The sequence below is a fragment of the Strongylocentrotus purpuratus genome, unplaced genomic scaffold (genome assembly GCF_000002235.5).
Source record: "Strongylocentrotus purpuratus isolate Spur 01 unplaced genomic scaffold, Spur_5.0 spur5_scaffold_20, whole genome shotgun sequence".
In the NCBI taxonomy this organism is placed as follows: domain Eukaryota; kingdom Metazoa; phylum Echinodermata; class Echinoidea; order Camarodonta; family Strongylocentrotidae; genus Strongylocentrotus; species Strongylocentrotus purpuratus.
Genome location: NW_022145606.1, coordinates 6,916,100 through 6,977,047, shown reverse-complemented (window position 1 = coordinate 6,977,047; position 60,948 = coordinate 6,916,100). Strand labels below are relative to the sequence as shown.

The 60,948-nt window shown below is 35.5% G+C and overlaps 2 protein-coding genes across 2 annotated transcripts in view; both read left to right on the top strand.

The window, feature by feature from the left end:
- The first annotated feature begins 9,494 nt into the window (after positions 1–9,494).
- LOC115927185 (proline-rich transmembrane protein 1-like) lies at positions 9,495–31,376 on the top strand. Its single transcript, XM_030992679.1, has 4 exons — positions 9,495–9,660; positions 27,843–28,072; positions 29,033–29,164; positions 31,151–31,376. The coding sequence occupies exons 1-4, from the start codon at positions 9,651–9,653 to the stop codon at positions 31,316–31,318; spliced, it is 540 nt and encodes a 179-aa protein (XP_030848539.1). The 5' UTR covers positions 9,495–9,650; the 3' UTR covers positions 31,319–31,376.
- A 19,664-nt stretch (positions 31,377–51,040) lies between these two features.
- The window catches only part of LOC764724 (proline-rich transmembrane protein 1), an 11,748-nt gene continuing 1,840 nt past the window's right edge, over positions 51,041–60,948 (top strand). Inside the window, exons 1-3 of the mRNA XM_030992678.1 lie at positions 51,041–51,165; positions 57,292–57,683; positions 58,507–58,635. Of these exons, the coding sequence (XP_030848538.1) occupies positions 51,156–51,165; positions 57,292–57,683; positions 58,507–58,635 (531 nt within the window). The 5' untranslated portion in view covers positions 51,041–51,155. The remainder of the gene's footprint in view (positions 51,166–57,291; positions 57,684–58,506; positions 58,636–60,948) is intronic.

The following is a 60,948-nucleotide window of genomic DNA, read 5'->3' as shown; positions in this document are numbered from 1 at the left end:
GAACAATCACCAGGATGGCGTCTGGTAAGACATGAACTTTGTATTTGATCTATTTGATTTGAAGTTATAATGTTTTATTATGCATGTTGTCGACAGGATGTTCGGACAGGTATGCCAAGGAGGATAGCTGGTAACTTCTTAGGTATGCGTAGATTCGTGGTTCAGCTTTACCCCATTATCGATGACTGTGAAAACTGAAGGGAGTTATCGATAGTTCTATACCGACCTCGTGGAGTTTAGCCACTGAATTAGACATACCGACCGTGTGAAGGTTTATATCGAACTTGTAGAAGTTTAGAGTTTAGTTTATTTGATGATAATACTCAATAGACTGCAGTCTGGTACTATTTTTATGTAGCGTCACACGGCAATTACATTGCCGATAAATGATCATAAATACCGGATTAAATAATTTACGAAAACTGAATTTGAACCCGAGTTTGTCCTTGCTCTCTGTCTCTCTCTATCTCTGTCTCTTTTGTCATTGCCTTCTTTTCCCCTTGCTTACCTCCTTCTTACCATTAAGTATGTAATGACTTGTTTGCCTCGATCATAGAGGAAATAGTCACTAATATCGCTGAAATGATCCTTCTTCTTCCCATTTACCTCCATCTTCTTCTTCTTCTTCTTAGTAGTAGTAGTAGTAGTAGTAGTAGTAAAAGCAGCAGCAGTAGTAGTAGTAGTAGTAGTAGTAGTAGTAGTAGTAGTAGTAGTAGTGATAACAGTCATTATTCTTATCGGTGTTATCATAATCATTTTCATTTTTATTGTTATTATTATTTGTGTTATTATTCATATAAGTATTATTATTAGTGCTCTTATCCACATTATCATAATTATATTTATCAACATGTCATGTGCCCACGGAGGCCGATTCATGCATATCGTTCTAATACGATTTCAGTTCTCGTTTATCATTGTGGCCTTCAGAATCATTATAATCATGGTTAAAGTGATCAGTATTGTATATTCAAATGTATTTGGATAAAAACACCTTCTATTTGATTCTAGGTTAGTGTTTTCATTGTTCCACAAATTTAAAACTCTACAAAAGCAGTTCGTGCTTTTGCATGTAAAACAGAATATGTAAATCGACCCTGTGCTTCCAATCTGCCTCACACCGCTTGTATTTTCTCGCTTGTATTTAACGTCATTTTCTAAACAATATTCTTGAACAATTTATCATGTCCATTACAGAATACAAGCAACTCATCAAGGAAGGTTGTGACGTAGAGGGCGGTGGTCATGGAACCCCTCCTAGTTACGATGAGAGTAATGCGATTCAAAGCTCAGCTCCACCTCCGAACTCTTCTGAGTATCCTATGCAACAGCCTTCTAAATCTCAACAGGCTTCACAGTCCCCTTAGCAGCAACCAGGCACTGCTGCTCCCCAACTGCAGGAGTTTCAGGTAAAACTACTAGATGGTAGAAGAGAAAGAAAGAGAAAGAGAGAAAGAGAGAGAGAGAGAGAGAGAGAGATTGATAGACTAAAGGGAGGCTAGGAGATATAAGAGATAAAGGGAAAGAGAGGGGAAGAGAAAAATAAAGATAGTTAGATTGAGGGGAGGCTGGCAGAGATAAGAGAGAAAGGGAAAAGGAAGAGTAGAAGGAAAACAGAGAGAGGGGAGAGATAGAGAGAAGGGAGACTATGAGAGATGAGAAAAAAGGGAAAGAGAGGGGAAGAGAAAAATAAAGATAGTTAGATTGAGGGGAGGCTGGCAGAGATAAGAGAGAAAGGGAAAGAGAAGAGTAGAAGGAAAACAGAGAGAGAGGGGAGAGATAGAGAGAAGGGACACTTGGAAAGATGACAAGAAAGGGAAAGAGAGGGGAAGAGTAAAGAGAGAGAGATATAGATCGACTAAGGGGAGACTGGAAGAGATGAGAAAGAAAGGGAAAGACAAAAAAGTTACAAACAATGGGCTATAATAAATCCCCCCAACACAAAAATACGTTGCTAGGAAAAGGTCTTGGGACAATACTACACGACATGGTGTTGCATATACAATCATGATAATAGCCTTAGCAGGGAAATATGAATAACTATTATATACAATCATGATAATAGCCTCAGCAGGGAAATATGAATAACTATTATATATAATCATGATAATAGCCTCAGCAGGGAAATATGAATAACTATTATATACAATCATGATAATAGCCTCAGCAGGGAAATATGAATAACTATTATATACAATCATGATAATAGCCTCAGCAGGGAAATATGAATAACTATTATATACAATCATGATAATAGCCTCAGCAGGGAAATATGAATAACTATTATATACAATCATGATAATAGCCTCAGCAGGGAAATATGAATAACTATTATATACAATCATGATAATAGCCTCAGCAGGGAAATATGAATAACTATTATATACAATCATGATAATAGCCTCAGCAGGGAAATATGAATAACTATTATATACAATCATGATAATAGCCTCAGCAGGGAAATATGAATAACTATTATATACAATCATGATAATAGCCTCAGCAGGGAAATATGAATAACTATTATATACAATCATGATAATAGCCTCAGCAGGGAAATATGAATAACTATTATATACAATCATGATAATAGCCTCAGCAGGGAAATATGAATAACTATTATATATAATCATGATAATAGCCTCAGCAGGGAAATATGAATAACTATTATATACAATCATGATAATAGCCTCAGCAGGGAAATATGAATAACTATTATATACAATCATGATAATAGCCTCAGCAAGGAAATATGAATAACTATTATATATAATCATGATAATAGCCTCAGCAGGGAAATATGAATATCTATTATATACAATCATGATAATAGCCTCAGCAGGGAAATATGAATATCTATTATATACATGTAGCATAACGTAGGAATTTAATCCGCCATTGTCATTGTGAGTTTGTATTTTTTAGATTGAAGAATAGTTTTATTTAGTGCTACTGGCTATCGCTCCTTGATCCAATCGAAACTACTTTTAAGTTGTATATTCTTTCGATAGATGAGTGTTTGAAGAGATTGAAGAGATTGGGAGAGGGACAGGAGAGCGTGAGAAAGGAATGAGTCCTCGTATTATTTCAATGAATGGCTGGGATTATTAGTTAATTATTGCTTCATTCGTGCCAGCTAGATGAAGGCAAGAGACCTTCTTTTATTCTCCCAACATTTACGCCTGGTTTTTATGATCTATACCTTAACGATATTATGTTGCTCTTTATTGCTCCGCTGCATGCATTTAGAATAACTTGGAGAATATCATTAGAGAAAATAAATTAAACCCTCAAACTCTGTAATTGAGGGAAAGGGGGGAGGAGAGGGGAGAGAGAGAGAGAGTGAGAGAGAGAGAGAGAGAGAGAGAGAGAGAGAGAAAAGGTGCATTTAAGAGCATTTGACGATGATTATAAAAACAAAAATTAACCTCTACCCACTATGATAATAATTGTTTTCATTTTAAAATCATTATAACTTTTGATAAATAAATATGTATGCCAGGATATGGAATCTTTGTTAAATACTTGTGATGGTGCTACGGCTGATATACCTCCGACAATTTTTTGTTCTTTATTAACACGGTTATCATTGTGCAATAAGCGTGCATAAAACTTGGTAGATGTACCGGTATGACACATATTTATCACGTAAGCCGAGAAATACCTATTACGTAAAATTGCCTATCTAGTCACCCAAGGCTCGGTAGAACAGCATTATAATTCTAGGCTAATGATTTACCTTATAATTGTTAATTCAAACAGGTACCGATCCAACAGAACATAGTTCATGCGAACATGGAGACGATGCCGAGAGACTACTTTGGTCTAGCTCTTTTTGTCACATTCTGCTGCTGTTTGCCATTTGGGATTGTAGCTCTCATCAAATCAATTGAGGTATATATGATTGACTATCTAACCAGAATAAACAAACCCTGTGACCTATGACAATTCCCCTATCAGACAGTACCCCCAGAAAACAACATTTTTATATATGAAGTCCATATAAAACTATGAAGATGTAATGTTATCATATATATTCGTTGTCGGAGTTGGGAGGGGGGATTTTAAGTAGCTAGATTTTGATTTTATAAAGTATACCAATATTCTTATAAATGCATGTAATTGTGTGCCGTTTGTGTTCATTCAAGTCAACATTTTCATATATATATTTAAATATATTGTCCTTATATAACGAAAATGTGAAGCGCAGTTGTATGTTTAAAGTGTATGAAGCTCGTTTCATTAATATCAAGGGATAGTTTATTATGTTTAATCCAGTATGCTACTTTAGGTTATTATATATACATTAAGTGTATGCACAAGGGCATCTAAATTCGCACGTAGTATACACGATAAATGGAATGATGCATTATTTATATCATTAATATAGAATGAGAAAATAAGGGGACCTAATAATGATCCTTGTGAGACTCCACATTTAATTGTTAGATATTCCGATAAAAACTTGCACCGCATACTGATGCCGGCATGATGAATAATCTCAAAACCACGTGAGAGCAACTCCTTGAATTCCATAAACTTGAAGCTTTTAAATCAAAATATAGCGTATCAAAAGCTTTTGATAAATCCATCACAATTCCCATTGCATGTTGGTTTTTTTTTGTGTTGCGCAAACCTGCTAAAAATAGCAAGCTCACACGTGGTGGTATATAATATATTACAGAACTTCCTGGTAAAATCCCCAGTTTACCAAAGTGTAAAATGTCAAGTAGTGATGTCAGGTAAGTTGTGCGACCGCGAATATGTTCACTAGGATCGACTAAGTATGCTATCAGGAGTATATATTAACAAGGATAATTTTCAAGGGACAGTTCTCCGATGATTCCTTTGGTTTGTAATTGCCTATGGGAAAAATACATCACATAGTATCGATACAAACTGTTTGTTGTTGTTTGTTGCTCTTGTTGGTATTGGCTTGATGGTGGTGTTTGTTGTGGGTTTTTTTTTTATAATAAAACATGAACAAAATCGGGGTAGTCATTCAATCTCTTTGTTATAATGGGTACTGATCTTCACCGATCTTCTACTATTGTTCGTTTACATGACATGAGTGTGGTATTTTCTTGCTTTATCTGAAGGTACAACACCGTTCAGCAGAGGGGGACTACCGTGGCGCCGCTAAAGCATCTATTGAAGCGGAACGTTGGTGCAAAATCGGATTTTCGTTTGGTTGTATTTTAGTGGTTGTTTCTGTACTTGTTGGCGTTTTGTCTTCCACATTAGGGTCATCATCTGGATCCTATTAGAAAAATGGAGATGAAAAGAAGGAGGAGAAGGGACCATGATAAGATAGGAAGAAGGGCAGCGTAGTTTAGAACCCAATTGTTGGATCTCAGTCAGTTGATTTCACGACCACAACCCTGACTTATATAGAGTTAGAAACTCCGCCAATGGACCCCTTTTTATCTTCAGGTATTTTGCAATCGGGAGAAAGAAAGAGAAAGAACGAATGGGCCAGACAGTATCCTCTTTAAATGTTTACTGATGCGTGTTACAATACGATACATAACATAGAATCATTTTTTAATCGGAAGAAAATACTTTAATATAAATAAGATGACAGCACTATATCTTTTATCATTTTCGGCAACGGGATGGCAATTTCTAATTCTAACATCATTATTCTGAATTTGTAAATGAATACAATATTCATTGTAATGTCCTAGACTATTTTTCGATTATATCGGCTATACCTTTAAAATGGAAGCATATTTACAAATACCTACCGAAGGAAAATATCAATTACCACGAAGATATTATTTGCAGCATTAATTTTTTTTTAATCTAAAGTCAGTAAACTAATTCATGAATTGAATGTTGACAAACTCTTGAAGTTCCAGTTTCCCAAGAAAGGGAAAGGTATTCTATCCAAGTCAGTTGTTAATTGGAAGTTCAAAATAACTCAAAATATTCTTGGTGTCAATAAGTATTTAAAGACTATTAGTATACCCCATTCTGATTTATGTACTTTTTGTTCAGAAGACATTGAATCTATAAAACACTTATTTTGAAATGTCTCGTAACTCGTTCATTCTTAGAAGATTTAAAAAATATATCCTGCAAAATTAAATTAAGTTAACATGCAATGACTTCATTTTTGGTATCCCATGTGAAAATTATTCCGTTTTTAATTTTGTAATTTAGTATGTAAAATATTATTTATTTTCAACTAGACATTTGAAGGGATCTTTATCATTTCCATGTTTTCAAGAGAAATTGAAATATCACTATGAAGTTGAACAAACAATCTATGCACAACGAAATAGGTTTAATTCTTGATAGATGGAGGTAGGTCTAATTTATCTAAATACTAGAATATTGTTTGTCATTGTACCTTTCTTTGTAAAATGTATGTATCCATCTTTTTGTTAATTTGCTTATATTGTTTCATGCTCTGAGAAAAATTGAATACATTCTTTATTTGAAGAACACAACGAAACGCGGACCAATGTCTTCTATCACGATACAAGAAACACGATATTGGCTGATGCAACTTGACTTCTGTATGTACACTCGTTTGATCGCTTTCTTTAAAGATACTATGTATATGCGGTCCTTATATTAGATCATGAATATGCATGTCAGTGAACGTCCAATGAGGAGAATGTTCATTACCTTGGGTAAAACCCGAGAATAACCTCTATGAGTGTGAACAGACAAGCGGTCCAGGAAGCGATCTTCTGGACCGGAGACCACCTGACGATGTGGTCTTCTGGACCTGCTCGCTTCCTAGATTGCCCCAGACCGATCTAGCGTGCAAGTGGCAACATAAACCGTGCCAGGAATCGATCTTCTGGACCAGTTCACTTCCTAGATCGCCTCCAGACTGATCTAGCGTGCAAGTGGGAACATAAACCGTGCCAGGAAGCGATCTTCAACCGGAAGTGAGTGTGTTTTGGCGGGAAAGTAATGCAAGAGAGAAAGAAAGAGATTACAGTACAAGAATAACATAAAAGAATAATATAAGGAAACATAGAGAGAAAATGATAGAATGATAAAAACACAGCATAACATAAGAGAAGATGATAACAGGAAGAAATGAAGAATAACATAAGGAAAGACAGAAAGAAAAAGTGATATAATGATACAAATCAATGAATAACATAAGAGAAGGTAATAGAAGGAAAAACAAAAAAATAACATGAGGAAAGACAGAAAGAGAGAGTGATAGAATGATAAAAACAAAGAATAACATAAGAGAAGGTGATAGAAGGAAAAACAGAAAAATAACGTAAGGAAAGACAGAAAGAGAGATTGATAGAATGATAAAAACAAAGAATAACATAAGAGAAGGTGATAGAAGGAAAAACAGAAAAATAACGTAAGGAAAGACAGAAAGAGAGAGTGATAGAATGATAAAAACAAAGAATAACATAAGAAAAGGTGATAGAAATAAGGGAAGGTAGGAAGAGAAAATAGGAGCGAATTATGTGGCAATCAATTTGATCAATATTCTGTATAATGTTATTGATATTTATACTACGTTAACTCCTATCAAGGATATAATAATGTGGTGACAATCATAACCAATTTTATGAACTCGTCATCATAATTTATTTTGTATTAATTATACTTATTGGCTGTGTGAATTCATTTAAATGGTTATATACCTATACAAAGAAAAGCATAGCTCTGAAAGGACACTAGTTCATGCCAAAGCGTGTCGATATCTTACATATAATAGGAAAGAAATTAAGCATAACACATCACATAATTAATGTCGTTCTAAAATTGCATGCTGCCCTCTTGTGGTTCAGAACTATTAATATCTGTTGTCCTCTCCCTGCACCAGACCAAGAGCTCAATAAAAAAATTCTCAATGAACTTGTGAATATCTGTTTGGAGGGTTTTCTTAATGGCAAAAAACCAACATCTATTATATTGGCTGATCGAAATATAACTTCGGTGAAGCTAAAGGGGTAATGTGCCCTCTCAATCCATTTGTGTGGAGGTAAGAAGGCAGAGAAAGAGAAAAAAGAGAGAAAGGGAGAGATAAGGAGAGTGAGAGAGAGAGAGAGAAGAAAAAAGGAGAGGGGGAGAGAGAAAAAGAGAGAGAAAGAGAATGAGAGAGAAGGGGAGAAACAGGGAAAGAGGGAGTGAGAGAGAAAGGGAAAGAGAATGAGAAAAAGAGAGAAAGAAAGCGAGTGACAGAGAGAGTGACAGAGAGACAGAGAGAGAGAGAATGATATTTTCCAAATAATTGCCCCTTCTCCTTTTTTTTATGAATGTCCCTTTTTACCTCTGATAATTGTTCCTATCCAAATCTTATAAGTACCTCTTTTACACTTTTGATGAGTACCCCTTTAAAATGTGATAATTTTCTCCTTAGAGTTCCTTTTCATAAGTTCCCCTTTTCCCTATATTTCCCAATGTCCATTACAAATTATGCCCTTTTTCGGTCATCTTAAGAGACAGATCCAGTTTCAAAGAATCGAAACAGTTTGTGTAATACCAGGAACCCTTTGCTACCACCGCAATGGAAGTCAGGTGAGCTGGAGGAAGAGCGAGGGGGGGGGGGCACCGTACACACATATCACTTTCATAAATACTCGTTTACAAAGCTATTAAATCTAAATTCCTAAAAATGAAAAAAAATAAAAGGTTTGTCCTTTTTACACCGAACAGTTTGCCGCTTTCATAAATACTCGTTTACAAAGCTATTAAATCTAAATTCCTAAAAATGAAAAAATAAAAGGTGTGTCCTTTTTACACCGAACAGTTTGCCGCTTTAAACTACCACGACATTTTTATATTCAAATGCTAAAAGGTGACATCCAACCTATCATCCTTTAAGCCCAAAGCTCCTTTCATTTTCCTAGAATGCCAATCGAGGATATTTTAAACTCAAAAGAACTGTATAACTACCCTATATGCTAGGACAAGGTGTTATTATCACTCCTCATCTCCCGAGTAACAATACATTTCTCATAGCCTTCTGATGCTTATGGGCCCCTATTTTATAGCGACTGAGTGTAACTTTGCTCTAATTTCTTGCAAGAAATGATGGCTCGCTACGTTCCCTCGCATTATTGTTTATTTCATTAATGAAGTTCTTACTCTATGGTTCAAATGCTTAAAAACCCATCAGCGTCTGGGTTATTTCAACTAATAATGAGAACAAGTCCGTCGCAATGTGACGTATAAATCTGTTAAGAAATTTGCTCGCTAGCTTATGAATATTGAGACCATCACACACACATCAGAGTATGCTGCTAAAGCAGATTCTTGGTCGACGTGAACAGCACAAATTAATGTTATGGTCATCCTCGATGAGGAATCCATTATACAATGTATAAAGATTGCAATCTCTCGCTTTGAGGCTACCCTTTGTAAGTGCTTCCCTTTTTTTTCTCGAGAAAGTGTTTTTATTTTTGCTGATACACCCCTGCTTTGAAAAAATCAACCTTTGTACATGTTTTAAGCAATTCCAGTATTAATACAAAATGCACAATTTCACACTCTGTGCACACACAAAAACATGGACAAGAAACGGTTATTATTGTGTGAAAGCCATTGTCATTCTACACGCTATACCCATTCAAGTGCGACGTATATCAAACACAGTTCAAATCACCTCTCTCGCATAGTCACATTGCAACGTTTAGTGTGAGTGGAGAACAATCATCAGGATGGCACTTGGTAAGACATGGACTTTGTATTTTATCTATTTGATTTGAAGTTATAATGTTTTATTATGCATGTTGTTGACTTTGGATGTTCGAACATGAAGTTACGTAGATTCGTGGTTCAGCTTAGGCGCCTTGGATTAATTCGAGTGGCAGTAAACACGCGGCTTTATGCAACGCGGCCTAGTTTGCGTGAAAGCCACAATCGTCCGCACCCCTCTATTCAAAGGCCGGATGCGAAAATCCCGTGTAAAGGTGCGTCCGCTTCAACGACTTAAGAACATAGCGTGACCTACTCATAGTGTTTTCAACCGATACCAGTTGACCGCCCTCTATAGTCTGCCATGTAACTCTCAAACTATGCAGGGGCCGCGGAAGCGGGTGGCTGGGTCTTTTTTTTTAGTAGACACGTTTCATGTTCAGACCTCCCCCCCCCCCACCCTACTCTCAAAAACGCTCAGCGGCCCCTGCTTTTTAGGGTCAGAATTCAGATTCCCTTCCTGAAAGGGATAACTTATTAATACAAATTATTTATCACACATTTATACAAGTCATACATTAATGCTTTTTCTTCCTTTGATATGTTTCGCTTTGTTGTAGCTTCATTTGTCTCGTTTTCGTTTCCAAACTTCATTAATCTGTGTTGGGTTATCTTAAACAATATTTGACTTCTGGAACATTTATAAACTTATGGGCAATACGCTTGACTAATCATGAAAAGATTGTTTAATATCTATAAATGAATGGCGCAAAATATGAGCTTTTTAAATGAAAGCGCCGTAAAAAAATAAGTAACAACAACAGCAGCAGACTTCATTTTTTCTTTTATCCTCAAGCGAGGTTTTTTTCAATACATATTTACATTAATTACTCAATGATTGAGTGAAACGAGTGAAACATTACATACAAAATTAAAGTATACACAACAATTCTACCAGCTTATTATTATTTTCTTTGATTGCACAATCATGCCTACAAAAAATCTTACCAACGACTCAGTCTAGACAATTGTTTTAACGTAACATTTTATCAACGAAGAAAGATGGATATTATATTTAGAGTTCAGAAATAAACAATATGAAATGAAACAATAGGAGTGATCGAGAGGAAGGAAAAAATCAAAGGTTTGTCCCCAGGTATATGAAATGAAAAGAATCTAACACAGTTACACAGGTAATAAACAAATTTAAAATAAGTGGTGAAGTGTGACGTCATCATTAATCTATGTTTTGAATTTCTCAATTTTTCTTAATTTTCCGAAAGAGCATCAAAAATAATGTCCTAATATTTATAACAGTATTGGCTGAGATATGACCATCTGAATAAATATATTTCCTATGGGAACTCAGTGTTATTTGCTCTGGCTCCTAATGATTTTATCTCGGACATTCAACGTTGCCTTTGCCCAACTCCGCGCATTAAACAGTACTTTATTGATTAGACACCCTCCCCAGTCCCCCCCACCCCCTTCCCCTCTCCCCTCTCTATCAAACTCGCCTTTCATGCTATGGTAATACGTTGCGTTAACATTTTATGCGCCATTATGTTAGTGATTGTGATAGATTTTGAGCGAAAGAATGGTAATTAGATGGGAAAAAAAGTATTAAATAGGGAAACAAGACACACAAAATCATATTGCCAGTTGAGGTTGACATGAAAGCAAGCGAAGGAAGATGGCTTTCATATTTAGAGTTCAGAAATAAACAATATGAGTGAGAGGGGTTGGAGAGACAAAAAGTTGGACGAAGTCTGTACTGTATTCATCATTATCATATTTGTCTCTCTAATCCCCCCCCCCTCCCCTGGGCTCTTTCTTTTTTGTCTTTCTGTTCTGTTTGTTTATGTATTTTCGCCTAAGTATAATGTCCGACGTATATTAACACCTTCAATATAGCATAATAAACATTTGTTGTCATGTCAGTTTGATGCAACAGAGATTTATATTTAAAAGTTTACTTCTGATAATTATTATTGTACTGTTATATTCTTCTCTCCGTTCATTTTAGCTTCTTCTGAATGTTTACGTTATATTTCTTAATCTCTTGATGAAATATTAACACCAGAAGCTAGTATTTAGTGGATGCAAACAAAACATTGCAACTGATGGGTTCGAAAATCAATAACATGAATAGACTTCCTGCTTTTTCACTGCAGATCATAACAAAGCGAATGAAAATGAGCAGACCGTAGTTCAGATAATCCGGCTATTGTTTTCTTTCATTGGAATAATCCCCCAGCTCCATCTTCACACACAAACAGGCCGGTGAATGGGTTTTTGTTGTTGTTGTTTAGCAAGTCAGTTTATGACCATTATTGCCGAATACTATGAACAATTTGTTTTGAATTCAAATTCAAGTATTTATACTTACATTATATGCTTGTATAAATAAACATGAATAATCTACACAAATATATATATAAAATGATTTTCTTTGGTCACGCTTTGCTTGAACTAGATTATGATTGTACTATGTCCATCGTACAGACATAATGAATTGAATTTGTACTTTCTTTATATTATATTGTTTTCTATAATACAAGCTTGAATAGAAACACATAATAAATACTTGAATTTCTATAATATTATTCATTACTTGACTGAATGGCAAAGTGATCGCGATCAATATCAAGTCATACATATCATGTGCATTATATAGTTCATAACGCTTTCTTTCATACAAGTACTCCAACAAAGCTCCAAAAGCTTATTGACAGATGTTATATACATCGGACATTATACCAAAGCACAAAAGGGTTATCTGTAGAAGAAGGTGGACAACATTATAAGAGAAAGAATAACGATTTCTCTTTTATTTATACAAACATTAACAGCATAAATACCCTTACAAAAACAGAATAAATCTTGAAGAGAGAGAGACAAGAAAAATGTTAAAAGGACCCAACAAATAAAAATAAATAAATAAGAAGATTCTAGAGCGGAAGATGATGGGGAAAACGTAATAGTTTGGTAGTATTGGCAAATTTTGACAATAATAGTTTGTAAGTAAATTAACAAAGTAAATACAAACAAAAACGACACAAAATATTTGAAAGATTTTAGAACTACCGGTATATAGAATGATTATACGAAAAGAGTTGTATCTGAGGCCTATTTACATCTATGTTACGTAAGAGAAACAATGAACTTGGGCAAAGGTAGAGTTCGTTGTCATGGTTGTAAACTCGAACAAAGGAAGGGCGGATTATAAGGTACTAGGGTGCTTGCCGTCATGAGATTTCTTCAGGGCGAGCGCGGATTACGCTGCTCCCAACGAATTACCAGCAGTATCAGAATTTCATATGAAAGAAAAATGGACATGCTTATGAAAAAAAACACGATTATAATGAATAATATGAAAGTATAACAAACAGGAGAAATTGGTAATGTTAGTTTATATGTTGCACGATTGGAGAAATAAAGTATCTTGAATCTTGTGCAAGAGTATTGATTTATCCTAATAAGATTTTTTTTGTGATGTGAGCAAAATTAACGCTAATTTCTAAACGAATGTCAATGATTTGTTACCTTCCTTCCATTACCCCCACCTAACAACAAACAAAGAAAAGCCGGAGACACATTCGTATACTTGGGGGAGGGAGGAAGACAAAAAATGTATAATGAGTGCAGTTTTCACATTTTAATGAGATTTATTGAATGGAAGAGTAAAATCAACCCAAATTTTTAAACGATCATAAACGAATTTTTATAATTCATTGCTTTTCTTTTCATTATTCATCACCCTCCCCATCTAAATAATGATAATAATAATATGATGATGATGATTATAATGATAATAATAAGCCGGAGAAACACTAGCGTACGGGGGGGGGGGGGGGGCACGGTGCAGAATGCGGATATAGAGGCAGACTGCACCCATAATGGGTGGCCAGTGAAGAAACAAAAGAGAGAGTGGGGAGAAAAGAGAGAGAAAGAGAAGAGAGAGAGGAAAAGAGATGAACAGGAGCAAGAGAAAATGTTTTCTTTGGAGAGGGCTTTATACCAAGTTCAAAGAAAAAAAATAATATTTAAAACCTTCCGTAAAATGTGTTTTGCCTCTATGAGTTAAATGACAATGAAATAGCATAGTCTCCAAACAAGAATTCATGAATCAACACGTTGGCTTTATGGCCAGCACGTAATTGTTTTTAACGGCGAGATAGAAAAAAAACCACTAGTCTTTATTTCCATTAATTGCTGGAAAATTAAATTTGAATGGGGCGCCCATAACCCGTGTGTCTAGATTGACACCTCCAAGTTACCTCTCCGAAAAAAATCTCCTTTTTAAAAATTAATTCGGTTATATATACACAGATAAAACGTAATTGTTTAAAATGCTAACAGTTCATTACAATACAACAGCTTGTTGAATTTTTTAAACAGGCCTTATTACTTGTAAACAACCCTTTTAAACAGTGTTTTTATTGTGCATAATGATCCATTCCAAACATACAGGCCCGAATTCACAAAGGAGGTTTGAGCTCAGACCAAGGTTTTCGTACGTCATATGACGCGTTTTACGCATTTTTTACAAACCTGGTTTGTAAAGAACAAAAGGAGGTTTGGCGAAACAAAAGGAGGTTTGAGCTCAAACCTTGCTTTGTGAATTCGGGCCATAGAGTACAGTGTTAATTAGACACGAACTCAAGCTAAGCTAAATAACTTAGTTTAGCCGCAGAGGGAGCTAAACAAGTATGACGAATCTTTCAATGGGTTGAAAATTTTCTGGCTTGAAAAGGACGTCACGGTGTTCGGACACACACACTGCGTCTTCTCGTGGGCAAATCGTGCATCCGGGATTAACTCAATACGCTTTCATGCATGCGCTCTCAGGTTAAAAACACGCAGCTTCTCGCACATGAGAATTAATCCAAGGCGCCTTAGATCATGTTGTTCAAAGGGTATTATGTTCGATGTGCTTGCTCGATCGTAGTAGGTATATTTCTGTAGTGTCAGGCCAAGAACCTATCCGGAAGTCACCAGCATTCTACCCTAATGACTCCTATCTACACCATCGAAGGCATTCAAAGGATTGCCAACCTATACCTGTCCCCTAGTCCCGAGTATCCTGACTGTATTAATAAGACGTTTGAGTCCATATTTTGGGGACAAGCGCCCATGCAATAACGCCAACAACACAAACAACACCAATCATGATAATTAAAGGCCTGATTTTAAAAAGATACAACAAGATACAACTACAACTACTACTACTACTACTACTACTACTACTACTACTTCTACTACTACTACTACTACTACTACTACTACTACTACAGAGAGGTTAAATTATATTACATTGTTATGTTATTTATGTTATTTGTACTTACCGTCTATGATATGTTAATGTATTGTTACATGGCAGTGGTACAGCACATTGACTTCACAGTGAGCTATTGTGTTTCATCCAGTTGATCGAGCACACATGGACATGAATGGACACATGATGACCAGTATAGTGAGGTTTACTATTGTTATTTTGCTCTGGTTCTCCATCACAACAATGCCTGATCTATCCTACTCTAGAGAGGAGCTTTTGTCAATATTGGAGCTTCTTGTAAGCATAATCCAGTAACATTAGATGTATACCACACACTGCAGCAATATGGTATATTTAGTGTACAGCAGAGTAGACGTGGACGTCGATCCTTTCACAAGGACCAGCATCCTATTCCAGTCCTTACACGACCAAGGACACATCTGAAATTACTCCAGAGGGATCATGAGAGGAAACAAGATAAGAGAGATCTTGTAACTATTAGCAGCCATTCATTAACAAACATATATTTAACTGAGTCACGTAATCAGCAACCACAGCAAAATCTCCCTTCCATCATGTTGCTTAATGCAAGGTCACTTTCTAACAAAGTCGATGACCTTCTAGCAACGGTGGATACACTGTGTAAGGATGTTCATCTGATTGCAGTGACGGAGACATGGTTTTCAGAAGAAAAACCTGCTTCTGCATGTACTCTTCAAGGATATGAACAGTTCCATCATGATCGAGAAAACCGCACTGGTGGAGGCGTGGCACTTTATGTACGAGAGGACATGAATGCTACTCGAGTCTTTGATGACCTTATCCCTCGACACCTTGAAGTTTTGTGGGTCAGGTTGAGATCATCTGTGAACCTACAACTGGACAATGATATTTTTGCTTGCGTTGTCTACTACCAGCCAAGAGCTCCTTACCAAGAGGAACTCTGTACCCACATCATCAACATGGTTGATACGATTCGCATGACATATGGCAGTGCCTCGTTCCTAATAATGGGAGACTTCAATGACCTGAAGTCTCAACCTATTGAACTACACACGTTACTTCGCCAGATTGTCACTCAACCAACCAGAGGAACTGCAGTCCTGGATAAGATCTTTACCGACATGGGAGGTGACTATCACGACTCTGTGATTACTGCACCAATAGGGAAAAGCGACCACATGGTTATTTCTCTAAAACCAAAGAGTGGTCAGATCCCTCGACAGAGATCAGAGTACTTCAGTCGACCTTTTCGAGACTCCTCTTTGCGATCTTTTGGGCAGTGGATAACGCAGGCGGACTGGTCTGAGCTAGACGAATTTACTGGTACCGACATGAAAGCTGCCCGGTTCCAACAAATTCTTACCGCTCAGTATAGATCACACTTTGAACAAATCTCCATCGTCCGTAGGCCAAAGGATAAAGAATGGATGAACAACTATATCAGACGACTGATTAGAACTCGTGATGCACACTTTCGCCGAGGGGATGTTCGTGCCTACAATCAAGCTCGTAATCTTGTGCAACGAGAGATTTTCCGCTCCAAGAAGGATTTCTATGCCCGGAAGATTCAACAGTTGAAACAGAGCGAACCTGGTAAATGGCACCAGCAGATAAGGAATCTAACTGGAATGCGCAAAGCACCACCTCTGCTGAAGGAAACAGGTAAACTTCCAGCAGAGATCGCTCATGAATTGAACTGTCACTTTGCTAGGATCTGTAATGAACTTCCTTCTCTCAACTTGGCTGCCCTATCGGCTTACCTTCCTGGGCCTCGCCCCCCAACCATAGATAGGGAGGAAGTCTACAAACGGCTCAGAAGGTTGAATGCATCAAAGGCTGGACACCCAACTGATGTCCCCATCCGACTCTTAAAGGAGTTTGCGTATGAACTGTCATTACCCTTGACCATCATCTTCAATAAATGTCTTAACAATGGACACTTTCCAAGCTCTTGGAAAACTGCATCAGTGTGTCCTGTTCCGAAGACATCACCAGTCACCGAATACAATCAGATTAGACCAATTTCAATCACACCGATCATAGCACGTGTTTTTGAAGGCTTCCTGGCAGAATGGGTGATGGCTGATATCAAACACCAAATCGATCCAAAGCAATTTGGTAATATGAAAGGCAGCTCTGTGTCGCATTACCTAGTCAGCCTGCTTGATGATCTACCTGGATAAGCCAAGTCATCATGCAACGATTTGTACAATCGACTTCATGAAGGCCTTTGACCTCATCGACCATACGAAGGCTCTACAGAAGCTGATTCAACTGGATGTCAACCCGGCCATCATCACAGTGATAGCTAGTTTTCTCACGCAACGTACGCAGACAACTCGATATTGCGGTACATCATCATCTGAGCAAGAGCTATCATGTGGGGTTCCACAGGCAACCAAACTCGGTCCGGTAATCTTCCTAATTATGATCAACGATGCCGCCGAGACTACCTGGAAGAGATGGAAGTATGTTGATGACGTAACTATTGCTGAAGTTATCCATAAAGCAGAGCCAAGTCATCTACAGTCTCATGTGGATCCTCTATCTGCATGGAGTGAGTTGAATTCAATGAAACCAAAACCTGACAAATGTAAGGTGATGCATGTAAGTTTCCTGCGTAATGGTCCACCTTCACCGGTGATTACTATTGGAAATCAAGTTTTGGAGTCTGTAACGTCGCTTCGCCTGCTTGGTGTTATCATTCAGACAAACCTAAAGTGGGATCTACAAGTGGAACAGGTCATCAAACGTGCATCCAGACGTTTATATATCCTGTGCAAATTGAAGAGGAATGGAGTTCCAACCAGTGATCTTGTGCTCATATACACAATGTATATCCGACCATTGATGGAATATTGTGCACCAGTGTGGAGCAGTAGCCTGACAACACAGCAGTCAGATAGCATAGAGCGGATACAACTTAGATCACTCAGGATGATATCTTACCCTGATCAACAGCACTATGAGGAACTCTTGAGCAGCTTCGGCATTCCCTCCCTTGCCAGGCGAAGAAGTGACTTACTTACCAACTTTGCGAAATCAATCCTTGTCTCCTCGCGACACCGTGATTTGCTTCCGGCAGAACGACAGCATCTCTCGCGAGGTGGACTTAGGAATTCTAACCACCTACACATTCCTTATGCAAGAACTGAACGATATAGAAAATCAAGTGTCCCCACACTTGTCAAACTGGTCAATGCTCAGTTGTAGATCATCTATAGTTATATATCATATTTGTTTTTCTTCTCTTTTTTAATAATATTGGAGTTATTGTTTTGTTACTTTGTTTAATTCAACTCAAGATCGATCCAAAATTCAAAATTCCGTGCACATTTTATTGAGTGCTCTTCATTTTTCTTATGAAGTTGTTCTTAAACCACCGTGTATAATTCTGCTGCAATAACATGATTGTAACTCAACTCCAATTTAAAATTTAATGTGGAAACTCAACAATTATGAGAATTTGTGTATGCTCATGGGCACTATACATCACTTTATATGAAATGTTTTAATGATATATTCTTAATGTAATAATTATATTCAACATAATTTGACCTTACCTGTCACACAAATAACTGTTAAATTTAAAGATTATTTGTACTTGCAATAACTGGTTCAACATTTATTATCACCCATCTATTATCATTTCTTTATATATGTATATAACTTTAGGTATGAGCAATAATATTAACTTTATCTTTTATCATTTTTATTGTACATTTATATGATCATTCCTGATTTTATGCACATTTTATGTAAAGATTGCATTATTGGTCCCTGGACTACTGCATTGTACATTGTATATGTTGATATAAATAAATCGAAATTGAATTGAATTGAATTGAATTGAATATTTATACAAATGTGAGCTGTAAAACGATTTTTATGCCTTTATTTTATTTTGTGCATGACAATAAAGAAATTCATTTAATAAAGAAATTTATTCATACTAATAATAATAATGATAAACGGCAACAATAACAATGTTAAAAGACCGTCGGTGTACTGTTAAAACTTATAGTTACCACTGCCTTATTGCGATTATTTATTTGCCATGGTCTAAAATTACATAAAAAAAGGTTAATCAGTTTCATTCCAAACCGTATATAAGTGGTTTAATAATTATTCCTGGTTTAATAAGTCAAAGTGCATCACAGTATGAACAATTAAAATATTTCCAAGTATATATGCCAGACTAACAAGTTTGATCAAGAAGCATCATCTCTTTATTTTACGATATTTAATTCAATAATCAAGATCCTTGATTCGATGGGCTAAAGTAAATTGTAAAAAATGAATTGTTTATAAAAGTCATAGATTCATAATTTATGGTGAATGACAATGCGTTTCATTTTCTGTCTATTTAAATGTTTCATAGTTCGGTGAAATTGCAAAATGCACAGTTACAGAAATTAAAGTGTATTAAAAGTTAAACATTCCCAACAATATTTAACAATGTAGAAAAATTGAAGATCAAGCATATATTGTAAAGAAGTAGGTGAAGTAATTCAAAAGTATATTTGCTTTAAAGTATGTAAAATGAAAAAGAAAATTTTTATAACGAGTTGTTGGAATAGTGTAGCTTTGTCTGTTTCCCTGTATGTTTTATCCTCGTACTAATGTGCTCTGAAAAGAAAAGAAAAATCCCACGTCCTTCATTGTATTCGCGTTCCATTTGAATGATTAAGTATATTGAATTGATATATATAGTTTTTGAGTGAGTTTACTATTTGCATTTATTAAAAAACGTGTGATGATATAAATATCCCACTCATATTTCTGGTCAATCATGTCCATTTATACAGTGAAGCACTATTCATGAGACGTTGGTCCAGATGTACATTTTAGCTACCTTTACGTATTCATCGAATAACTTGAACTCCTGGGAGTAAGACTAACATGTATGCCATAATTTGAACTCTTCAAGTATATGTAATAGGTTAATGGACGAGAAATTAAAGGTATCCAAAAGATCGGCGGCCTATAGAGAATTTACGTAGAGACCCAAGAAAGTAGAATCAAACTCATTTCAAACGGCATGAATGTAAGGAATGTAACCGTAGCTGTCTACGACAAAAACCCGTTCATCCCAGGTGAGAGAGAAAACAGTCTCCGTGTCTTCATTAGGAACATTCCTCTGTCTGTTCATGAGTCATTGACGAACTCGAAAAACTCAAGTACAAGGTCATTAGAACTGTGACCTACCAGCGACTACGGGTCGACGGGAGGCTGACAGACTGTCTTACTGGAGACAGAATTGTTTATATCGAGCAACCCTCTCAGCCCCTCCAACGTGACATGACCTTTGGCATCTTCAGGGCCAAAATTCGCCATTTCGGCCAGACAGACTCGTTCACCAGATCGGCCGTTGTATGCTCCAAATGTCTTGCTGAAAGTCATCATCGATCACAGTGCAGCGGCCCAGTAGTCTGTCGGCGCTGTAAAAAAACAGGCCACATGCAACTGGACTGCAGCAGTTCCTCTGTGACCCCGCCCACCTCGCCGTACAGAGCTCTTACCAACTGAGCTGTACCATCGCTAGCAGCCGCCGACGCCGCTTCGGCACAGCGATCAGTCGAGGAGCTGATTTCTGCAGGTCGCAAAGCAGCGGAAGCAGTGATTGTAAACACACCGCATCATGACAACCAGACGCGATCTGTTGCGCAACCCAAGATTACGCAGTACTTGGCTGAAGATCGCGATGCATCGCACACTTCACAACGACAGTCTAATGTTAGCACCCCGACTCCAGCACCGGCACACGTCAACACCATTCATCAATCAGCTGATAGCCTGGCAATGAGCGATTCTCGCGCACACAATGACACGTCAAGCGAGGAATCACAATTATTGAGCGATGAAGAAGGAGTGGACGATATGTCAGAAATATCAGTCGAATCACCAGAGCTACTGAAACATCCCCTGAAAGGAAGAACGTGAAACAAAACAAACGAAAGCAAAAGACATCGAAAAAAATGCCAAAGAAGAAATAGACCAGATCTACGATTAGTATCGTGTGTAGTAATTTTGTTTATCTCTTATAATTTCTATAATGGTAAATTGTCATGTTATTTAGTTTAAATGTACGAGGTTTGAGAAATAAGGATAAAAGAAACCAGATATTTCGATGGTTTAGACATCAGAAATCAGACATTCTCTTCCTTCAAGAAACTTACTGGTCTAGAGATATTGAAACAATTGTAAGAAGTGAATGGCATGGTCCATGTTTTTTTTCTCATGGAACCAAACACTCACGAGGAGTCTCAATATCTTTCAATGATAAATTAAATGTACAAACTATTGCAGTAAAATGTATGCTAAATGGTCAACTTTTGATGCTACAAGCCAAAGTTCATGATATGGATTTATTCCTAATAAATGTGGATGCGCCCACCCAAAAGCAACATAGGGAAGGCTTCTTTCGAAAGTTAAATTCTGAAATGAATAAACATTATAACCATGACCGTGAATTAATTCTAGGGGGTGATTGGAATTGTGTGCTAGACATGCACAAGGATGTACGAGGAACGGAAAACAGATATTACAAGACACCCGTAAACCTCAAAAAGTTTGTTAAAAGATATGCTCTATGCGATGTCTAGAGACTAATGCATTTAGATATCAAGCAATACTCATGGAGAAACATATCTCTCAAGAGGGCTTTGAGATTGGATTTTTGGCTTGTATCTAAACAAATCAAGGTAAAAACATTATGTACTGACATCCGTCCTGCCATCAGAACTGATCACAATGCTATAACACTCAAATTTTGTATCAAACAAAATGAAAGAGGACCAGGGTATTAGAAAATGAATACCGATATATTAGATGATGTAAATTACAAAATGAAAGTTTCCGAAATTATCTATTCCTTTTGTGAAGATGAATACCCTTCCTCACAAAAAAGGTGGGAAATGTTCAAGATTAGAATTCGTGAATTTTCACAACAATTCTGTAGAACAAAAGCACTCGATAGGAAAAATGATAAATTTTCATTAGACAAGAAATTGTGTGAACTTGAAAAACAAATTGATGTCAGTGTACCTGATAAAGATATAGAAAAAGGGTACACCGACACAAAGGAGAAGTTAGAGAAGATTTATAGACATGAATCTAGAGGAGCTGGAATCAGAGCTCGTATTAGGTGGATGGAAGAAGGAGAGAAAAGTACGAAGTATTTTTTGTGTTTAGAAAATGCAAAGAAAAAGGAAATTTCACAATTAAAACGTGGAAATGATAGTCAAATCGTTAGCAAAAATGAAGAGATTATGGAAGAGGTTGTAAAGTACTATTCAAATTTGTATAAAGAAGAAAAGCATGATATCAAGAATATGAGCAATTATATTGGTTTTCAAAACATTAATCAATTATCTAACGAAAACAAAGAATTGTGTGATGGATTAATTACCGAAGAGGAATGTAAACGTGCAGTATTTGCAATGCAGAAAAATAAGACACCGGGATCAGACGGAATCTCTATTGAATTCTATCAGGTGTTTTGGCCACAGGTAAAAACATTGGTGGTTGAAGCGTTGAATGAGTGTTATTCAACAGGAGTTATGTCAGACACACAAAAGAAAGAGCTCATCACATTGCTATTGAAGAAAGGTGATGCTCATGATTTAAAAAAACTGGAGACCAATCACTTTGCTTAATTATGACTATAAAATAATGGCAGCGGTTTTAGCTGCAAGGGTATAGAAAGTCATCGGGGAGATTGTACATGAAAATCAGACAGGTTATATAAAAGGTCGTCTGGCAGCCAGTAATGTAAGGTTGACAAAAGACGTCATTGAATATTTTACTAAAATGGTCAAACTGGAGCAATTATGCTAGTAGATTTTTCTAAAGCATTCGATGTCCTAGATATACAATTTCTTAACTCATGTCTAGAAAAGTTTAACTTTGGTGAGTCATTTCGCAAATGGATCTCTGCCCTATATAAAAATATTTCAAGTTCGGTATTGGTTAATGGTTGGATTTCCAAAAGTTTTGATGTTGAAAGAGGCATACGACAAGGATGTCCATTGTCAGCTCTGTAGCTGCTGTTTATCTTAGCTGCCGAGCTCATGGCAAACAAAGTGAGAAAAAATAATATTATTAAACCAATAGAAATGGTCGGGTATGACCTTAAACTAAAGTTGTTGTAATATGCCGACGATACATTATTTTTTGTTCCGGATGAAACTTCATTAAATAGAATTTTACATGAACTGAATCAGTTTGGCGAAGTAGCAGGTCCAAGAATAAATAAAGAAAAGACAGCCATGATATGGCTAGGAGACACTGATAGAAGTTGGAATTTAGAGAATCATGATCTGAAATGGTCCCACAAACCCATAAGATACTTAGGTCACTACATATATTTTAATAATAATGAAGCTCTAAAGATGGACGGGGAGCAGAAGTTGATAAAATTGAAGAAAATTCTTGATAGCTGGACAAAAAGAATCTTAACCATTTTTGGAAGAGTCACGGTACTGAAAAGTCTAGCACTTAGCCAAGTTACTCACTTGATCATGGTTGATTCCATCCCTCCAAACTTTTTGAAGTTTATTTATTTATTTATTTATTTATTTATTTCTGATCTTTTGACAGGGTAGCCCATTCACCAGCAAGTAGTGGTCTTCCATGGGGCCCTGAATGAACATATTTACATCGTTTATAACATTTATACAGAACAGTTACAAAAATAATACTCGTTTGCAAAATAAACGTATATCATAAACCTAGTAAACAGTAATGTCAATAGGAAAATATTAAATATTAAATATTAATTATAAATATTAATTAAGTCGCAATAGAAGTTGATAGAAGGCATTATATTCAAATTTATTTGGAGTGGAAAAACAGAAAAAAATCAAAAGGGTTTCTTTTATGGAAGACTACAGTAAAGGTGGTATAAAAATACTTGACATACAAAGGCAATTGTTCAGCTTCCGACTGAAATAGTTAGGTAGATTTTTCAATAAGAGTAATGGAGCGTGGAAAACATTTTTTCTTACTGGTTCAACTTACTGGGAAGCATCAAGCTACTGCTGAACTGCTCTTATAATATAACCACACTTAATGATATTCTAGTTCAAAAGAAAATTCCGTCATTTTACGTAGAAATCTTAAAGGCATGGGAAATGATTAGATACTGCACTACAGTGAAAGATGTTTGTATATCTATACATGAACCAGTTAAAGTTTCAGATCAGATTATTTGGCACAACAAACATGTGGTGTATGATAATGAGTCGCTCTTTTATAAAGGCTGGTATGACAGTGGTCTAGTATTTTTAGGAGACCTTTTTACGAGAGATGGCTTTCGGTCAACAGAATATATTAAATCGCAGGTGCATTCCAAACGAAAATGCAATGCAATGACTATGCAAGACTTAAACGAGCGATACCTCCTGTATGGGATAATAGTTTAAAAGAAGAATTTATGCATGATTATACTAAACAAGAAAATGAAAACAATGTTCCATATCTGTTGGTGGCAAATAAGGTAAAACATGTTACTGATATAAGTAGCAATCGTCTCTATAAACTCATTCCTTCGAGAACTGTATTAACTGTATTAACTAACACATGTTGCCTTTATTGGGAACAAAAACTTAATGTAGATATTGATTGGTCTAAGGTATTCAAGCGTAATCTTGCTCAAATTAGAGAAAGCAAATTACGAAAGTTTAATTTGAAATTACTGTATAACCTATTGCCAGTAAGAAGTAATCTTTTTAAATGGGGAATATTCAATGACGATGTATGCCCAACATGTAATATAAAAGAGGATATGAATCACGCATTTATAGAATGCAAACTAATTGAGCCCTTCATTAAACATATCAAAGAAATATTAAGAGATATATACAAAGTAAGGATACTGACGCTCAATATACAACACCTACTCAAAATAGATTGTGAAAGTCATTGTATATTATTCTTTACAATAGCATTTTGGACCATTTATAAATTGATTGTTAAACGAAATATAACTGGGATAGACAAGAGAAAAGTTGCTTCTAAACAAAATCTCCATAGAGAAATCATAAAAAGAATGGAAAGTAAATCAAACTTAAAGATGAACAGAAAGCTTTTACCAAAAGAACTGTTGGGTGTTATTTAAGAAAAGAAAAAAAAAAAGAAAAGAAAGGGAATCAAAACTATCAGTATAATTTGTATGTTAATTATGATTCAATTGCTTTGCAAAGCAAAACTTAATTTCAATTCTTTGTTTATGACAACAATAATGTTTTTGCGATTATGTAAATTTGATTTGTAGTATTGTATCTTTGAATGTAACCATGTATATATAATCAATAAATCCTCTGATGAGGCAAAGAAAGAAAAAATATGTAGAGAGGATCATCTCTTCATTACTTAACTATAAATCATTATTCATTAGGCATTCAAAAGTTGAAGAAGAATAATATTTCTTTCCGTCATGGTTGTTGATTGAGTAGGAGAAATAAATAAAAGTAAAAAAGAGAATTTATTTAAATAAACCAATCACATTTATTTAAATAAACCTATTACTTACATTTTCATAATTTTAACAAACGAATTCGTTTTCACTGGGTGCCTGCCGTAGCAAAAAGCAGATTTGACAAAAGACTTAACCCCGTTTCGTTGACAATCAGCCATGCATGAAGACTCTCGTCTACGGCTGATTGTACACGAAACGGAGTTAAGTCTTTTGTTATTTTCGTTTATTTATACGGCAGGCAGCCAGTGAAAACGAATTCGTTTAATAAAATTATGGAAATGCAAGCACTACTTTAAACAAACAGAACTTTGTTATTCCTGGCTCTAGAAATTTTCTAGAAATATGAATATTTCTTTGAAATTCAGATACCGCCCGCCAAATTACTTTTTGGTTTCCTTCCTTCAAATTGCTTTTAATCACTCATGCGTGAAATATGCATCACGTGAGTGGCATCAACTGAAAGGCTTTCCAAATATGTATCATTCATTAATTATGGTTGTGGTTGTGATTAAGTTATGATTAAGTTATGATAAAACATCGATACTTCTCGGTTTCATTTTTCTGGGACGCACTGTATAACAGAACTATGATAGGAAACAAAAGATAGTAAATGGAAGAAAAACTGGGAAGAGAATTAAGTATAAGAAGGCATGTTCACTTAGAAAGAGAAGTTGTGTCTACGATTACATCATAACAATGACAAAGTACTACAATACCAAAATAGACAGCGCGTACATATCCTTGAAAACAAGCAAAATCATCAAAGAGCAGCTTCATCCGACAACATTGTCCTGGGTAATATAAAGATGGTACCTAGCAACAGCTAAGGCCTGTACGTAAGTGATCAAATTAAATAAATAATTGGTCATAAAACATGTTGTCGAACTCTAAAAAATAATTTCTTTAAAGATGGGACCAGTATGGGATCGATAGTGCATTCCGGATATTATTCGAATAATCCGCTTCTTCAATAATGTAAGTTTTTGAATTTCCAATGTTTTCTAAATGTTTCCAAAACAATTTCAAGTGTGTAGATCACAGTTTAATCTAGCTTAATGTCCCAAAAGCAATCTTAGCAATGATTATTGTGATAATGAGTATTATAAAACAGTTATTGCTGCTCTTTAATACAACCATTATTATCCAATGATTCCTCAACCCTTAGTGACAATATTTTCACCAACTTTCTTAAACAAAGATGTCTGGCTTTCATTCCCTAGATCCCGCTGGTTGCACGATTGTTGTCTGACTTTCATTCCGTAGATCCCGCTGGTTCCACGATTGTTGTCTGACTTGCTTTTAATGACAAGCACGGTGGCGTTTTTTTTTACCTTGGAACATTGTACTATTATTCTTTGTTCCTCGTCTCTACAATACTATTTGAACAATATTTGATGACAATAGACGGCACTCTGGTACTAACTGAATTTGAACCAGGCCCGGTTTTCCCTACTCTCTGTTTCTCTCTCTCTCTTTTGTTACTGCCTTCCTTTTCCCTTGCCTACTTCCTTCTGTACGAGCTTTGCTTGATTATTTGGTACTGGATGATTAACATGGGAAAATGCACTTGTTAACATAATCAAATAATGTCTTATTCATTCTAGTTTTTGTTTTTTCTTACTGTTTTCAAGACAATATAATTGTTGTCTTTCATATTGCTAGCTAGTTTTATGTCTCATGGTAAGCTGTAGGAAAACTCAATCTAAGCAACGGTTTATGAATGTTAGCAACGATCTTTCGCCATCGCTGCATTTTAATACTTTAAGGACAAGCAGTAACGAATTGATATTTCAGAAATCAATGTAAATTCGTTTAACCGTTGATTCCGCTCAGTTAATTCTATTATTCGTATTATTCAGCGAAGAGAGAAAGAAGTAAAAATAGTCATGACTCACGATCTTGTAACACTATTCTTATTTGTTGATCGTTTCTAAAATGCTGTTTGAAAAAATATTTTACGACAATAGAAGGCACTCTATAGTACTATTTGTATGTAGCGTCACACGGGCGCGGATTCAGAAGGGGGCACAGCTGGTCCGTGCTCAACTGAGCTACATAGTCCTATAATATTCACCTTATAATTTCAGATCATTCATCTTCACTTTGAAAGCTAAATAATATAATGGACCTATTCCGGATCGACATTCGTCGTTTTCTTAACGACTTCATTGTAATTGTCTCCGTCAATGTCTGTTCAGGTCGTTTTTAAAGCCTTTCTTTCGGCATACCTATCCCCACTATTGTAGATGCTACATACTTCTAACATAGTTCTTCAAACTAAAAACTCTACAAAAGACGTTCGTGCTTTTGCATGCAAAACAATATTGAAATCAACTCTGTGCTGCCAATCTGCTTTACACTGCTTCTATTTAAGCTTGTTTTTTGACGTCATTTCTAAACAATATTTTGTGAACAAAACAATATTTTGTGAACACTTTATTATGTTCATTACAGAATACAAGCAATTCACGAATGAAGGTTTTGACGTAGAGGGCGTGGGTCATGGAGACCCTCCTAGTTACGATGAGAGTAACGCGATTCCAAGCTCAGCTCCACCTCAGAACCCTTACCCGCCTCCGAAATCTCTTGAGTATCCTATGCAACAGCCTTCTCACTCTCAGCAGGCTGCACAGTTCCCTCAGCAGCAACCAGGCACTGCTGCCCCCCAGCCGCAGGTGGTTCAGGTAAAACACCTAGATGGCAGAAGATAGACTGAGGGGAGGCTGGGAGAGATAAGAGAGAAAGGGAAAGAGAAGGAGAAGGAAAGAGAGAGAGAGAGAGAGAGACAGAAAGAGAGAGATAGGAGAGATAGATAGAAGGGAGACTAGGAGAGGTGACAGAGAATGAAAAGAGAGAGAGAGAAGGAAAGACAATGAGAGGAGAGATAGAAAGAAAAAAGGGAGACTAGGACAGATGACAGAAAACGAAAAGAGAGAGAGAGAGAGAGAGAAGGAAAGACAATGAGAGGATAGATAGAAAGAAAAAAAGGGAGACTAGGAGAGGTGACAGAGAATGAAAAGAGAGAGAGAGAGAAGGAAAGACAATGAGAGGAGAGATAGAAAGAAAAAAGGGAGACTAGGACAGATGACAGGTAAAGGAAGAAGAGGGAGAAGGAAAGAGATAAAGAAAGAGAGAGAGAGAGAGACGAAAGACTTGATGCATGGCTGATCGTCAGTGAAAATGAACTCACTTTATCAAATTATGGAAATGCAGACATTAATTTAAACAAACAGAACTTTGTTTTTCCTGGCTCATTTTTCCTGATTGAGATATCATATGAAGGGGTAGAAATTGAACTTTATAGAAATATTATTTTCTCTTTGAAATTCAGATACCACCCGCCAAATATTTTCATTGGTTTCCTCTCTTCCAATCGTGTTCAATCACTCATGCGTGAAACATGCATCATATGAGTTGCATCAAATGGAGGAAGAGGATCTAAGCTTTAAAAGTATGTGTCATTTATTAATTATAATTGCGATTAAGTTATGATGAAACATCGATAATTCTTGGTTTTGTTTTTTCTGGGACGCACTGTAAAGTAACCCAAGGCTCAGTTAAGCCGTATTGTAGTGTTAACAAAGAAAGTAATCGAACTATAATCCTAGGCTAATGATTTACCTTATAATTGTGAATTTAAACAGGTGCCGATCCAACAGAACATAGCTAATGTGAGCACGGGAATAGCACCGAATGACTACTTTGCTCAAGCTCTCTTTGTCACACTCTGCTGTTGTATGCCATTTGGGATTGTAGCTCTCATCAAATCAAGAGAGGTATGATGGATTATCTAACCAGACTAAACAAATCTTGTTCAATTTCCCTATCGGACATTACCCCAGGAAACAACATGTTTGCATTTGTAGTCCATTGACAACTACAATTTTTTTTTAGGAAGACAACTTTTTGTCTTTTGAAGAACACCAATATTCTACAAATGCATGATGCATGGTATATCATCAATAACAATACTTTAAAGAAATTTTTTGGCCCTGCGGATATGTATGTTTACAGTTTATGCATTTTGTTAATTAATATTAGTATTCGATATAGAAATAAAACAGTATGCTCCTTTTGATTATTCTATATATATTAAGTAATGAGAAAACACACACATGTAGTAAAAACGATAAAAGGGGTGATGCATTAGTTATATCATTTAAATAGAATAATTGAATAGGGGGACCTAATATTGATCATTGAGGGACTCCATATTTAATTGTTAGATATTCCGATAAAAACGTGCACCACATATTGAAGACGAAAACCTCTAAACCAGGAAAGAGCGACTCCTTGAACTTCATAAACTCGAAGCTTTTAAGGTAACATATAACTTAGTTAATGAAAAGCTTTTGATAAATCCATTACAGTCCCAATTTATATGTTGTTGTTTTTGTCTGTTTCGAGAACCTGCTAAAATAGCAAGCTCATACGTGGTGGTACATAGTACACAACTTCCTGGTAAAAAGACAAGTGTTTATGTCAGGAAAGAAAAGAAAAGAAAAGAAAGCCTAGCATGGGTCAATTTTCTGAGTAATCAGAGGTCAAATGAATTATTATTATTCATGTATTACATTTCCCGATGATTCCTTTGGTTTTTAATTGTCTCCGGGAAAACTTTCTAAAGATGATTGGAAGGATATCATTGCGATGAAACCGGTGACAAAAATGCATCACATAGTATACAAATATACAATACCTTTCGAGGGTCTAGCAAAGACTATGAGCTAATGAAGAGGCATAAATAGTAGCTTTCCCGAGAGAAAAGTTATATCAAATTAACTATACCCGAGGCTTGCCGAAGGTATAGTTAATTTGATATAAATTTGCCTTGAGAAAAAGTCACTATTTATGCATCTGAATGCTCATAGTTTGCTAGAGTCAAGAAAGACATTTTATATCTGTTTTATATCCCTCATGAGCAGTTCATTTTTACAAAGAAACTATTACAAAGCCTGCATTGTTTTCTTGCTTTAGTATTCACCGTTTTGATTCTCAGCTCAAGCATATATATAGAAGTTAGAACGGCGAGAGAAGGAGGTCTAGGGCAACGTTATCCACGAGATCATCATCGAAATCAGTTTTTATTTCTTTACAAAATCCTGAACCATAGAAAGTCCGTACCTAATCTGTTTCGTTCGTGTTTTTGCTGTCATTTCCTTCGCCAGATTTCAACAATTCTTCCATCTTTAACAGGTGAAAACGGGAATAGTTGGACTCGGCAGCCAATTTGTCGAACTACGTTTTTTTTCAAATGCTTTTCTCAAAGCGCTATCCTACGCGCACGCCGCGCCGGAATTCTACCTATGGCTTTGCCGGTTGATTAATTAACATTAAAGCTGCAGATTTAGCTTGCGCGCTCGTTGCTATCCAAAAATTAAAAATTTAGATATCGATCGCAAAAATATCAGTGATCGGTGGAAAAAGTGGATTCTGGAATGTGATATACCACGCCAAATAGTAAATTTTCTCACCCTCTCAAATTCATAGTGAAGCTATACCTTTTTCGTGCTCTGTACAATCGCGACGTAAAACACTATACACGAGGGATGTAATATTTGAAACGAACTGTTTGTTGTTCTTGTAGGTGTTGGTAGTGATTTGTGGTTTATGTTGGAGTGGATGTCTACAGATAAAGCATAACAAATTCGGGGTAGTCATTCAATCTCCTTGTTATAATTGGTACTGTCACTAATCTTCTGCTATTGTTGTTGGTATACATGACACAACATGAGTGTTGTATTTTTTTGCTTTATCTGAAGGTGAAACACCGATCAGCAGTAGGGGACTACCATGGTGCCGCTCTCTCATCTTTGGAGGCGAAAAACTGGTCCAAAAAAGGGTTACTGTTTGGAAGTATTTCGTTTGGTGTTTCTGTTGTTGTCATTATATACGCTGCATTACGCACATCCATTGAATATGGTTATTAGAAAAAATAAAAAGAAAGAAGGAGGACAGGGGATCATAATCAGAAAGAAAGAAGGGCTGCGTAGTTTATAAACAAATTGTTTGCCTTCAAAGTGCATGGTTATTTCTCTTAATCTTATCTATGACATTTATAGTGCCCTTTTAGAACCTAACATGGCTATGAAGGTAATTTTAGACCCCAAAATGTTCGAAATTTAGCCATTACGATCATACCCAATTCAGCTCCATTTTCAAAAGAATACGGTGACTGTTAATTAATTATTTATTTGCAAATAACAATACATGGGCAGGCTGGTTGTGCGTAATTTAACCAACACGAAAATGCCAAAGAAAAAGCCAACGAAAAAGCCAACATCGGCATCGGCTGAAGTACGACGTAAAAGGCGCTATTTCGTTTTTTCAACGGCTTTTTCAAATTATCTAACATTTGTGGTGGTACACAAGTAATAGAATTTCTGTATATTTCAGCCGCCTTTAAACCTATTTTGATCAAACAAAGATTTTTTGTCTTCTAAATATTATGTTTTTTCAAATTTGACACTCGTTTTTTTTATTATCTCACAAAAAACTATTTTGTGTAGCGCCATCTGCAACATAACTCAACTATCCCTTTAATGAATACTGAATAAAAAACATGAGATCTAATGTTCCTATAGTTAAACGTGATTTTATTCCCAGGGTCAGTTTTAACTTAATCAGTAGAATCCGGACTTGTAATCTTAAGAAATATTTGTTTAATTTAGCTTATGATTGATTACCATAACCTTTCATGTCTATACCTTTTCCTATCGCACTTTGTATAAATGTATCATGTACGTATTTTATCTTTTGCACAAGCTGCGCCTTGAGCATTTGACTGTGGATTTTGCGCCTTATAAATCTTATGTATTATTATTATTATTATAATTTATAAAAAACGATAAATCTTTGCAAGAAAATAATGCTTTTATAAAATATCTTATTATCTTGGAGTTCATTATATTTTGTAAATAATCCCGCTGAGGAATTTATTCATAATCAAATTATTTGGGATACTAATTCATGTATCTAAAGAAAGATAGGATAAACAGGTATCATTACAATTTGATCACATATTCTGAGTTTGTAAATAAATTAATTGTTCATTGTAATTTTCTAGATTTCTATTCAATTATATCGGCTATACCTTTACAATGAAAGCATACTTGCGAAGACCCACCTAACAACATTTTTAATTACCAATCAGAAATTACTTGCAGAATGAAAAAAATAACTGAAGTATGTTAACTAATTCATAAATTGTGTGTTGACAAACTCTTTAAAGTTCCAATTTCCTAAAAGAAATGGGAAGTTCTCCTTTCAAAAATTAGTTGTTAATTGGAATAAAATTTACATCATTCCTTTTAAATGCACTTTTTCGACAAAATTAAGGTATTTCAAAAAACAAAGAAAATGCAATAAATTATCAATAAATCATTGAATGTTGCCCCGATCCCAACAGAATAAAATCGTCTGTGTGGCCATGCCTTGAACCATAATGCACGGCCCTACAGAGATTTTTTTCCTGTTCGGGACCGGGGGGAAATGTAGTGAATTATTGATAATTTATTATTATTTTTTTTTTGTGGGGGCGGCGACGTACCCTAGCCCCCGCTGCGTACAGACATGATTCAGTGGCTAAGAAATGGCCTCGTTACTGTGAGGCCCCAGGATAAAAACTGTATCGATCAGCTATATTAATGCCCTGTTGTGAGGCATTAATCATCATTAATATCAGTTATGATTTAAGAGCGTTGGTCCCCTATTTCATTAGCATACTAATAGTAGCACACACATGCTTTAGCAGTCACGCAAAACACTCGCAAATTATAAGTCAATACAATTTGAGAATGTATACTCTTATCTAGATATATTATGAATAAATCATTGTCAAAATTATTCCATAAAATGGGGTAAAAATAGTTATTCCACCATTATGACCAACAGTGTATGTATCCATCATTTTGTATTTTTGCCTATACATGCATTGGTTTATTGTGTAAGAAAAAAATGGCTAAAGACATTATTGGAATAAAAAAATAAAAACATATATAGCAATGTAGACTTTATTTGAAGACAAAAAAGGAAAAAAAAAATATATGCACCACGATACAAGAAACATGATATTGGCTGATGCAAAAAAGACGTGGACATTCTCACAGGTTCTACAAAGTGAGTAGACACCGAGAACGGATACATGAGTACCCGCAAGATGCACCCTAACTTCTGTATGTTTATTTGCTTGATCACCTTATAATCTATTAAATGAATATGCATGTCAGTAAAACGTTCAATTATCAAAATGTTAATTGTCTCGGGTAAAACCCAAGAATACTATCTATAATTCCATATTGAAGGCCTATATTTACAATGGCACTTATTGTAGAATGTTTTAATGAAAATAATCTTTATTTCAATTCAACTCATTATTGGAAAATGCTTTGAAAGCAAACATTTATAAGTGGGCTGTAAAACTAGTGTAAGAAATATTTCAATATTTGTATATTTTGCTACATAGTACTGTCACGTCATATTAAAATCACGTACGTACAGGGTCATACGTGTCATCTAAAGAGTGAATTCCAGTTTCAAAGAATCGAAACAGTTTTATGTAGTATCGGGAAAGAGAGAGAAAGAGAAAGAGGGAGAGGGTAGAAAGAAGGATAGAGATATATATATATATATATAGAGAGAGAAAGAGAATGAGAGAGAAGGGGAGAAACAGGGAAAGAGGGAGGGAGAGAGAAATGGAAAGAGAGTGAGAAAGAAAGAGGAAGAAAGAGAGTGACAGAGAGAGAGAGAGAGAAGGGGAGAAACAGGGAAAGAGGGAGGGAGAGAGAAAGGGAAAGAGAATGAGAAAGAGAGAGAAAGAAAGAGAGTGACAGAGAGAGAGAGAGAGAGAGAGAAACAGAGAGAGAGAGACACAGAGAGAGAGAGAAGGATTTGAGTTCGCCCTTTTCCAAATAATTGTTCCCTTCTCCTTTTCATGAATGTCCCTTTTTACCTCTGATAGTTGTTCCTATCCAAATCTTATAAGTACCTCTTTTACACTTTTGATGAGTATCCCTTTTAAATGTAATAATATCCTCCTTAGAGTTCCTTTTCATAAGTTCCTCTTTTCCCTATATTTCCCAATGTCCATTACAAATGATGCCCTTTTTTCGGTCATCTTAAGAGACAGATCCAGTTTCAAAGAATCGAAACAGTTTGTGTAATACCAGGAACCCTTATTTTCTACCACCGCAATGGAAAGCAGTGGAGCTGGGGGAAGAGGATGGGGGGGGGGGGGGCACAGTGCACACATATCACTTTCATAAGAACCTACTGTGCTCATTTAAGAAATATTAAATGCTCGTTTACAAAGCTATTAAATGTTCCATCTCTAAATTCCTAAAATAAAAATAAATAAAAGGTGTGTCCTTTTTACACCGAACAGTTTGCCGCTTTCATAAATACTCGTTTACAAAGCTATTACATCCTAAAAATGAAAAAAATAAAAGGTGTGTCCTTTTTACACCGAACAGTTTGCCGCTTTAAACTACCACGACATTTTTATATTCAAATGCTAAAAGGTGACATCCAACCTATCATCCTTTAAGCCCAAAGCTCCTTTCATCTTCCTAGAATGCCAATGGAGGATTTTTTAAACTCAAAGCAACTGTTTAACTACCCTACATGCTAGGACAGGGTGTTCTTTTTGTAACCATCATCTCCCGAGAAACAATACATTTCTCATAGCCCCCGATAATTAGGTGTGCCTATTTTAAAGCGACTGAGAGTAATTCTGCTCATATTTTCCGCAAAACTGATGGCTCGCTACGTTCCCTCGCATTATTGTTTATTTTACTATTGACGTTGTTACCCTATGGTTCAAATGCTTAAAACCCCTTCAACATCTGGGTTATTTCAACTAATAATGAGAACAAGTCCGTCGCAATGTGACGTATAAGTCTTTTAAGAGATTTGCTCCCTAGCTTATGAATATTAAGACCATCACACACACAGCAGAGTATGCTGCTAAATCAGTTTCTTGGTCGACGTAAACAGCAACAATTAATGTCATGGTCATCCTCGATGATGTATCCGTTATACAATGTCTAAAGATTGCAATCTCTCGTTTTGAGGCTACCCTTTTCTCCAGAAAGTGCTTTTAATTTTGCTAATGCACCCCTGCTTTGAAAGACATTTCGCCACTTACGATTTTTTAAAGGTTTTTCATGCAGCCCATTATTGCCAATATCAATACTTTGTACATGTTTTAACCAATTCCAGTATTAATACAAAATGCACAGATTTACACTCTGTGCACACCAAAAACATGGACAAGAAACGGTTATTATTGTGTGAAAGCCATTGTAATTCTACACGCTATACCCATTCAAGTAGATAGACGAGTTTCACTAAGTGCGACGTATTAATATCAAACACAGTTCAAATCATCTCTCTCGAATAGTCACCAGCATCGTTAAATGTGAGTGGAGAACAATCATCAGGATGACGTCTGGTAAGACAATGATCTATTTGATTTGAAGTTATAATGTTTTATTATGAATGTTGTTGACTTTGGATGTTCGAACATGAAGGTACGCGTACATTCGTGGTTCAGCTTAGATCATGCTGTTCAAAGGGTATTATGTTCGATGTGCTTGCTCGATCGTAGTATATATAGTTCTGTAGTGTCAGGACAGGAACCTATCCGGAAGTCACCAGCATTCTACCCTAATGACTCCTATCTACACCATCGAAGGCATTCAAAGGATTGCCAACCTATACCTGTCTCCTAGTCCCGAGTATCGTGACTGTATTAATAAGACGTTTGAGTCCATATTTTTGGGACAAGCGCCCATGCAATAACGCCAACAACACAAACACCACCTATCATGATAATTAAAGGCCTGATTTTAAAAAAATACAACAACTACTACTACTACTACTACTACTACTACTTCCACTTCTTCTTCTACTACTTCTACTACTACTTTTAATAATAGTAATGATAAACGGCAACAAAAACAATGTTACCCCCCCCCCCCCCCCCATGGTAGGAGTAGCAAGAAAGTGGAGGTTTCTATATCGTGTGATCTATTGTTTTGTCATAGTGTCGGTGTACTGTTAAAACATATAGTTACCGCTGGCTTATTGCGATTTATTTGCCATGGTCTAAAATTACATACAAAAAGATTAATCAGTCATTTCATTCCAATTTTATTTTATTCCTGGTTTAATGGGTCAAAGTGTATCACAGTATGAACAATTAAAGAATTTTCAAGTATATATGCCAGACTAACAAGTTTGATCAAGGAGCATCATCTCTTTATTTTACGATATTTAATACAATAATCAAGATCCTTGATTCGATGGGCTAAAGTAAATTGTAAAAGAACTATAACAACATTAAACCAATGAATTGTTTATAATAGTCATATATTTATAATTTGTGGTGAATAACATTGCGTTTTCATTTTATGTCTTTTCAAATGTTTCATAGTTCGGTGAAATTGCAAAATGCACAGTTACAGAAATTAAAATGTATTGAAAGTTAAACATTCCCAAAAATATTTAACAATCTAGAAAAAGTTAAGATCAAGCATATATTGCAAAGAAGTAGGTGAAGTAATTCAAAAGTATATTTGCTTTAAAGTATGTAAAATGAAAAAGAAAATATTTATAACGAGTTGTTGGAATAATGTAGCTGTGTCCAGGCGCGTACGCAAGATTTTTTTAAGGGGGGGGGGGGGTTAACATTTATAAATCGGGCCGAAAATTTCGCAACGACTCTGCCAGCCGCTGAATAAGCGGGGGGGGGGGGGGGGGGGGGGGGGGGGGGGGGTTAAGGACACTTTTTGTTTCGGTCTCGAATTTTGCACATTTGACATTTCGTTCCGTTTGGGGGGGGGGGGGGGGTAAGGTCACCTCTTTTAGGTCAGCCATGGGAATAATTTTTTTTTTTTTTTAATAATAAAAAAAAAAAAAAAAAAAAAAAAGACCAAGGGGGGGGGGGGGGGGGAGAGGGTTTTAGGGGGGTTATGGGGGGGGGGGTTTACACACAGAAAAATACCAAAGGGGGGGGGTTTAATCACCCACACCCCCCCCCCCCCCCCCGGGTACGCGCCTGGCTGTGTCAGTTTTCCTGTATGTTTTTACCTCGTACTTATGTGCTCTGAAAAGAAAAATCCTACGTCATTCATTGTTTTCGCGTTCCATTTATAGTTTGTGAGTAAGTTTCAAATTGCATTTATTATAAAAACGATCCTAATTAAATTACTAAGTGTGATGATAAGAATATCCCACTCATATTTCTGGTCAATCATGTCCATTTATACATTGAAGCACTATTCATGAGACGTTGGTCCAGATGTACATTTTAGCTCATACCTTTACGTATTCATCGAATAACTTAAACTCCTGGGAGTAAGACTAACATATATGTCATAATTTGAATTCTTCAAGTATATCAATATTATATTACTTCCTCTTACGTATTTATTTCAACTTCTTCCTTTTTCGGGAAATTGTTTCGATATTCTATAAAATTTTATCTTGTGATAAACTTGATGGATCAAAAATTAGCACGTTAGGCGTAATTGATATGTAGAGAGGATCATCTTCATTACTTAACTATAAATCCTTATTCATTAGAAGAGGCATTCAAAAGTTGAAGTAGACTAATGTTTCTTTTCATCATGGTCTTTGCATGAGAAGGAGAAATAAATAAAAGTATTTATTTAAATCAATCTATCACGAAATTTCATCATAAGTTATCTTGCCCTCCGGTTTAGGTCTTGTGCCAACAATTGTCTTCGTAAAATTCAGATTTGGACAAAAAATAGCTACCCTTCTGAGGCGCACATTAATGTTGTATGCATAATTATCATCAACCTTTTTCCAATTTTAACATCGATTGAAAAAGAAACCCTTTCTATCCATTACGTCATTATCGATGACTGTCAAGGAAGTTATCGATAGTTCTATACCGACCTTGTGAAAGTTAAGGAACTAAATAACACATAATAATACTAATAATAGGCATTTCTATAGCGCCGTCTATCTAGATAATTATATTCCGAGGCGCATTTATTATTACCCCGGCTTTAGCCTAGCCGCCGTTTATGCAGCGCTCCAGCATTTCAAGGAATTAATTCCTGCAAGGTACCCATTTACATCACCTGGGTTGAGTGTGGCAATTGTAGATCAATGTCTTGCCAAATGACATTAGTGCCGCGGCGGGACTCGAACCGCGGACCTTGCGATCGACAGTCCGACGACATATCCACTCGACCACGACACCTCTACATCCCGTCCAGTAATAACTTTGTTGGCCTGTATGATGTGCATACAATACATATATAAACAATTTTTTTTTGTATTCAGGCATTTCAAGTAACAAAATAAGACCGCTGCTATGGAAACGAAATTGTAAAGAAGTTGTGTTCTTACTACCCCCTCCCCTCTCAAAAATAGTAAGTAATCAATACAAAACAAGCAGCAAAACAAACATGATAAAATGATACATGTTTGTTATCTCGTACCCTCAGCCATCAGAATCTGCTTGTTCTGTCATAGCTACCATGGCCGTTACCAATTTTGTGTTGTTGTATATACCATATTTCTATAATTTCACAACATATATATATAAACAAAATGTTAGCATCTACTTTTTTTTCGTAATTTTAGATTCCAGTTTGATTGCAATCTAATCTGAGCCATTTGACGTCACGATCATGTAGAAGATCGCATCATAAGAAATTAAATATTTTGGAAAAATATTTATGCGACTGACTTATATATTGTTGTGTTTGATTTGATTCGAATTCTGCATTTTTTTCCAAATAAAATATAACTGAATAACAAAGAACATATAAATGTAAGGTATAATACAACATAAACAAACAATAATTTCTTCATGTCAAAATGTTTTTTTACATAATATATTTACATATAATAACGAAACTTAATATTTCCATAACATATAATCATAAATTTAAAGTGTTATCCGAACTTTTCTGTTGGAAAAGTGCAGGAGACCGCAATCATAAACAAAGCTTGACAAGGATGGCGGCCTAAAAAAAAAAAAAAAAAAAAAACATCTTAAGGTAAACCTTAAAGTGAAAAAGTGTTTAAACGATCTCTGTGTATGAGTTGGTGAGTTTGTTGTGCAAGTGTATATGTATATATATTGTGTGTGTGCGTGTGTGTGTATGTGTGTGTGCGTGCGTTTGTGTGTGTGCATGTGCACGCGAGCGTGCTAGTTAGTATGTGTTTGTAACGAATACTGGAAGTGCACGTAGCTATGTGTGGTATAGTGAAGTGGAAACAAATATAGCCTTTACAGTAAAGGAAACTAAGAATACGAAATAGAAAACTCAATTTGCAAAACTAAGTTGCAATGTGACCAAAATTTGAAGATTGCCTACTGCATGTTGAAATCAGTTATGTAGATACTTCGATATAAGAGTTTTTTTGAGAGATGCTTTAAAAGAATAGAGAGATGAACAATGCCTTATTTAATTTGGTAAGGAGTTCCAAACATCTGGTCCATGATGTCTCACTGATTTTTGTGCTAAAAGTATTTTAGTATTTTCTAAGTGATAATAAATTGAAAAACGGGTGGGGTATGTGTGAATGTTTGAGTTTAAACTGTAAATATTGTGAAATAGGGATGGTAGTTGATTACGAGAATATTTATACATAAAAATGCATGTCTGAAAAATGTGAATATCTTGTATTTTTAATGTTTTTAAACGCTAAAATAAAGGTTCCGTGTGTGATACATAATGTGAGTTAGTGATCATGCGAATCGCTCTCTTTTGAAGCAAAAATAAGGAATTAATTCTTGTTAAACTACAATTACCCCGTACAATATAACAATATATCACATGTGATAAAATTAGAGAATTGTATAATATAATCATAGATCTTTTAGAAAGAATTTTTTAAAACTCATACAGTATTCCAATATTCCTTGATATTGATGTATGTATGTAACGTATATGCTCATTAAAATTTAGATGAGAGTCAATAGTGACTCCTAAAAATTTAACAGATTGTTTTTCAATGAGAGGCAAGCCATCAATCTCAATATTACAATTTCTTATATCATGTACGTTGGTCTGTTTAAAATGAATGAAATGTGTTTTACTAAGATAATGACAATTTATTAGATTTAAACCACCTAGAAATTTTCATTAATTCACAGTTTAACCGCGTTATGAGCAAGAGATAGTCTCATGGTTTAATCTTAAGGCAAAACACCTTGCCCAAGGGTGTAAGCAGTAGCACTGATAAGGAACGAAACTTGTGTATGATAGTCCATTAGAGTCCTCACCAATATAACACAGGGCTCTTTAATGTTTTTTTGGATATTGAAAAGCTGATAAATAACCTTTTGACATTGTTGTTATTCGTATATTCTCAACATTTTCTTTAATCTTAACAATGAAGGGAAATTAAAAACAAAATATTCCAAACTTGTGTTCGAAGGATTTAACAGAGAGGGAGAGAAAAGTGAATATTCTCACGATTAACGACCATTACATATTTAGATTTTCCCGTCCATTTTAACACCTTTTCAATCAATTTAATACTTATTTCACTCAATGTCGTCCTGATACTTCTTAAACATGTACATCTTCTAGTCAATGTCGTATTTGGTCATTCATTTTTTTAATAACTTAATAACTTTAATAACTCGCATTCAATTTCGTCAAAGTCAAATTAAGTTTGTTATCCTCGGCTGCCACGTTCACATTTATGTTTCAATCATTCTATTTGTATTTTGTATTTGTAGTTATTAACATTTAATTCCTTCTCAACGGTAAAATATGAAGCACAATCTATATATAAATTATATATGTAACAATGATTTCAACATAGAGTATACAGTAAATAATAGAAGGAGGCAAAAACCCGAAAAGCATAGCTTAAGTTGGGAACGCCCATAATAAATGTACAGTTACTGAGAGAACATCATAGATATTATCATGAAACTTACATATTGTATAACAGAACTATAATAAGAAACAAAAGATAGTAAATAGAAGAAAAACTAGGAAGAGAATTAAGTATAAGAAGGCATGTTCACTTAGAAAGATAAGTTGTGTCTACGATTACATCATAACAATGACAAAGTACTACAATACCAAAACAAAAAACAGCGCGTACATATCCTTAAAAACAAGCAAAATCTCAAACAGCAGCTTCATCCGACAACATTGTCCTGGGTAATATAAAGATGGTATCTATAGCAACAGCTTAGGCCTGTACGTAAGTGATCAAATTAAATAATTAATTGGTCATAAAACATGTTGTCGAACTCTAAAAAATAATTTCTTCAAAGATGGGACCAGTATGGGAGCGATAGTGCATTCCGGATATTATTCGAATAATCCGCTTCTTCAATAATGTAAGTTTTTGAATTTCCAATGTTGTCTAAATGTTTCCAAAACAATTTCATGTGTGTAGATCACAGTTCAATCTAGCTTAATGTCCCAAAAGCAATCTTAGCAATGATTATTGTGATAATGAGTATTATAAAACAGTTTGCTGCTTTTTTAATACAACCATTATTATCCAATGATTCCTCAACCCTTAGTGACAATATTTTCACCAACTTCCTTAAACAAAAATGTCTGGCTTTCATCCCGTAGATCCCGCTGGTTGCACGATTGTTGTCTGACTTGCTTTTAATGACAAGAACGGTGACGTCATTGTTCAGAACGCTTTCCGCACCCTTTCCGTTCTTTTTTACCATGACACCTGGTATTATTTTATTATTCTTTGTTCAACGTCTCTACAATACTAGTTGAACAATAATTGATGACAATAGACGGCACTCTGGTACTAACTGAATTTGAACCCGGGGTTTTCCCTACTCTCTACAGTCTCTCTCTGTCTCTTTTGTTACTGCCTTCCTTTTCCCTTGCCTACTTCCTTCTGTACGAGCTTTACTTGATTATTTGGTACTGGATGATTAACATGGAAAAATGAACTTGTTAACATAATCAAATAATGTCTTATTCATTCTAGATTTTGTTTTTTCTTACTGTTTTCAAGACAATATAATTGTTGTCTTTCATATTGCTAGCTAGTTTTATTTCTCATGGTAAGCTGTAGGAAAAATCAATCTAAGCAACGGTTTATGAATGTTAGCAACGATCTTTCGCCATCGCTGCATTTTAATACTTTAAGGACAAGCAGTAACAAATTGATATTTCAGAACTCATTGTAAATTCGTTTAACCGTTGATTCTATTGTTCGTATTATTCAGCAAAGAGAGAAAGAAGTGAAAATAGTCATGACTCACAACCTCAGTTGTAACACTATTCTTATTTGGTGATCGTCTCTAAAATGCTATTTGAAAAAATATTTTACGACAATAGAAGGCACTCTATAGTACTATTTGTATGTAGCGTCACACAGGCGCGGATTCAGAAGGGGGCACAGCTAGTCCGTGCTTAACTGAGTTACATAGTCCCATAATATGCACCTTATAATTTCAGATCATTCATCTTCACTTTGAAAGATAAATAATATAATGGACCTATTACGGATCGACATTCGTCGTTTTCTCAATGTCTGTTCAGGTCGTTTTTAAAGCCTTTCTTTCGGTCTACCTATCCCCACTATATAGATGCTACATACTTCTAACATAGTTCTTCAAACTAAAAACTCTACAAAAGACGTTCGTGCTTTTGCATGCAAAACAATATTAAAATCAACTCTGTGCTGCCAATCTGCTTTACACTGCTTCTTTTTAAGCTTGTTTTTTGACGTCATTTCTAAACAATATTTTTTGAACACTTTATTATGTTCATTACAGAATACAAGCAATTCACGAATGAAGGTTTTGACGTAGAGGGCGTGGGTCATGGAGACCCTCCTAGTTACGATGAGAGTAATGCGATTCAAAGCTCAGCTCCACCTCAGAACCCTTACCCGCCTCCGAACTCTTCTGGGTATCCTATGCAACAGCCTTCTCACTTTCAGCAGGCTGCACCGCTCCCTCAGCAGCAACCAGGCACTGCTGCCCCCCAGCCGCAGGTGGTTCAGGTAAAACACCTAGATGGCAGAAGATAGACTGAGGGGAGGCTGGGAGAGATAAGAGAGAAAGGGAAAGAGAAGGAGAAGGAAAGAGAGGGAAACGGAAAGAGAGAGATAGGAGAGATAGATAGAAGGGAGACTAGGAGAGGTGACAGAAAAATAAAAGAGAGGGAGAAGGAAAGACAATGAGAGGAGATATAGAAAGAAAAAGGGAGACTAGGACAGATGACAGGTAAAGGAAGAAGAGTGAGAAGGAAAGAGAGAAAGAAAGAGAGAGAGAGACGAAAGACTTGATGCATGGCTGATCGTCAATGAAACGGAATTGAACTTTAATCCTAGGCTAATGATTTACCTTATAATTGTGAATTCAAACAGGTACCGATCCAACAGAACATAGTTAATGTGAACACGGAGATAGCGCCGAATGATTACCTTGGCTTAGCTCTCTTTGTCACATTCTGCTGCTGCTGGCCGTTGGGGATTGTAGCTCTCATGAAATCACGTGAGGTATATATAATACTATCTAACCAAACTAAACAAATCTTGTTCAATTTCCCTATCGGACATTACCCCCGGAAAACAACATGTTTGAAATTGTAGTTCATTGACAACTACGAAAATTTAATTTTCTAAAAGGTTTTCATTGTCGGGGTCGGAGTAGGGAGGGATATTTTTAGAAGGACAACTTTTGTCTTTTGAAGAACACCAATATTTTACAAATGCATGAAATTATATATCGTATGTGATAATTCCAGCCAAGATTTTTATCAATAAGGGTACCTAATCATTCTAAATAGTTCTAACGCGCTGATGGTATATCATCGATAACACTACTTTAAAAAAAATGTTGGCCCTGCGCATATGTATGTTTACAGTGTATGCAGCTTGTTAATTAATATTAGTATATATAATATAGAGATTGAAAAAGTATGCTACTTTTGATTATTCTATATTAAAAATGAATAAGGGCATCCAAATCCTGATGAGAACAAAATGTTGATATCATTGGCAAACACACATGTAGTAAAAACGATAAAAGAGGTGATGCATTAGTTCTATCATTTAGATATAATAATAAAATAAGGGGACCTATTATTGATCCTTGTGGGACTCCATATTCAATTGTTAGATATTCCGATAAAAACGTGCACCACATATTGAAGGCGAAATGATGAATTATCTCTAAACCACGAACGAGCAACTTCTTGGATTCCATAAACTTGAAACTTTTAAAGAAAAATATAACTCAGCATATCAAAAGCTTTGGATAAATCCATTACAGTCCCAATTATATGTTGTTGTTTTTGTCTGTTTGGAGAAACTGCTAAAATAGTAAGCTCATACGTGGTGGTACATGGTAATATACACAACTTCCTGGTAAAAAAAAGTCATGTAGTGATGTCAGGAAAAAAAAGAAAAGAAAAGAAAGCCAAGCATGGGTCAATCTTCCGAGTAATCAGAGGTCAAATAAATTATTATTATTCATGTACTGCATTTCCCGATGATTCCTTTGGTTTTTAATTGTCTTCGAGAAAGCTTTCTAAAGATGATTGGAAGGAAATCATTGCGATGAAACCGGTGACAAAAATGCATCACATAGTATACAAATATACGATACCTTTCGAGAGTCTAGCAAAAACTATGAGCTAATGAAGAGGCATAAATAGTAGCTTTCCCGAGAGCAAATTTATATCAAATTAACTATACCCGAGGCTTGCCGAGGGTATAGTAAATTTGATATAAATTTGCCTCGAGGAAAAGTCATTATTTATGCATCTGAATGCTCATAGTTTGCTAGAGTCAAGAAAGACATTTTATATCTGTTTTATATCCCTCATGAGCAGCTCATTTTTACAAAGAAACTATTACAAAGCCTGCATTGTTTTCTTGCTTTAGTTTTCACCGTTTTGATTCTCAGCTCCAGCATATATATAAAAGTTAGAACGGCGAGAGAAGGAGGTCTAGGGCAACGTTATCCACGAGATCATCATCGAAATCAGTTTTAATTTCCTTTAAAAAATCCTGAACCATAGAAAGTCCGTACCTGATCTGTTTCGTTCGTGTTTTTGCTGTTATTTCCTTCGCAAGATTTCAACAATTTTTCCATATTTAACAGGTGAAAGCGGGAATAGTCGGACTCGGCAGCCAATTTGTCGAACTATGTTTTTTTTTTTCAAATGCTTTTCTCAATGCGCTATCCTACGCGCACGCCGCGCCGGAATTCTACTTATGGCTTTGCCGGTTGCAGAAAATTAAAGCTGCAGATTTAGCTTGCGCGCTCGTTGCTATCAAGAAATTAAAAATTTAGATATCGATCGCAAAAATATCGGTGATCGGTGGAAAAAGTGGAGGGGGGAGGGGGATATGTCAGTTTGTATGTGTGTCTGAGTATGTGAGCGTGTGTGGTGTGTCTGTCTGTCTGTAGGTAACTCTTTGATTTATAATATTCGTTCAGTATAATTCAATGTAAAAATTATGTACTGTGTATTAAACTATCCTAAGTATTTTTGAGAGATGTACAATTTTCTTTATATTTTGATATATGTAAATCAATGAAGCTGTATGTTTGTTTGTTATATATTTTGTACTGAATGAATACAATAAAACAATATTACAAAACAAAAACAAAATCCGGAATGTGCTATACCACGCCAAATAGTACATTTTCTCACCCTCTCAGATTTTTCCTGCTCTGTACAATCGTGATGTAAGAAACTAAACATGAGGGATGTAATGTTTGATACGAACTGTTTGTTGTTCTTGTTGGTGTTGGTGTTGTGTGGTGGTGGTGTTGGTAGTGGTTTGTGGTTTATGTTGGAGTTGATGTCTACAAATAAAGCATAACAAATTAGGGGCGGTCATTCAATCTCCTTGGCATAATGGTTACTGTCACTAATCTTCTGCTATTTTCACTAAACATAACATGAGTGTTGTATTTTCTTGCTTTATCTGAAGGTGAAGCACCGATCAGCAGTGGGGGACTACCACGGTGCCGCTGTCTCATCTTTGGAGGCGAAACGCTGGTCCTGGATCGGGATACTGGTTGGAATTATTTCTGGAATTGGTATCATTCTGTATGCTACATTAGGCCCACCCGTTCAAGATGGTTATTAGAAAAATAAAAAGAAAGAAGGAGGACAGGAGACCATGATTAGAAAGAAAGAAGTGCTGCGTAGTTTAAAACCCAATTGTTTGATCTCAGTCAGTTTGATTTCATGACAACAATCCTCGATTATATAGATTTTCGCAAAATTCCGCCATAGAACCACTGCAAACGAGAGAAATAGGTAGAGAGAGAGAGAGAGAGAGGTAGGGAGAGAGAGAGAGACTGAGAAGGGAGGGAGAGAAAGATAGACATAGAGGGGAGGGATTGTACGTGTTTAAGGGGATAGTTGAGTTTTGTTTTCAGACCGCAAATGCCTTCAAAGTGCATGGTTATTTCTCTTAACCTTATCTATGACATTTCTAGTGCCCTTTTAGAACCTAAAACTGCTATGAAGGTAATTTTAGACCCCAAAATGTTTGAAATTTAGCGAATACGATCATACCAATTCAGCTCCATTTTCAAAAAAATACGGTGACTGTTAATTAATTATTTATTTGAAAATAACAATACATGAGCAGGCTGGTTGTGCGTAATTTAACCAACACGAAAATGCCAACGAAGAAGCCAACATCGGCATCGGCTGAAGTACGACGTAAACGACGTTATTTTTGATTTTTTTTTAACGGCTTTTTCAAATTATCTAACATTTATGGTGGTACACAAGTAATAGAAATCGTTATATTTCTGTATATTTCAGCCGCCTTTAAAGGCCCACTGCACTACTTGTAGCTACTTGCGCCCTCTATATATCAAACAATGCCTAATCGGTGACCATTGGTCCCCCATGATCCTCTTTTTCTTATGTTAACTGAGAGCTGAGTTGATGAGATAACCACCTGTCCAGTGACCTTGCAGGGCAGTCTAATCCCTCCTTTAAACTACGGCAGATAAGCTTTAAACCTATTTTGATCAAACAAAGGTGATTTTGTCATCTAAATAGTATGTTCTTTCAAATTTGACAATCGTTTTTGTTATTATCTCACAAAAAAAAAAATTTGTGTAGCGCCATCTGCAACATAACTCAACTATCCCTTTAATGAATACTGAATAAAGAACATGAGATCACATGAGATCTTATGTTCCTATAGTTAAACGTGATAATATTCCCAGGGTCAGTTTTAACTTAATCAGTAGAATCAGGACTTGTAATCTAAAGAAATATTTGTTTAATTTAGCTTATAATTGATTACCATAACCTTTTATGTCTTTACCTTTCCTATCGCACTTTGTATAAATGTATCATGTATGTATTTTATCACAAGCTGCGCCTTGAGCATTTGACTGTCAAGTGGATGTGGCGCCTTATAAATCTCATGTATTATTATTATTATTATTATAATTTATAAAAAACGATAAATCTTTGCAAGAAAATAATGCTTTTATAAAATAAATCTTGTTGTCTTTTGTAGATAATCCCGCTTAGGAATTTATTCATAATCAAATTATTTGGGATACTAATTCATGTATCTATGTGAATGGTTCTATAATTTTTAAAGAAAGATTGGATAAACAGGTATCATTACAATTTTATCACATATTCTGAGTTTGTAAATAAGTTAATTGTTCATTGTAATTTTCTAGATTTCTATTCAATTATATCGGCTATACCTTTACAATGAAAGCATACTTGCGAAGACCCACCTAAAAACATTTTTAATTACCAATCAGAAATTACTTGCAGAATGAAAAAAATAACTGAAGTATGTTAACTAATTCATAAATTGTGTGTTGACAAACTCTTTATAGTTCCAATTTCCTAAAAAAAATGGGAAGTTCTCCTTTTAAAAATCAGTTGTTAATTGGAATAAAATTTACATCATTCCTCTTAAATGCACTTTTTCAAAAAAATTAAGTTATTTTCAAAAAACAAAGAAAATGCAATAAATTATCAATAAATCATTGAATTTTGCCCCGGTCCCAACAGAATAAAATCGTCTGTGTGGCCATGCCTTAAACCATAATGCACGGCCCTACAGAGATTTGTTTCCTGTTGGGGACCGGGGGGAAGTGCAATGAATTATTAATAATTCATTACATTTTCTTTGTTGTTGTTTTTTTTATTTGTGGGGGCGGCGACGTACCCTAGCCCCCGCTGCGTACAGACATGATTCACTGGCTAAGAAATGGCCTCGTTACTGTGAGGCCCCAGGATAAAAAAAGCTGTATCGATCAGCTATATTAATGCCCTGTTGTGAGGCATTAATCATCATTACTATCAGTTATGATTTAATAGCGTTGGTATAGTAATAGTAGCACACACATGCTTTTGCAGTCACGCAAAACAAACACTCGCAAATTATAAGTCAATACAATCAGAGAATGTATACTCTTATCTAGATCTAGTATGAATAAATCATTGTCAAAATCCTTCCATAAATTGGGGTAAAATAGTTATTCCACCATTTTGACCAACAGTGTATGTATCCATAATGTTGTATATTTGCTTATACATGCATTGGTTATTGTTTAAGAAAAAAATGACTAAAGAAATTATTGGAATAAAAAAGTTAAACAATATGTACAAATGTAGACTTTATTTAAAGACAAAAAAGGAAAAAAATATATGGACCACGATACAAAAAACATGATATTGGCTGATGCAAGAAAGACGTGGACATTTTCACACGTTCTACAAAGTGAGTAGACACTGAGAACGGATACATGAGTACCCGCAAGATGCTCCCTAACTTCTGTATGTTATTTGCTTGATCTCCTTATAATCTATTAAATGAATATGCATGTCAGTAAAACGTTCAATTATCAAAATGTTAATTGTCTAGGGTAAAACCCAAGAATAATATTTATGATTCCACATTGAAGGCCTATATTTACAATGATACTTATTGTAGAATGTTTTAATGAAAATAATCTTTATTTCAATTCAACTCATTATTGGAAAATGCTTTAAAAGCAAACATTTATAAGTGGGTTGTAAAACTAGTGTAAGAAATATTTCAATATTTGTATATTTTGCTACATAGTACTGTCACGTCATATTAAAATCATATACGTAAAGGGTCATACGTGTCATTAAAAGAGTGAATTCCAGTTTCAAAGAATCGAAACAGTTTGATGTAGTATCGGGAAAGAGAGAGAAAGATAAAGAGAGAGAGAGGGTAGAAAAAAGCAGAGAGAGAGAGAAAGAGAATGAGAATGAGAAAGATAGAGAAAGAAAGAGAGTTACAGAGAGAGAAACAGAGAGAGACAGAGAAAGAGAGAAGGATGAGAGTTCGCCCTTTTCCAAATAATTGTTTCCTTCTCCTTGTTTATGAACGTCCCTTTTTACCCCTGATAGTTGTTCCTATCAAAATCTTATAAGTACTTCTTTTACACTTTTGATGAGTATCCCTTTTAAATGTAATAATATCCTCCTTAGATTTCCTTTTCATAAGTTCCCCTTTTCCCTTTATTTCCCAATGTCCATTACAAATTATGCCCTTTTCGGTCGTCTTAAGAGACAGATCCAGTTTCAAAGAATCGAAACAGTTTGTGTAATAACAGGAAACCTGATTTTCTACCACCTCAATGGAAGGCAGTGGAGCTGGGGGAAGAGGATGGGGGGGGGGGGGGCACAGTGCACACAAATCACTTTCATAAGAACTTACTGTGCTCCTTTAAGAAAATATTAAATACTCGTTTACAAAGCTTTTAAATGTCCCATCTCTAAATTCCTAAAATGAAAAAAATAAAAGGTGTGTCCTTTTTACACCGAACAGTTTGCCGCTTTAAACTACCATGACATTTTTATATTCAAATGCTAAAAGGGGACATCCAACCTATCACCCTTTAAGCCCAAAGCCCTTTTCATCTTCCTAGAATGCCAATGTAGGATTTCTCAAACTCAAAGCAACTGTATAACTACCCTACATGCTAGGACAAGGTCTTATTATCAACCCTCATCTCCCGAGTAACAATACATTTCTCATAGCCTCCTGATGATTATGGGCCCCTATTTTATAGCGACTGAGTGTAACTTTGCTCAAATTTCCCGCAAAACTGATGGCTCGCCACGTTCCCTCGCATTATTGTTTCTTTCATTAAATTGCTTAAAACCCCATCAGCGTCTGGGTTATTTCAACTAATAATGAGAACAAGTCCGTCGCAATGAGACGTATAAATCTTTTAAGAGATTTGCTCCCTAGCTTATAAATATTAAGACTATCACACACACAGCAGAGTATGCTGCTAAAGCAGTTTCTTGGTCTATGTAAACAGCACAAATTAATGTTATGGTCATCCTCGATGTTGTATCCATTATACAATGTCTAAAGATTACAATCTTCCGCTTTAAGGCTACCCTTTGTAAGTGCCCCCATTTTGTTCTTCTCCAGAGAGTGCTTTTATTTTTGCTGATGCACCCCTGCTTTGAAAGACGTTTCGCCACTCCTGTCTTTTTTAAGGTCTTTAATGCCGCCCATTATGGCTAATATCAATATTTGTACATGTTTTAACCAAGTCCAGTATTAATACAAAATGCACATATTTACACTCTGTGCACACAAAAGCATGGACAAGAAACGGTTATTATTGTGTGAAAGCCATTGTCATTCTACACGCTATACCCATTCAAGTAGATAGACGAGTTTCAAGTGCGACGTATATCAAACACAGTTCAAATCATCTCTCTCGCATAGTCACATTACATCGTTTAGTGTGAGTGGAGAACAATCATCAGGATGGCGTCTGGTAAGACATGGACTTTGTTTTTTATCTATTCGATTTGAAGTTATAATGTTTTATTATGAATGTTGTTCACTTTGGATGTTCGAACATGAAGGTATGCGTATATTAGTGGTTCAGCTTAGATCATGTTGTTCAAAGGGTATATGTTCGATGTGCTTGCTCGTTCGTAGTAGGTATAGTTCTGTAGTGTCAGGCCAGGAACCTATCCGGAAGTCACCAGCATTCTACCCTAATGAATCCTATCTACACCATCGAAGGCATTCAAAGGATTGCCAACCTATACCTGTCCCCTAGTCCCGAGTATCGTGACATATAGTTAGCGCTGGTTTATTGCGATTTATTTGCCATGGTCTAAAATTACATACTCAAAGGTTAATCAGTTTCATTCCAAACCGTATATAAGTGGTTTAATATTTATTCTTGGTTTAATAAGTCAAAGTGCATCACAGTATGAACAATTAAAATATGTCCAAGTATATATGCCAGACTAACTCGTTTGATCAAGGAGCATCATCTCTTTATTTTACGATATTTAATTCAATAATCAAGATTCTTTATTCGATGGGCTAAAGTAATGTGTTAAAAATGAATTGTTTATAAAAGTAATAGATTCATAATTTATGTTGAATGACAATGCGTTTCATTTTCTGTCTTTTTAAATGTTTCATAGTTCGGTGAAATTGCAAAATACACAGTTACAGAAATTAAAGTGTATTGAAAGTTAAACATTCCGAAAAATATTTAACAATGTAGAAAAAGTTAAGATCAAGCATATATTGTAAAGAAGTAGGTGAAGTAATTCAAAAGTATAATTGCTTTAAAATATGTAAAATGAAAAAGAAAATATTTATAACGAGTTGTTGGAATAGTGTAGCTGTGTCTGTTTCCCTGTATGTTTTTACCTCGTACTAATGTGCTCTGAAACCGCAACAAAACAAAACACGTCATTCATTGTATTCGCGTTCCATTTAAAAGAATGGATATATGTAGTTTTTGAGTAAGTTTACTATTTGCATTTATTTAAAAAAAAAAACGATCCTAATTTAATTACCAAGTGTGATGATATAAATATCCCACTCATATCTCTGGTCAACCATGTCAATTTATACAGTGAAGTACTTTTCATGAGATCTTGGTCCAGATGTACATTTTTATCTACCTTTACGTATTCATCGAATAACTTAAACTCCTGGGAGTAAGACTAACATGTATGTCTTAATTTGAAATCTTCAAGTATATCAATATTATACTACTTCCTCTTACGTATTTATTTCAACTTCTTCCCTTTTCGGGAAATTGTTTCGATATTCTATAACATTTTATTTTGTGATAAACTTGATGGATCAAAAATTAGCATGTTAGGCGTAAATAATATGTAGAGAGAATCATCTTTTCATTACTTAACTATAAATCATTATTCATTAGGCAATTCAAAAGTTGAAGAAGACTAATATTTCTTTCCATCATGGTTGTTGAATGAGAAGGAGAAATAAATAAAAGTAAAAAAGTGAATTTATCTAAATAAACCTATCACAACATTTCATCATAAGTTGTATCGCCGTCTGGTCTATGTCTTGTGCCAATAATCGTTTTCGTAAAATTCAAATTTGGACCAAAAAAAGCTACCCTTCCGAGGCGCACATTAATTTTGTATGCATAATTATCATCAAACTTTTTACAATTATAACATCGATTGAAAAAGAAACCCTTCCTATCCATCACGCCATTATTGATGACTGTCAAGGGAGTTATCGATAGTTCTATACCAACCTTGTGTAGTTTAGGCACTAGATAACACATACCGACCTTGTGGAGTTTAGGCACTGAATAACACATACCGACCTTGTGGAGTTTAGGCACTGAATAACACATACCGACCTTGTGGAGTTTAGGCACTGAATAACACATACCGACCTTGTGGAGTTTAGGCACTGTATAACACATACCGACCTTGTGGAGTTTAGCCACTGAATAACACATACCGACCTTCTGGAGTTTAGCCACTAAATAACACATACCGACCAGTAATACATTTGTTGGCCTGTATGATGTACATACAATAATTTATTAACAAAATGATGTTTTTGTATTCAGGCATTTCAAGTAACAAAATAAGACCGCTGCTATGGAAACGAAATTTTAAAGAAGTTGTTTTCTTACAGCCCCCTCTCCTGTCAAAAATAGTAACTAATCAATACAAAACAAGCAAAATAACAAACATTATGACATGATACATGTTTGTTATCTCGTACCCTCAGCCATCAGAATCTACTCGTTCTGTCATAGCCACCATTGCCATTTCCAATTTTTTGTTGTTGTAAATACCATATTTCTATAATTTCACTCACAACATATATATTAACAAAATGTTAGCATCTACTTTTTTCGTAATTTTAGATTCCAGTTTGATTGCAATCTAATCTGAGCCATTTGACGTCACGATCATGTAAAAGATCGCATCATAAGAAATTAAATATTTTGGAAAAATATTTATGCGACTGACTTATATATTATTTTGTTTGATTTGATTTGTTTTCTGCATTTTTTCCATATAAAATATAACTGAATAACAAAGAACATATAAATGTAAGGTATAATACAACATAAACAAACAATAATTTCTTCATGTCAAAATGTTTTTTTACATCATATATGTACATATAATAACGAAACCTAATATTTCCATAACATCTGATCATAAATTTAAAGTATTATCCGAACTATTCTGTTGGAAAAGTGCAGGAGACCGCAATCATAAGCAAAGCTTGACAAGGATGGCGGCCTCAAAAAACAAAAACAAAAAATCTTAAGGTAAACCTTAAAATGAAAAAGTGTTTTAACGATCTTTGTGTATGAGTTGGTGAGTGTGTTGTGCAAGTGTATATGTATATATATATATATATATATATTGTGTGTGTGTGTGTGTGTGTGTGCGTGCGTGTGTGTGTGTGTGCGTGTGTGCGTGCATATGTGTGTGTGCATGTGCACGCGAGCGTGCTTGTTAGTTTGTGTTTGTAACGAATAGTGGACGTGCATGTAGCTCTGTGTGGTATAGTGAAGTGGAAACAAATATAGCCTTTACAGTAAAGGAAACTAAGAATACGAAATAGAAAACTAAATTTGCAAAACAAAGTTGCAATGTGACCAAAATTTGACGATTGCCTACTGCATGTTGAAATCAGTTATGTAGATACTTTAATTGCAATCAAACCTGAGCCATTTAAGGTCACAATCATGTAGAATTTTTGTTTTTTTATACTGAAAATCACGTCTTAAGAAATTAAATATTTTGGAAAATATTGATGCGACTGACTGTTGTGCAAAAGAAATAGTTGCGCCTGGGCCCAAGAATGTCTAACTGTTTAGCTGATTGAAATCCAGATCCAGAAGATTGTTTTCAGGTAAAATGCATGTCTGGAAGAACAATTGCTATGACACCTCATCATTACTAGGATGTGTTACCAACGTTCCATGCTTTACTTATGTCTCGTGGTATAATCTGTAGGCAAAACAACTTGCCCAATGGTGTAAGCAGTAGCACTGATAAGGAACGAAACTTGTGTATGATAGTCCATTAGAGTCCTCACCAATATAACACAGGGCTCTTTAATGTTTTTTTGGATATTGAAAAGCTGATAAATAACCTTTTGACATTGTTGTTATTCTTATATTCTCAACATTCTCTTCAATCTTAACAATGAAGGGAAATTAAAAACAAAATATTCCAAACTTGTGTTCGAAGGATTTAACAGAGAGAGAGAGAGAAAAGTGAATATTCTCACGATTAACGACCTTTATATATTTAGATTTTCCCGTCCACTTTAACACCTTTTCAATCAATGTTATATTGTTTTTCACTCAATGTCGTCCTGATACTTCTTAAACATGTACATCTTCTAGTCAATTTCGTATTTGGTCATTCATTTCTTTAGTAACTTAATAACTTTAATAACTCGCATTCAATTTCGTCAAAGTCAAATCAAGTTTGTAATCTTGGGCTGCCACGTTCACATCTATATTTTAATCATTCTATTTGTATTTTGTATTTGTAGTTATTAACATTTAATTCCTTCTCAACGGTAAAATATGAAGCACAATCTATATATAAATTATATACGTAACAATGATTTCAACATAGAGAGTATACAGTAAATAATAGAAGGAGGCAAAAACCCGAAAAGGATAGCTTAAGTTGGGAACGCCCATTATAAGTTAACACCGTTACTGAGAGTACATCATAGATATCATCATGAAACTTACATATTGTATAACAGAACTATAATAGGAAATAAAAGATAGTAAATGGAAGAAAAACTGGGAAGAGAATTTAGTATAAGAAGGCATGTTCACTTAGAAAGAGAACTTGTGTCTACGATTACATCATAACAATGACAAAGTACTACAATACCAAAACAAAAAACAGCGCGTACATATCCTTAAAAACAAGCAAAATCTCAAACAGCAGCTTCATCCGACAACATTGTCCTGGGTAATATAAAGATGGTACCTAGCAACAGCTAAGGCCTGTACGTAAGTGATCAAATTAAATAAATAATTGGTCATAAAACATGTTGTCGAACTCTAAAAAATAATTTCTTTAAAGATGGGACCAGTATGGGAGCGATAGTGCATTCCGGATATTATTCGAATAATCCGCTTCTTCAATAATGTAAGTTTTTGAATTTCCAATGTTTTCTAAATGTTTCCAAAACAATTTCATGTGTGTAGATCACAGTTTAATCTAGCTTAATGTCCCAAAAGTAATCTTAGCAATGATTATTGTGATGATGAGTGTTATAAAACAGTTATTGCTGCTCTTTAATACAACCATTATTATCCAATGATTCCTCAACCCTTAGTGACAATATTTTCACCAACTTCCTTAAACAAAAATGTCTAGCTTTCATTCCGTAAATCCCGCTGGTTCCACGATTGTTGTCTGACTTGCTTTCAATGACAAGAACGGTGACATCACTGTTCAGAACGCTTTTCGCCCCCTTTCTTGTATTTCCTTGGAACATTGTACTATTATTCTTTGTTCCTCGTGTCTACAATACTATTTGAACAATATTTGATGACAATAGACGGCACTCTGGTACTAACTGAATTTGAACCCGGCCCGGTTTACCCTACTCTCTACAGTCTCTCTCTCTCTCTCTCTCTCTCTCTCTCTTTTGTTACTGCCTTCCTTTTCCCTTGCCTACTTCCTTCTGTACGAGCTTTGCTTGATTATTTGGTACTGGATGATTAACATGGAAAAATGAATTTGTTAACATAATCAAATAATGTCTTATTCATTCTAGTTTTTGTTTTTTCTTACTGTTTTTAAGACAATATAATTGTTGTCTTTCATATTGCTAGCTAGTTTTATGTCTCATGGTAAGCTGTAAGAAAAATCAATCTAAGCATCGGTTTATGAATGTTAGCAACGATCTTTCGCCATCGCTGAATTTTAATACTTTAAGGACAAGCAGTAACAAATTGATATTTCAGAACTCTTTGTAAATTCGTTTAACCATTGATTTCGCTCAGTTGATTCTATTGTTCGTATTATTCAGCAAAGAGAGAAAGAAGTGAAAATAGTCATGACTCACGACTTTGTAACACTATGCATATTGGTGATCGTCTCTAAAATGCTGTTTGAACAAATATCTTACGACAATAGAAGGCACTCTATAGTACTATTTTTATGTAGCGTCACACGGGCGCGGATTCAGAAGGGGGCACAGTCCGTGCTCAACTGAGTTACATAGTCCCATAAAATGCACCTTATAATTTCAGATCATTCATCTTCACTTTGAAAGCTAAATAATATCATGGACTTATTACGGATGGACATTCGTCGTTTTCTTAACGAATTCATTGTGATTGTCTCCGTCAATGTCTGTTCTGGTCGTTTTTAAAGCGTTTCTTTCGGCCTACCTATCCTCACTATTCTAGATGCTACATACTTCTAACATAGTTCTTCAAACTAAAAACTCTACAAAAGACGTTCGTGCTTTTGCATGCAAAACAATATTGAAATCAGCTCTGTGCTGCCAATCTGCTTTACACTGCTTCTATTTAAGCTTGTTTTTTGACGTCATTTCTAAACAATATTTTTTGAACACTTTATTATGTTCATAACAGAATACAAGCAATTCACCAATGAAGGTTTTGACGTAGAGGGCGTGGGTCATGGAGACCCTCCTAGTTACGATGAGAGTGATGCGATTCCAAGCTCAGCTCCACCTCAGAATCCTTACCCGCCTCCGAACTCTTCTGAGTATCCTATGCAACAGCCTTCTAAATCTCAGCAGGCTTCACAGTTCCCTCAGCAGCAACCAGGCACCTATGCCCCTCAGCAGCAACCAGGCACATATGCCCCTCAGCAGCAACCAGGCACATATGACCCTCAGCAGCAACCAGGCACCTATGACCCCCAGCAGCATCCAGGCACCTATGACCCTCAGCAGCAACCAGGCACCTATGCTCCTCAGCAGCAACCAGGCACCTATGCCCCTCAGCCGCAGGTGGTTCAGGTAAAACACCTAGATGGCAGAAGATAGACAGAGGGGAGGCTGGGAGAGATAAGAGAGAAAGGGGGAGAGAAGGAGAAGGAAAGAGAGGGAGACGGAAAGAGAGAGATAGGAGAGATAGATAGAAGGGAGACTAGGAGAGGTGACAGAAAAGTAAAAGAGAGGGAGAAGGAAAGACAATGAGAGGAGAGATAGAAAGAAAAAAAGGGAGACTAGGACAGATGACAGGTAAAGGAAGAAGAGGGAGAAGGAAAGAGAGAAAGAAAGACAGAGAGAGACGAAAGACTTGATGCATGGCTGATCGTCAATGAAACGGACTTAATTTTTTTGTCCACTCTGTTTGTTGCTACGGCAGGCAGCCAGTGAAAATGAACTCGCTTTATCAAATTATGGAAATGCAAGCATTACTTTAAACAAAGAGAACTTTGTTTTTCCTGGCTCATTTTTCCTGATTGAGATGTCATATGAAAGGGTAAAAATTGAACTTTATAGAAATGTTATTTTCTCTTTGAAATTCAGATACCGCCTGCCAAATAATTTGTTGGTTTCCTCTCTTCAAATCGTGTTTAATCACTCATGCGTGAAATATGCATCATATGAGTCGCATCAAATAGAAGAAGAGGATCTAAGCTTTAAAATGATGTGTCATTTATTAATTATAATTGCGATTAAGTTATGATGAAACATCGATAATTCTCGGTTTCGTTTTTTCTGGGACGCACTGTATAGTAACCCAAGGCTCAGTTAAGCCGTATTGTAGTGTTAACAAAGAAAGTAATTGAACTATAATCCTAATGATTTACCTTATAATTGTGAATTCAAACAGGTGCCGATCCAACAGAACATAGTTCATGTGAGCCCGATGAAAATGCCGAATGACTACTTTGCTCTAGCTCTCGTCACACTCTGCTGTTGTTTGCCGTTTGGGATTGTAGCTCTCATCAAGTCTACTGAGGTATATATGATGGACTATCTAACCAGACTAAACAAATTTTGTTCCATTTCCCTATCGGTCATTACCCCCGGAAAACAACATGTTTGCATTTGTAGTCCATTGACAACTACGAAAATTTAATTTTCTAAAAGGTTTTCATTGTCGGGGTCGGGGTAGGAAGGGATATTTTTAGGAGGACAACTTTTGTCTTTTGAAGAACACCAATATTCTACAAATGCATGGAATTATATGTCGTATGTGATAATTCCAGCCAAGATTTTCATCAATAAGGGTACCTAAACATTCTAAATAGTTCTAACGCGCTGATGGTATATCATCAATAACACTACTTTAAAGAAAATGTTGGCCCTGCGCATATGTATGTTTACAGTGTATGCAGCTTGTTAATTAATATTAGTATATATAATATAGAGATTTAAAAAAAGTATGCTACTTTTGATTATTCTATATTAAATATGAATAAGGGCATCCAAATCCTAATGAGAACAAAATGTTGATATCGTCGGCAAACACACATGTACACTGTGAAAAATGTGGGCAATATTTTTTCGACGATTTGCCCAACGTTGTGCCAATAGTCAACCCAACCATCTATTGGGCAATATTTTTCCCAATGGCCCAACAGCTGGTCAAGATTTTCCCAACAAGTGGGCTACCGTAGTCGGGCAGTTGAAAGGTCATATCTTTGCCAAAATGTTTGTCAAAATACGAAACAATTATGCACGTGTGAAGTAGGGTGCTTACGTTTACCAATACCACTGGGCAAAATATTGCCCAATAAATGGTTAGGTTGACTATTGGCACAACGTTGGGCAAATGGTCGAAAAATATTGCCCAAATTTTTCACAGTGTAGTAAAAACGATACAAGAGGTGATGCATTAGTTCTATCAGTTATATATATAATAAAATAGGGGGACCTAATATTGATCCTTGTGGGACTCCATATTTAATTGTTAGATATTCCGATGAACCATGTACCACATATTCAAGAAGAAATGATGAATTATCTCTAAACCACGAAAGAGCAACTTCTTGAATTCGATAAACTCGAAGCTTTTAAAGAAAAATATAACTCAGCAAAAAGCTTTTGATAAATCCATTACAGTCCCAATTATATGTTGTAATTTTTGTCTGTTTGGAGAAACTGCTAAAATAGCAAGCTCACACGTGGTGGTACATGGTAATGTACACAACTTCCTGGTAAAAAGTCAAGTAGTGATGTCAGGAAAGAAAAGAAAAGAAAAGAAAGCCAAGCATGGGTCAATTTTCAGAGTAATCAGAGGTCAAATGAATTATTATTATTCACGTATTGCATTTCCCGATGATTCCTTTGGTTTTTAATTGTCTTCGGGAAAGCTTTCTAAAGATGATTGGAAGGAAATCATTGCGATGAAACCGGTGACAAAAATACATCACATAGTATACAAATATAAAATACCTTTCGAGGGTCTAGCTAAAACTATGAGCTAATGAAGAGGCATAACTAGTAGCTTTCCCGAGAGCAAATTTATATCAAATTAACTATACCCGAGGCTTGCCGAGGGTATAGTAAATTTGATATAAATTTGCCTCGAGGAAAAGTCACTATTTATGCATCTGAATGCTCATAGTTTGCTAGAGTCAAGAAAGACATTTTATATCTGTTTTATATCCCTCATGAGCAGCTCATTTTTACAAAAAAACTATTACAAAGCCTGCATTGTTTTCTTGCTTTAGTATTCACCGTTTAGATTCAATGAGGGTACCTAAACATTCTAAATAGTTACGCGCTGATGGTATATCATCAATAACACTACTTTAAAGAAGATGTTGGCCCTGCGCATATGTTAATTAATATTAGTATATATAATATAGAGATTTAAAAAAGTATGCTACTTTTGATTATTCTATATTAAATATGAATAAGGGCATCCAAATCCTAATGAGAACAAAATGTTGATATCGTCGGCAAACACACATGTCGTAAAAACGATAAAATAGGTGATGCATTAGTTCTATCATTTAGATATAATAATACAATAAGGGGACCTAATATTGATCCTTGTTGGACTCCATATTCAATTGTCAGATATTCCGATAAATATTGAAGACGAAATGATGAATTATCTCTAAACTAGGAGAGAGCGGCTCCTTAAATTCCATGAACTCGAAGCATATCAAAAGCTTTTGATAAATCCATTACAGTCCCAATTATATGTTGTTGTTTTTGTCTGTTTGGAGAAACTGCTAAAATAGCAAGCTCACACGTGGTGGTACATGGTAATATACACAACTTCCTGGTAAAAAGTCAAGAAATGATTTCAGGAAAGAAA

Bases quoted from the DNA above. Each gene is read 5' to 3' on its own strand.
- LOC115927185 (XM_030992679.1), top strand. The intron at 28,073-29,032 runs GTAAAACACCTA...GAATTTAAACAG, and splicing joins CCCAGCCGCAGGTGGTTCAG to GTGCCGATCCAACAGAACAT. The intron at 29,165-31,150 runs GTATGATGGATT...CTTTATCTGAAG, and splicing joins CTCTCATCAAATCAAGAGAG to GTGAAACACCGATCAGCAGT.